Raw genomic sequence first — 61,370 nt, 5'->3', positions numbered from 1 at the left:
TCCTTGCCCGGATGGTAGAGAATAAAGAGGTCATAGTCCTTCAGGAGCTCAATCCAATGGCGCTGTCTCAAATTAAGATCCCTCTGGCTCATAATGTACTGAAGGCTCATGTGATCAGTATAGATCTCGCATCGAACACCATACAGGTAAAGCCTCCAAATCTTAAGCGCAAAAACTACCACCGCCAACTCTAAGTCATGAGTGGGGTAGTTGCGCTCGTGCGGCTTAAGCTGCCTCGACGCATAAGCAATAACGCGGCCCTGTTGCATCAGTACACAACCCAAACCAATGCCGGATGCGTCACAATAAACAGTAAACCCCTCGCCCTCAACTGGAAGAGTCAATATATGAGCGGTGGTAAGCAACTCCTTAAGCCTCAGAAAGCTCCTCACACACTCCTCCGACCACACAAACGGAACATCCTGGCAAGTCAAAGGCGCTGCTATAGTAGAAAATCCCTCAACAAAACGCCTGTAGTAGCCTGCCAATCCGACGAAGCTACGAATCTCAGTCACAGAGGTGGGTATGGCCCAATCACGAATGGCCTCAATCTTAGCGGGATCTACCATAATGCCATCCTTAGACACCACGTGCCCCAAGAATGCTACGGACTCAAGCCAAAACTCGCACTTTGAGAACTTGGCATAAAGTCGTTGGCCTCTCAAAGTCTGGAGCACTATCCTCAAATGCTGCTCATGCTCCTCCCGGCTCCGCGAGTATACTAGAATGTCATCTATGAAGACTATGACAAACGAATCCAAGTACGACCTAAACATCCTAGTAATCAAGTCCATGAACGCCGCAGGGGCGTTAGTCAACCCAAAAGACATCACTAGGAACTCATAGTCGCCGTAACGAGTCCTAAATGCAGTTTTAGGGACGTCCGCTGCCCTAATCCTCAACTGGTGGTAGCTGGATCTTAAATCAATTTTAGAAAATATCACGGCACACTGAAGTTGGTCAAATAGATCATCAATCCTAGGCATGGGGTAACGGTTCTTCACTATCACATTGTTCAACTGCCTGTAGTCGATGCACAATCGCATAGTACCGTGCTTCTTCTTCACGAAGAGGACTGGGGCAACCCAAGGCGATACACTTGGCCGAATGAATCCCTTATCTAGGAGATCCTGAATCTGAACACTGAGCTCCTTGAGCTCTACGGGGGCCATACGGTACGGTGGTATAGAAATGGGCTTAGTGCCCGACTCTACTTCAATAGGAAAGTCAATGTCACGATCAGGAGGGAGACCAGGCAGATTGGCAGGAAACACATCTGTAAACTCTCGAACAATAGGTACTGAATCAACGGTAGGACCCTCCCTACTAACATCTCTAACATAAGCTAAATAAGCCAAACACCCGCTAGCCATCAACCTCTGGGCCCGAACAAAAGATATCATCCCAACTGGCGTGCGACTACAAAAGCTCTTCCACACCACTGGTGGAATACCAGGCATGGCTAAAGTAACGATCTTGACATAGCAATCCAAGACCGCACGGTGGGGAGATAACCAATCCATACCCAAAATCAATTCAAAATCCACCATGTCAAGAAAAATGAGATCAACCCTAGTGTCTCGACTCTGAATAGTCACCACACAGGATCTAAATACCTGATCCACTACTAAAGAATCACAGACCGGGGTCGAAACACGCAACGGCTCAACCAATACCTCTGGGCTCCTACTCAATAGAGGAGAACAATAAACAGATATATAATAATAAGTAGAGCCTGGATAAAATAAGGCGGATGCGGGCTGATGGCATAATAACACTGTACTTGTGATCATATCGTCTGAGGTCTCAGCATCTACTCTAGCTGGAGCTGCATAAAAGTGGGCCTGGCCTCCCCGACCCTGTGCATCGGCTCTTCCCCCTAACTTGCCTCCCCGGGGACCACCCCGTATACCCCTGTGACCACCCTTGCGGTCCTGTCCCTGGCCTCCGCTTCTAGCTGGAGGTGCTGGTGCTGGCGCTGGCGCATGCCTAGCTGCTTTTGAAGCGGGTAAGGCTAACCTGCGATGGGGACACTCGCGGTCCCAATGATCTAACTCCCCACACTCATATCACCACTGGGACTGTCGACTGAGAGCTGGAGGTCGGCTACCCCGGCTAGAAGAACCTATCTGTGAACAACCTCGGCCCCGACTAGGACCGGCACTAAAACCAATATGGCGGTGCTGATCACCCTCCGATGCCTGGAGAGAGGCCTGGAAGGGGCGACTAGACTGACCCGACTGAAACCTTTGCTGAGATCTATCATAAGACTCTCGGGGTCTGAAACGGCGCCTATCAAGGCTATCCTCCTGTCTAGCTCTCTTGCCGCTGCCCCCTTGGGCCTCGCGACGGAGGTGCTCAATAGTGCGGACATGGTCCACTACATCCAGAAATGAGCGGCCTGTTGAGACTAAAGACTGAGTCTCAATCCGCAACTATAGTCTCAAACCCCGAACAAAACAACGAACCCTCTCCTCCTCAGTAGGTAATATCATGGCGGCATGCCTGGAGAGCTGATGGAATCAGCCCTCATACTCTGATACTGTCATGGAGCCCTGCTCTAACCGAGCAAACTGATCTCTGAGCTGATCTCTGATGCTCCTGGGAATAAATCGGGCCAAGAAGGCCTCTGAAAACTCAGTCCATGTGATCGGTGGAGACCCAGCTGCCCTGGTCTGTAAATATGTACGCCACCATTGCCTAGCGGGACCGTCTAGTTGGTAAGCGGTGAAGTCTGCTCCTCTCGACTCCACTAAACCCAAAGTATGTAGCCGCTCGCGGCAAGTAAGTAGAAACTCGTGGGCATTCTCACCCGCAACCCCAGAAAACCTCGGCAGTGATTGTCTAAGGAACACCCCGAGCATCTTCTGCTCCTGAAGTGGCATGACGCCCTCCAAATTGTTAGGCTGAACAACCGGGGCCGCTAGCTGTTGAACAACCGGTGTCGCTGGTGCAGGCTTGCCGTGCGGTACTGGAGCAGCTGGAGCTAGAGCATGCTGCATACCCCCAATGGCAGCTAGTATGTGTACAAGCATCGCCTGTATACCTGGAGCTGCCACAAGCTCGGGCGGTGGCTGGGCTGGTCTCGGGCCGTTCGATTGCTGCTGGGCTGGAGCTGCTGGTAGCTCTATCATCGGCTCCGGAGTTTGCTCTCGGTCCTGGGCTGGTGTTGTAGCTCTGGCACGACCTCGAGGTCGGCCTTTACCACTAGCTGGGGCCCTACCACGCGTGAGAGCCATCCCCGTAAAAGAGTGGAACAAGTAAGATTTTTAGAAATCGATAAGACACACAATGCACGACAGTGATACAAAAGCGACACGTTCCTGAAGACATCCTGTAGCCTCCCGAAGATAAGTAACGGACGTCTCCGTACCGATCTGCAGGACTCTACTAGACGTTATCTCTGTACAAGTGAGACCCACGAACCTGGGGCTCTGATACCAATTTGTCAAGACCCAATTTCTCAGGTCATGATGGCGCCTACTATATGACCCACCAGTATGCAAGCCCACCCATATCCCGAAACTCGAAGTAATGGGATGTTAGGGTAGAAAACCAACCAATCAACCTAAAATAGTAATAATTATAACAAGAACATGCCATGAACGGGCAGAAGCGAATAAACATATATACACAAAATGAATTCCTCCAAAAACCTGGAAGTCACAAGTACAGGGCTGCTAACAAAAGTACAAGTCATAAAATTGGACCACAGAAACAAGCTGTCTAAAAAGGCAAAAGACAAGCAAAATTAAGTACAGTAGTAGACGAGCAAATCCAGGACGTTGTGTGATCACCCTTGCCTCCGATCACGACCGCAGCTGGCTCGAATCAACGTCAGTAGCTAGTACTCGGACCTGCATCACGAAAATAGATGCAGAGTGTAGTATGAGTACCAAAACAACAGGTACCCAGTAGGATCAGACCGACTGATCAAGATAAGCAAAAGTGAACTGAAATGCGAATAAAGGGTCACAATCAAGGGCAAAAGAGTAGTAAATATGGGTATGTACACGAGCGTACAGGGAACAAAGACAAGGAATCTAACTAACTCCGTCGGGCTCCCATAAACCCGACGGGTACGCCCGTGCAGAATAAAGGAAACCACCTGCACGGACCCCCATAAGCCCGGCAGATGCACTTGCAGTTGAAGTAAAAGAATGGAGCTAAAGGTCTTTCACAATATTACCAATTTCCGGACTTTAACTGAACCATTCCCAATTATATTTCAAGATCTCATTACGTCCCGGACTTTAATCGGAACATCTCCAACCTCCAAAACCTCAACCTACAGATGAGAGTAATCAAAGACTAAACTGAAGCTTTAGTAAGGAATTGGGAATGCACCACGTGCAAGCTGGACCACGGATTCGAACCGGGTACTATAGCTAATGAGTCAACCTATATAGGCTGGACCACGGACTCGAACCGGGTGTTGTAGCCAAAGGTCGGGCACGGGTGGGCTTGACCACAGACTCGAACCGGGTACTGTAGCCAAAATCAGATCACAGGTAAGCTAGACCACGGACTCGAACCGGGTACTGTACCCAAAATCAGATCACAGGTAAGCTGGACCACGGACTCTAACCGGGTATCTATAGCCGATAGAATCGCAGGGCATTATGGATACAAGGTCATAAGCTGATTTACCGCCTAGCTAAGGCTCAGACTATCAGACTCAAGTCTGCTATATCAGTCTACAAGAAGCTGACCGTCCGAAACGACGTCGGAAAAAGTTCTACTGCCTAACGATATTCGAAACCTCGCAAGTCTATGGCAACACTGGTCTAAGCCTAGACTAAGGCCAAACATACTTCAAATCAATATTATCATATACACCACAAGGTATGGATGTTCAATAATATCCAGAGTCATGCTTTCATAATCCAACAATTTCCCGAAATAAGGTCTAAGGCAGGAATTATAGAAATTTAGCATGCTCGACACCCGAACCCCTCCATACTTAAAGCAAATCAATAAACAATTGCCTAAACATGCTCAATCTCACGAGGGGAAAGCCATAGCCTACCTGAAAGCCGATCACGCGTGCTCCAACTCACGGTACCGGAGCTTTTCCACTCCGAACGGTCTCCAAATAATTCTCCATTATCAAAAGGTTAATCACCTCGTCATTACGAATAAAATTATATTTTTTGGAGGCGGACCCAAAATTGGGTCTAAAACGGGATTGTGGGACCCACAATTGGAATCCCGAAAACGAATCCGTGAAAACGTCCCAAATACCTTACTAAACTAATACCCCAAAATTTAGCACAAAAAGATGCCTAGAACATAGCAAATCAGTCCCAACAATTAAAATCATTAATAAGTCTTGACTTACGACTTGGCAGCCCCTTGATCACCAAATTCTGGAAAAACGAGACCCTTCCAACCCAAACAGATTATACCACGACGATCCTTGCGAAAAACTCTACAAGTTAGCCTAAAGAATGACTCAAAACGGACCTAAGATGATCAAGATCTAACCTTTCAAAGTTCAACAAAAATTCATTCCGAAAATCACTCTAGCAGTTGCTAAATTCGATTCCTTACCTCAAACGAAGCCTCCCCTCGCGTTTTTGAGCTCACCTCTAGATTCCCCACGAAATTCTCTTGAAATTAGCCTTTTGAATCAGCTAATTTGAGCTCAAAATGGAAGAGATATCTATGTTTGAAGATGAGGAAGAAAAAAGAAAAAAAAGGACGAGAATTGTCCTTAAATCTGGAAATTTCCAGATTTCAACACGCTGTCACGTGGCGTCGCCTGGCTCTGTCACGTCACCACCGCATTAGAATTCAACAACTCTTCAAACTTAAATTTCGATGTTACGGATTCGTTCGTAGTCGGAAAAACACAAACCATATATGGAATCTGATTGGAAATGATATTTCGGACTCAACGGTGATGTCGGAATTTCCTTTGGAGATCCTTCGATGAAAAGTGGGTCCCACACCCAGTATCGTTTTGAGCCAGATTCCACAACGGGCATCTAAAGCCTCGGGAAGTGAACAAAGGGTCATTCTAGACCAAAATCGATATTCGGAAGCTAACCTAGCTGTCAGAATTTTCATCTGAGCACGTCTTCAAGAAGGTTGACCAAAGTCAACTGTAGGCCATATTGCAAGGGCAAAAACGTCAAATGGCCCTAAACTCGTATCGATTGCTCGATACTCGTGTTGACCATGCTACTAGCCAAATTTGGTCATTTCGGAGCTGATGGAATCGTCAGAATTTTATTTTGAGGTCTTTTACCTGAATTTATGACCGAAGTCACCTTTTCAAGTTACAAAATCTCTAAAACAGGGAAACGGGCCTAAAACCCAAACGAACGACCAGGCGACCGAACAGTCAGTGCCGGCAAGTCATAAATGACTTGGGGTCGCTACAGGAACGCTCTAAACGATGGAATGAATGCTTTAATTTAAAAATGACCTGGACGACCATTACAATATCCACTACTAAAAGAACTTTCGTCCGCGAAAGTAAGAGTCAAGAAGTACCTGAAGGCTCAAATAAGTCGGGGAACTGCGCCTGCATCTCCTGCTCGGTCTCCCATGTAGCCTCCTCAACTGGACGATGTCTCCAATGGACCTTAACCACAGGAATGGCTCTGTAACGCAACCGTCTGACATCTCTGGCCAAAATAGCAACTGGCTCCTCAATGTATCTCAAACTGTCATCCAAGTCAACTGCATCATACTGACTCATATGGGACTCATCTGGAACATACCGGCGCAACATCAAAACATGAAAAACTGGGTGAATACCTGAAAAGGCCGGGGGCAAAGCTAACTCATATGCGACCTCCCCAATTGTCCTCAATATCTCAAAAGGACCTATATACCTGGGGCTAAGCTTGCCCTGCCTCAAAAATCTCATTACACCCTTCATGGGCGACATATGGAGGAATACTCTATCACCAACAGCAAATTTCAACGGTCGACGCCTACGGTCTGCATAACTCTGTTGTCTACTCTAGGCTGTCCTGATTCTATCCTGAATCACCCTCACATGATCTAAAGCCTCTCGCATTAAGTCTGTATCGCGCGACCTGGGCTTTGTAGAGTCAAACCAACCAACTGGAGAGCGACAACGCCTACCATATAAGGCCTCGAATGGGGCCATCTGAAAACTCGAGTGGTAGCTGTTGTTGTTCGCTAACTCTGCCAAAGGCAAACACTGGTCCCACTGACCCCCAAAATCCATAACACAAGCCCGCAACATGTCCTCAAGAACCTGAATCGTGCGCTCCGACTGACCATCAGTCTGCGGGTGGAAAGTTATGCTAAGGTCAACACGGGTACCCAACTCATCCTGGAAGGTCCTCCAGAAGCTAGATGTGAGTTGTGGGCCCTTGTCTGAGATGATGGAAACAGGCACACCATGAAGACGAACCACCTCTCGAATGTAGATACGGACTAACCTCTCAGCATTGTAGGAAGTACGGACAGGAATGAAGTGTGCTGACTTGGTCAATCGATCCACGATGACCCAAATACTATCATGACCACGGGAAGTGCGGGGTAATCCTACAACGAAGTCCATGGTGATCCTCTCCCATTTCCACTCAGGAATGGGTAATCTCTGAAGCCCGCCACCAGGCCTCAAATGCTCGGCCTTAACCTGCTGACAATTTAAGCAACGCAATACATAATCCGCAATATATCTCCTCATGCCGCTCCACCAGTAGTGCTGTCTCAAGTCCCGATACATCTTAGTTGTGCCCGGATGAATAGAATATTTGGAGTCATGGGCCTCGGTAAGAATTATCTGAATCAGACCCCAAACTCTTGGAACACAAAGTCGATCACCAAATCTTAAAACCCCATCTAAATCTAAGGTAGCCAGGCCATTGTCACCTCCCAAAACTCGATCTCGAAGTGCCACCAAGTCCTCATACTCAAACTGACGGCTGCGAATCCGATCCAGCAGAGATGACTGAGCATCCACATAAGCTAGTACACACCGGGAATCAGAGATATCAAGCCGTATCATCCGGTTAGCTAAGGACTGGATGTCCAAAGCTAATGGTCGCTCCATAGTAGAAAGAAAGGCTAGACTACCCATACTCACTGCCTTCCGACTCAAGGCGTCTGCTACTACATTTTCCTTGCCCGGATGGTAGAGAATAAAGAGGTCATAGTCCTTCAGGAGCTCAATCCAATGGCGCTGTCTCAAATTAAGATCCCTCTGGCTCATAATGTACTGAAGGCTCATGTGATCAGTATAGATCTCGCATCGAACACCATACAGGTAAAGCCTCCAAATCTTAAGCGCAAAAACTACCACCGCCAACTCTAAGTCATGAGTGGGGTAGTTGCGCTCGTGCGGCTTAAGCTGCCTCGACGCATAAGCAATAACGCGGCCCTGTGCATCAGTACACAACCCAAACCAATGCCGGATGCGTCACAATAAACAGTAAACCCCTCGCCCTCAACTGGAAGAGTCAATATATGAGCGGTGGTAAGCAACTCCTTAAGCCTCAGAAAGCTCCTCACACACTCCTCCGACCACACAAACGGAACATCCTGGCAAGTCAAAGGCGCTGCTATAGTAGAAAATCCCTCAACAAAACGCCTGTAGTAGCCTGCCAATCCGACGAAGCTACGAATCTCAGTCACAGAGGTGGGTATGGCCCAATCACGAATGGCCTCAATCTTAGCGGGATCTACCATAATGCCATCCTTAGACACCACGTGCCCCAAGAATGCTACGGACTCAAGCCAAAACTCGCACTTTGAGAACTTGGCATAAAGTCGTGGCCTCTCAAAGTCTGGAGCACTATCCTCAAATGCTGCTCATGCTCCTCCCGGCTCCGCGAGTATACTAGAATGTCATCTATGAAGACTATGACAAACGAATCCAAGTACGACCTAAACATCCTAGTAATCAAGTCCATGAACGCCGCAGGGGCGTTAGTCAACCCAAAAGACATCACTAGGAACTCATAGTCGCCGTAACGAGTCCTAAATGCAGTTTTAGGGACGTCCGCTGCCCTAATCCTCAACTGGTGGTAGCTGGATCTTAAATCAATTTTAGAAAATATCACGGCACACTGAAGTTGGTCAAATAGATCATCAATCCTAGGCATGGGGTAACGGTTCTTCACTATCACATTGTTCAACTGCCTGTAGTCGATGCACAATCGCATAGTACCGTGCTTCTTCTTCACGAAGAGGACTGGGGCAACCCAAGGCGATACACTTGGCCGAATGAATCCCTTATCTAGGAGATCCTGAATCTGAACACTGAGCTCCTTGAGCTCTACGGGGGCCATACGGTACGGTGGTATAGAAATGGGCTTAGTGCCCGACTCTACTTCAATAGGAAAGTCAATGTCACGATCAGGAGGGAGACCAGGCAGATTGGCAGGAAACACATCTGTAAACTCTCGAACAATAGGTACTGAATCAACGGTAGGACCCTCCCTACTAACATCTCTAACATAAGCTAAATAAGCCAAACACCCGCTAGCCATCAACCTCTGGGCCCGAACAAAAGATATCATCCCAACTGGCGTGCGACTACAAAAGCTCTTCCACACCACTGGTGGAATACCAGGCATGGCTAAAGTAACGATCTTGACATAGCAATCCAAGACCGCACGGTGGGGAGATAACCAATCCATACCCAAAATCAATTCAAAATCCACCATGTCAAGAAAAATGAGATCAACCCTAGTGTCTCGACTCTGAATAGTCACCACACAGGATCTAAATACCTGATCCACTACTAAAGAATCACAGACCGGGGTCGAAACACGCAACGGCTCAACCAATACCTCTGGGCTCCTACTCAATAGAGGAGAACAATAAACAGATATATAATAATAAGTAGAGCCTGGATAAAATAAGGCGGATGCGGGCTGATGGCATAATAACACTGTACTTGTGATCATATCGTCTGAGGTCTCAGCATCTACTCTAGCTGGAGCTGCATAAAAGTGGGCCTGGCCTCCCCGACCCTGTGCATCGGCTCTTCCCCCTAACTTGCCTCCCCGGGGACCACCCCGTATACCCCTGTGACCACCCTTGCGGTCCTGTCCCTGGCCTCCGCTTCTAGCTGGAGGTGCTGGTGCTGGCGCTGGCGCATGCCTAGCTGCTTTTGAAGCGGGTAAGGCTAACCTGCGATGGGGACACTCGCGGTCCCAATGATCTAACTCCCCACACTCATATCACCACTGGGACTGTCGACTGAGAGCTGGAGGTCGGCTACCCCGGCTAGAAGAACCTATCTGTGAACAACCTCGGCCCCGACTAGGACCGGCACTAAAACCAATATGGCGGTGCTGATCACCCTCCGATGCCTGGAGAGAGGCCTGGAAGGGGCGACTAGACTGACCCGACTGAAACCTTTGCTGAGATCTATCATAAGACTCTCGGGGTCTGAAACGGCGCCTATCAAGGCTATCCTCCTGTCTAGCTCTCTTGCCGCTGCCCCCTTGGGCCTCGCGACGGAGGTGCTCAATAGTGCGGACATGGTCCACTACATCCAGAAATGAGCGGCCTGTTGAGACTAAAGACTGAGTCTCAATCCGCAACTATAGTCTCAAACCCCGAACAAAACAACGAACCCTCTCCTCCTCAGTAGGTAATATCATGGCGGCATGCCTGGAGAGCTGATGGAATCAGCCCTCATACTCTGATACTGTCATGGAGCCCTGCTCTAACCGAGCAAACTGATCTCTGAGCTGATCTCTGATGCTCCTGGGAATAAATCGGGCCAAGAAGGCCTCTGAAAACTCAGTCCATGTGATCGGTGGAGACCCAGCTGCCCTGGTCTGTAAATATGTACGCCACCATTGCCTAGCGGGACCGTCTAGTTGGTAAGCGGTGAAGTCTGCTCCTCTCGACTCCACTAAACCCAAAGTATGTAGCCGCTCGCGGCAAGTAAGTAGAAACTCGTGGGCATTCTCACCCGCACCCCAGAAAACCTCGGCAGTGATGTCTAAGGAACACCCCGAGCATCTTCTGCTCCTGAAGTGGCATGACGCCCTCCAAATTGTTAGGCTGAACAACCGGGGCCGCTAGCTGTTGAACAACCGGTGTCGCTGGTGCAGGCTTGCCGTGCGGTACTGGAGCAGCTGGAGCTAGAGCATGCTGCATACCCCCAATGGCAGCTAGTATGTGTACAAGCATCGCCTGTATACCTGGAGCTGCCACAAGCTCGGGCGGTGGCTGGGCTGGTCCGGGCCGTTCGATTGCTGCTGGGCTGGAGCTGCTGGTAGCTCTATCATCGGCTCCGGAGTTTGCTCTCGGTCCTGGGCTGGTGTTGTAGCTCTGGCACGACCTCGAGGTCGGCCTTTACCACTAGCTGGGGCCCTACCACGCGTGAGAGCCATCCCGTAAAAGAGTGGAACAAGTAAGATTTTCAGAAATCGATAAGACACACAATGCACGACAGTGATACAAAAGCGACACGTTCCTGAAGACATCCTGTAGCCTCCCGAAGATAAGTAACGGACGTCTCCGTACCGATCTGCAGGACTCTACTAGACGTTATCTCTGTACAAGTGAGACCCACGAACCTGGGGCTCTGATACCAATTTGTCAAGACCCAATTTCTCAGGTCATGATGGCGCCTACTATATGACCCACCAGTATGCAAGCCACCCATATCCCGAAACTCGAAGTAATGGGATGTTAGGGTAGAAAACCAACCAATCAACCTAAAATAGTAATAATTATAACAAGAACATGCCATGAACGGGCAGAAGCGAATAAACATATATACACAAAATGAATTCCTCCAAAAACCTGGAAGTCACAAGTACAGGGCTGCTAACAAAAGTACAAGTCATAAAATTGGACCACAGAAACAAGCTGTCTAAAAAGGCAAAAGACAAGCAAAATTAAGTACAGTAGTAGACGAGCAAATCCAGGACGTTGTGTGATCACCCTTGCCTCCGATCACGACCGCAGCTGGCTCGAATCAACGTCAGTAGCTAGTACTCGGACCTGCATCACGAAAATAGATGCAGAGTGTAGTATGAGTACCAAAACAACAGGTACCCAGTAGGATCAGACCGACTGATCAAGATAAGCAAAAGTGAACTGAAATGCGAATAAAGGGTCACAATCAAGGGCAAAAGAGTAGTAAATATGGGTATGTACACGAGCGTACAGGGAACAAAGACAAGGAATCTAACTAACTCCGTCGGGCTCCCATAAACCCGACGGGTACGCCCGTGCAGAATAAAGGAAACCACCTGCACGGACCCCCATAAGCCCGGCAGATGCACTTGCAGTTGAAGTAAAAGAATGGAGCTAAAAGGTCTTTCACAATATTACCAATTTCCGGACTTTAACTGAACCATTCCCAATTATATTTCAAGATCTCATTACGTCCCGGACTTTAATCGGAACATCTCCAACCTCCAAAACCTCAACCTACAGATGAGAGTAATCAAAGACTAAACTGAAGCTTTAGTAAGGAATTGGGAATGCACCACGTGCAAGCTGGACCACGGATTCGAACCGGGTACTATAGCTAATGAGTCAACCTATATAGGCTGGACCACGGACTCGAACCGGGTGTTGTAGCCAAAGGTCGGGCACGGGTGGGCTTGACCACAGACTCGAACCGGGTACTGTAGCCAAAATCAGATCACAGGTAAGCTAGACCACGGACTCGAACCGGGTACTGTACCCAAAATCAGATCACAGGTAAGCTGGACCACGGACTCTAACCGGGTATCTATAGCCGATAGAATCGCAGGGCATTATGGATACAAGGTCATAAGCTGATTTACCGCCTAGCTAAGGCTCAGACTATCAGACTCAAGTCTGCTATATCAGTCTACAAGAAGCTGACCGTCCGAAACGACGTCGGAAAAAGTTCTACTGCCTAACGATATTCGAAACCTCGCAAGTCTATGGCAACACTGGTCTAAGCCTAGACTAAGGCCAAACATACTTCAAATCAATATTATCATATACACCACAAGGTATGGATGTTCAATAATATCCAGAGTCATGCTTTCATAATCCAACAATTTCCCGAAATAAGGTCTAAGGCAGGAATTATAGAAATTTAGCATGCTCGACACCCGAACCCCTCCATACTTAAAGCAAATCAATAAACAATTGCCTAAACATGCTCAATCTCACGAGGGGAAAGCCATAGCCTACCTGAAAGCCGATCACGCGTGCTCCAACTCACGGTACCGGAGCTTTTCCACTCCGAACGGTCTCCAAATAATTCTCCACTATCAAAAGGTTAATCACCTCGTCATTACGAATATAAAATTATATTTTTTGGAGGCGGACCCAAAATTGGGTCTAAAACGGGATTGTGGGACCCACAATTGGAATCCCGAAAACGAATCCGTGAAAACGTCCCAAATACCTTACTAAACTAATACCCCAAAATTTAGCACAAAAAGATGCCTAGAACATAGCAAATCAGTCCCAACAATTAAAATCATTAATAAGTCTTGACTTACGACTTGGCAGCCCCTTGATCACCAAATTCTGGAAAAACGAGACCCTTCCAACCCAAACAGATTATACCACGACGATCCTTGCGAAAAACTCTACAAGTTAGCCTAAAGAATGACTCAAAACGGACCTAAGATGATCAAGATCTAACCTTTCAAAGTTCAACAAAAATTCATTCCGAAAATCACTCTAGCAGTTGCTAAATTCGATTCCTTACCTCAAACGAAGCCTCCCCTCGCGTTTTTGAGCTCACCTCTAGATTCCCCACGAAATTCTCTTGAAATTAGCCTTTTGAATCAGCTAATTTGAGCTTAAAATGGAAGAGATATCTATGTTTGAAGATGAGGAAGAAAAAAGAAAAAAAAGGACGAGAATTGTCCTTAAATCTGGAAATTTCCAGATTTCAACACGCTGTCACGTGGCGTCGCCTGGCTCTGTCACGTCACCACCGCATTAGAATTCAACAACTCTTCAAACTTAAATTTCGATGTTACGGATTCGTTCGTAGTCGGAAAAACACAAACCATATATGGAATCTGATTGGAAATGATATTTCGGACTCAACGGTGATGTCGGAATTTCCTTTGGAGATCGCTTCGATGAAAAGTGGGTCCCACACCCAGTATCGTTTTGAGCCAGATTCCACAACGGGCATCTAAAGCCTCGGGAAGTGAACAAAGGGTCATTCTAGACCAAAATCGATATTCGGAAGCTAACCTAGCTGTCAGAATTTTCATCTGAGCACGTCTTCCAAGAAGGTTGACCAAAGTCAACTGTAGGCCAATTGCAAGGCAAAAACGTCAAATGGCCCTAAACTCGTATCGATTGTCTCGATATCGTGTTGACCATGCTACTAGCCAAATTTGGTCATTTCGGAGCTGATGGAATCGTCAGAATTTTATTCTGAGGTCTTTTACCTGAATTTATGACCGAAGTCACCTTTTCAAGTTACAAAATCTCTAAAACAGGGAAACGGGCCTAAAACCCAAACGAACGACCAGGCGACCGAACAGTCAGTGCCGGCAAGTCATAAATGACTTGGGGTCGCTACAGGAACGCTCTAAACGATGGAATGAATGCTTTAATTTAAAAATGACCTGGACGACCATTACAATATCCACTACTAAAAGAACTTTCGTCCGCGAAAGTAAGAGTCAAGAAGTACCTGAAGGCTCAAATAAGTCGGGGAACTGCGCCTGCATCTCCTGCTCGGTCTCCCATGTAGCCTCCTCAACTGGACGATGTCTCCAATGGACCTTAACCACAGGAATGGCTCTGTAACGCAACCGTCTGACATCTCTGGCCAAAATAGCAACTGGCTCCTCAATGTATCTCAAACTGTCATCCAAGTCAACTGCATCATACTGACTCATATGGGACTCATCTGGAACATACCGGCGCAACATCAAAACATGAAAAACTGGGTGAATACCTGAAAAGGCCGGGGGCAAAGCTAACTCATATGCGACCTCCCCAATTGTCCTCAATATCTCAAAAGGACCTATATACCTGGGGCTAAGCTTGCCCTGCCTCAAAAATCTCATTACACCCTTCATGGGCGACATATGGAGGAATACTCTATCACCAACAGCAAATTTCAACGGTCGACGCCTACGGTCTGCATAACTCTGTTGTCTACTCTAGGCTGTCCTGATTCTATCCTGAATCACCCTCACATGATCTAAAGCCTCTCGCATTAAGTCTGTATCGCGCGACCTGGGCTTTGTAGAGTCAAACCAACCAACTGGAGAGCGACAACGCCTACCATATAAGGCCTCGAATGGGGCCATCTGAAAACTCGAGTGGTAGCTGTTGTTGTTCGCTAACTCTGCCAAAGGCAAACACTGGTCCCACTGACCCCCAAAATCCATAACACAAGCCCGCAACATGTCCTCAAGAACCTGAATCGTGCGCTCCGACTGACCATCAGTCTGCGGGTGGAAAGTTATGCTAAGGTCAACACGGGTACCCAACTCATCCTGGAAGGTCCTCCAGAAGCTAGATGTGAGTTGTGGGCCCTTGTCTGAGATGATGGAAACAGGCACACCATGAAGACGAACCACCTCTCGAATGTAGATACGGACTAACCTCTCAGCATTGTAGGAAGTACGGACAGGAATGAAGTGTGCTGACTTGGTCAATCGATCCACGATGACCCAAATACTATCATGACCACGGGAAGTGCGGGGTAATCCTACAACGAAGTCCATGGTGATCCTCTCCCATTTCCACTCAGGAATGGGTAATCTCTGAAGCCCGCCACCAGGCCTCAAATGCTCGGCCTTAACCTGCTGACAATTTAAGCAACGCAATACATAATCCGCAATATATCTCCTCATGCCGCTCCACCAGTAGTGCTGTCTCAAGTCCCGATACATCTTAGTTGTGCCCGGATGAATAGAATATTTGGAGTCATGGGCCTCGGTAAGAATTATCTGAATCAGACCCCAAACTCTTGGAACACAAAGTCGATCACCAAATCTTAAAACCCCATCTAAATCTAAGGTAGCCAGGCCATTGTCACCTCCCAAAACTCGATCTCGAAGTGCCACCAAGTCCTCATACTCAAACTGACGGCTGCGAATCCGATCCAGCAGAGATGACTGAGCATCCACATAAGCTAGTACACACCGGGAATCAGAGATATCAAGCCGTATCATCCGGTTAGCTAAGGACTGGATGTCCAAAGCTAATGGTCGCTCCATAGTAGAAAGAAAGGCTAGACTACCCATACTCACTGCCTTCCGACTCAAGGCGTCTGCTACTACATTTTCCTTGCCCGGATGGTAGAGAATAAAGAGGTCATAGTCCTTCAGGAGCTCAATCCAATGGCGCTGTCTCAAATTAAGATCCCTCTGGCTCATAATGTACTGAAGGCTCATGTGATCAGTATAGATCTCGCATCGAACACCATACAGGTAAAGCCTCCAAATCTTAAGCGCAAAAACTACCACCGCCAACTCTAAGTCATGAGTGGGGTAGTTGCGCTCGTGCGGCTTAAGCTGCCTCGACGCATAAGCAATAACGCGGCCCTGTGCATCAGTACACAACCCAAACCAATGCCGGATGCGTCACAATAAACAGTAAACCCCTCGCCCTCAACTGGAAGAGTCAATATAGGAGCGGTGGTAAGCAACTCCTTAAGCCTCAGAAAGCTCCTCACACACTCCTCCGACCACACAAACGGAACATCCTGGCAAGTCAAAGGCGCTGCTATAGTAGAAAATCCCTCAACAAAACGCCTGTAGTAGCCTGCCAATCCGACGAAGCTACGAATCTCAGTCACAGAGGTGGGTATGGCCCAATCACGAATGGCCTCAATCTTAGCGGGATCTACCATAATGCCATCCTTAGACACCACGTGCCCCAAGAATGCTACGGACTCAAGCCAAAACTCGCACTTTGAGAACTTGGCATAAAGTCGTGGCCTCTCAAAGTCTGGAGCACTATCCTCAAATGCTGCTCATGCTCCTCCCGGCTCCGCGAGTATACTAGAATGTCATCTATGAAGACTATGACAAACGAATCCAAGTACGACCTAAACATCCTAGTAATCAAGTCCATGAACGCCGCAGGGGCGTTAGTCAACCCAAAAGACATCACTAGGAACTCATAGTCGCCGTAACGAGTCCTAAATGCAGTTTTAGGGACGTCCGCTGCCCTAATCCTCAACTGGTGGTAGCTGGATCTTAAATCAATTTTAGAAAATATCACGGCACACTGAAGTTGGTCAAATAGATCATCAATCCTAGGCATGGGGTAACGGTTCTTCACTATCACATTGTTCAACTGCCTGTAGTCGATGCACAATCGCATAGTACCGTGCTTCTTCTTCACGAAGAGGACTGGGGCAACCCAAGGCGATACACTTGGCCGAATGAATCCCTTATCTAGGAGATCCTGAATCTGAACACTGAGCTCCTTGAGCTCTACGGGGGCCATACGGTACGGTGGTATAGAAATGGGCTTAGTGCCCGACTCTACTTCAATAGGAAAGTCAATGTCACGATCAGGAGGGAGACCAGGCAGATTGGCAGGAAACACATCTGTAAACTCTCGAACAATAGGTACTGAATCAACGGTAGGACCCTCCCTACTAACATCTCTAACATAAGCTAAATAAGCCAAACACCCGCTAGCCATCAACCTCTGGGCCCGAACAAAAGATATCATCCCAACTGGCGTGCGACTACAAAAGCTCTTCCACACCACTGGTGGAATACCAGGCATGGCTAAAGTAACGATCTTGACATAGCAATCCAAGACCGCACGGTGGGGAGATAACCAATCCATACCCAAAATCAATTCAAAATCCACCATGTCAAGAAAAATGAGATCAACCCTAGTGTCTCGACTCTGAATAGTCACCACACAGGATCTAAATACCTGATCCACTACTAAAGAATCACAGACCGGGGTCGAAACACGCAACGGCTCAACCAATACCTCTGGGCTCCTACTCAATAGAGGAGAACAATAAACAGATATATAATAATAAGTAGAGCCTGGATAAAATAAGGCGGATGCGGGCTGATGGCATAATAACACTGTACTTGTGATCATATCGTCTGAGGTCTCAGCATCTACTCTAGCTGGAGCTGCATAAAAGTGGGCCTGGCCTCCCCGACCCTGTGCATCGGCTCTTCCCCCTAACTTGCCTCCCCGGGGACCACCCCGTATACCCCTGTGACCACCCTTGCGGTCCTGTCCCTGGCCTCCGCTTCTAGCTGGAGGTGCTGGTGCTGGCGCTGGCGCATGCCTAGCTGCTTTTGAAGCGGGTAAGGCTAACCTGCGATGGGGACACTCGCGGTCCCAATGATCTAACTCCCCACACTCATATCACCACTGGGACTGTCGACTGAGAGCTGGAGGTCGGCTACCCCGGCTAGAAGAACCTATCTGTGAACAACCTCGGCCCCGACTAGGACCGGCACTAAAACCAATATGGCGGTGCTGATCACCCTCCGATGCCTGGAGAGAGGCCTGGAAGGGGCGACTAGACTGACCCGACTGAAACCTTTGCTGAGATCTATCATAAGACTCTCGGGGTCTGAAACGGCGCCTATCAAGGCTATCCTCCTGTCTAGCTCTCTTGCCGCTGCCCCCTTGGGCCTCGCGACGGAGGTGCTCAATAGTGCGGACATGGTCCACTACATCCAGAAATGAGCGGCCTGTTGAGACTAAAGACTGAGTCTCAATCCGCAACTATAGTCTCAAACCCCGAACAAAACAACGAACCCTCTCCTCCTCAGTAGGTAATATCATGGCGGCATGCCTGGAGAGCTGATGGAATCAGCCCTCATACTCTGATACTGTCATGGAGCCCTGCTCTAACCGAGCAAACTGATCTCTGAGCTGATCTCTGATGCTCCTGGGAATAAATCGGGCCAAGAAGGCCTCTGAAAACTCAGTCCATGTGATCGGTGGAGACCCAGCTGCCCTGGTCTCTAAATATGTACGCCACCATTGCCTAGCGGGACCGTCTAGTTGGTAAGCGGTGAAGTCTGCTCCTCTCGACTCCACTAAACCCAAAGTATGTAGCCGCTCGCGGCAAGTAAGTAGAAACTCGTGGGCATTCTCACCCGCACCCCAGAAAACCTCGGCAGTGATAGTCTAAGGAACACCCCGAGCATCTTCTGCTCCTGAAGTGGCATGACGCCCTCCAAATGTTAGGCTGAACAACCGGGGCCGCTAGCTGTTGAACAACCGGTGTCGCTGGTGCAGGCTTGCCGTGCGGTACTGGAGCAGCTGGAGCTAGAGCATGCTGCATACCCCCAATGGCAGCTAGTATGTGTACAAGCATCGCCTGTATACCTGGAGCTGCCACAAGCTCGGGCGGTGGCTGGGCTGGTCCCGGGCCGTTCGATTGCTGCTGGGCTGGAGCTGCTGGTAGCTCTATCATCGGCTCCGGAGTTTGCTCTCGGTCCTGGGCTGGTGTTGTAGCTCTGGCACGACCTCGAGGTCGGCCTTTACCACTAGCTGGGGCCCTACCACGCGTGAGAGCCATCCCGTAAAAGAGTGGAACAAGTAAGATTTTCAGAAATCGATAAGACACACAATGCACGACAGTGATACAAAAGCGACACGTTCCTGAAGACATCCTGTAGCCTCCCGAAGATAAGTAACGGACGTCTCCGTACCGATCTGCAGGACTCTACTAGACGTTATCTCTGTACAAGTGAGACCCACGAACCTGGGGCTCTGATACCAATTTGTCAAGACCCAATTTCTCAGGTCATGATGGCGCCTACTATATGACCCACCAGTATGCAAGCCACCCATATCCCGAAACTCGAAGTAATGGGATGTTAGGGTAGAAAACCAACCAATCAACCTAAAATAGTAATAATTATAACAAGAACATGCCATGAACGGGCAGAAGCGAATAAACATATATACACAAAATGAATTCCTCCAAAAACCTGGAAGTCACAAGTACAGGGCTGCTAACAAAAGTACAAGTCATAAAATTGGACCACAGAAACAAGCTGTCTAAAAAGGCAAAAGACAAGCAAAATTAAGTACAGTAGTAGACGAGCAAATCCAGGACGTTGTGTGATCACCCTTGCCTCCGATCACGACCGCAGCTGGCTCGAATCAACGTCAGTAGCTAGTACTCGGACCTGCATCACGAAAATAGATGCAGAGTGTAGTATGAGTACCAAAACAACAGGTACCCAGTAGGATCAGACCGACTGATCAAGATAAGCAAAAGTGAACTGAAATGCGAATAAAGGGTCACAATCAAGGGCAAAAGAGTAGTAAATATGGGTATGTACACGAGCGTACAGGAACAAAGACAAGGAATCTAACTAACTCCGTCGGGCTCCCATAAACCCGACGGGTACGCCCGTGCAGAATAAAGGAAACCACCTGCACGGACCCCCATAAGCCCGGCAGATGCACTTGCAGTTGAAGTAAAAGAATGGAGCTAAAAGGTCTATCACAATATTACCAATTTCCGGACTTTAACTGAACCATTCCCAATTATATTTCAAGATCTCATTACGTCCCGGACTTTAATCGGAACATCTCCAACCTCCAAAACCTCAACCTACAGATGAGAGTAATCAAAGACTAAACTGAAGCTTTAGTAAGGAATTGGGAATGCACCACGTGCAAGCTGGACCACGGATTCGAACCGGGTACTATAGCTAATGAGTCAACCTATATAGGCTGGACCACGGACTCGAACCGGGTGTTGTAGCCAAAGGTCGGGCACGGGTGGGCTTGACCACAGACTCGAACCGGGTACTGTAGCCAAAATCAGATCACAGGTAAGCTAGACCACGGACTCGAACCGGGTACTGTACCCAAAATCAGACAAGTAAGCTGGACCAGGACTCTAACGGGTATCTTAGCCGATAGAATCGCAGGGCATTATGGATACAAGGTCATAAGCTGATTACCGCCTAGCTAAGGCTCAGACTATCAGACTCAAGTCTGCTATATCAGTCTACAAGAGCTGACCGTCCGAAACGACGTCGGAAAAAGTTCTACTGCCTAACGATATTCGAAACCTCGCAAGTCTATGGCAACACTGGTCTAAGCCTAGACTAAGGCCAAACATACTTCAAATCAATATTATCATATACACCACAAGGTATGGATGTTCAATAATATCCAGAGTCATGCTTTCATAATCCAACAATTTCCCGAAATAAGGTCTAAGGCAGGAATTATAGAAATTTAGCATGCTCGACACCCGAACCCCTCCATACTTAAAGCAAATCAATAAACAATTGCCTAAACATGCTCAATCTCACGAGGGGAAAGCCATAGCCTACCTGAAAGCCGATCACGCGTGCTCCAACTCACGGTACCGGAGCTTTTCCACTCCGAACGGTCTCCAAATAATTCTCCACTATCAAAAGGTTAATCACCTCGTCATTACGAATATGTTGACACTAAAATTATATTTTTTGGAGCGGACCCAAAATTGGGTCTAAAACGGGATTGTGGGACCCACAATTGGAATCCCGAAAACGAATCCGTGAAAACGTCCCAAATACCTTACTAAACTAATACCCCAAAATTTAGCACAAAAAGATGCCTAAAACATAGCAAATCAGTCCCAACAATTAAAATCATTAATAAGTCTTGACTTACGACTTGGCAGCCCCTTGATCACCAAATTCTGGAAAAACGAGACCCTTCCAACCCAAACAGATTATACCACGACGATCCTTGCGAAAAACTCTACAAGTTAGCCTAAGAATGACTCAAAACGGACCTAAGATGATCAAGATCTAACCTTTCAAAGTTCAACAAAAATTCATTCCGAAAATCACTCTAGCAGTTGCTAAATTCGATTCCTTACCTCAAACGAAGCCTCCCCTCGCGTTTTTGAGCTCACCTCTAGATTCCCCACGAAATTCTCTTGAAATTAGCCTTTTGAATCAGCTAATTTGAGCTTAAAATGGAGAGATATCTATGTTTGAAGATGAGGAAGAAAAAAAAAAAAAGGACGAGAATTGTCCTTAAATCTGGAAATTTCCAGATTTCAACACGCTGCCACGTGGCGTCGCTGGCTCTGTCACGTCACCACCGCATTAGAATTCAACAACTCTTCAAACTTAAATTTTGATGTTACGGATTCGTTCGTAGTCGGAAAAACACAAACCATATATGGAATCTGATTGGAAATGATATTTCGGACTCAACGGTGATGTCGGAATTTCCATTGGAGATCGCTTCGATGAAAAGTGGGTCCCACACCCAGTATCGTTTTGAGCCAGATTCCACAACGGGCATCTAAAGCCTCGGGAAGTGAACAAAGGGTCGTTCTAGACCAAAATCGATATTCCGAAGCTAACCTAGCTGTCTAGAATTTTCATCTGAGCACGTCTTCCAAGAAGGTTGACCAAAGTCAACTATAGGCCAAATTGCAAGGGTAAAAACGTCAAATGGCCCTAAACTCGTACCGATTGCCTCGATACTCGTGTTGACCATGCTACTAGCCAAATTTGGCCATTCCGGAGCTGATGGATCGTTAGAATTTTATTCTGAGGTCTTTTACCTGAATTTATGACGAAGTCACTTTTCAAGTTAAAAATATCCAAACAGGGAAACGGGCCTAAAACCCAAACGAACGACCAGGCGACCGAACAGTCAGTGCCAGCAAGTCATAAATGACTGGGGGTCGCTACAGGAATGCTCTAAACGATGGAATGAATGCTTTAATTTAAAAATGACCTGGAGGGTCATTACAATATCCACTACTAAAAGAACTTTCGTCCGCGAAAGTAAGAGTCAAGAAGTACCTGAAGGCTCAAATAAGCCGGGGAACTGCGCCCGCATCTCTGCTCGGTCTCCCAGGTAGCCTCCTCAACTGGACGATGTCTCCAATGGACCTTAACCACAGGAATGGCTCTGGAACGCAACCGTCTGACATCTCTGGCCAAAATAGCAACTGGCTCCTCAATGTATCTCAAACTGTCATCCAAGTCAACTGCATCATACTGAATCACATGGGACTCATCTGGAACATACCGGCGCAACATCGAAACATGAAAAACTAGGTGAATAGCTGAAAAGGCCGGGGGCAAAGCTAACTCATATGCGACCTCCCCAACTGTCCTCAATATCTCAAAAGGACCTATATACCTGGGGCTAAGCTTGCCCGCCTTCCAAATCTCATTACACCCTTCATGGGCGACACACGGAGGAATACTCTATCACCAACAACAAATTTCAACGGTCGACGCCTACGGTCTGCATAACTCTTATGTCTACTCTGGGCTGTCCTGAACTATCCTGAATCACCCTCACATGATCTAAAGCCTCTCGCATCAAGTTTGTACCGCACGGCCTGGGCTCTGTAGATCAAACCAACCAACTGGAGAGCGACAACGCCTACCATATAAGGCCTCGAATGGGGCCATCTGAATACTCGAGTGGTAGCTGTTGTTGTACGCAAAATCTGCCAAAGGCAAATACTGGTCCCACTGACCCCCAAAATCCATAACACAAGCCGCAACATGTCCTCAAGAACCTGAATCGTGCGCTCCGACTGACCATCAGTCTGCGGGTGGAAAGCTGTGCTAAGGTCAACACGGGTACCCAACTCATCTGGGAAGGTCCTCCAGAAGCTAGATGTGAATTGTGGCCCCGGTCTGAGATGATGAAACAGGCACACCATGAAGACGAACCACCTCTCGAATGTAGATACGGGCTAACCTCTCAGCACTGTAGGAAGTATGGACAGGAATGAAGTGTGCTGACTTGGTCAATCGATCCACGATGACCCAAATACTATCAAGACCACGGGAAGTGCGGGGTAATCCTACAACGAAGTCCATGGTGATCCTCTCCCATTTCCACTCAAGAATGGGTAATCTCTGAAGCTCGCCACCAGGCCTCAAATGCTCGGCCTTAACCTGCTGACAACTCAAGCAACGCGATGCATAATCCACAATATCTCTCCTCATGCCGCTCCACCAGTAGTGTTGTCTCAAGTCCCGATACATCTTAGCTGTGCCCGAATGAATAGAATATTTGGAGTCATGGGCCTCGGTAAGAATCATTTGAATCAAACCCCCAACTCTTGGAACACAAAGTTGATCACCAAATCTTAAAACCCCATCTAAATCTAAGGTAGCCAGGCCAGTGTCACCTCCCAAAACTCGATCTCGAAGTGCCTCTAGTCCTCATCCACAAATTGACGGTGCGAATCCGATCCAGCAGAGATGACTGAGCATCCACATAAGCTAGTACACACCGGGAATCAGAGATATCAAGCCGTATCATCCGGTTAGCTAAGGACTGGATGTCCAAAGCTAATTGTCGCTCCACAGTAGAAAGAAAGGCTAGACTACCCATACTCACTGCCTTCCGACTCAAGGCGTCCGCTACTACATTCGCCTTGCTCGGATGGTAGAGAATAGAGAGGTCATAGTCCTTCAGGAGCTCAATTCAACGGCACTGTCTCGAATTAAGATCCCTCTGGCTCATAATGTACTGAAGGCTCATGTGATCAGTAGAGATCTCGCATCGAACTCCATACAGGAAATGCCTCCAAATCTTAAGCGCAAAAACTACCGCCGCCAACTCTAAGTCATGAGTGGGGTAGTTGCGCTCGTGCGGCTTAAGCTGCCTCGACGCATAAGCAATAACGCGGCCCTACTGCATCAGTACACAACCAAAACCAATGCCGGATGCATCACAATAAACAGTAAACCCCTCGCCCTCAACTGGAAGAGTCAATATAAGAGTGGCAGTAAAAAACTCCTTAAGCCTCAGAAAGCTCCTCTCACACTTCTCCGACCACACAAATGGAACATCCTGGCGAGTCAACCGAGTCAAAGGCGCTGCTAAGTAGAAAATCCCTCAACAAAACGCCTGTAGTAGCATGCCAATCCGACGTATCTATGAATCTCAGTCACAGAGGTGGGCCTGGCCCAATCACGAATGGCCTCAATCTTAGTGGGATCTACCATAATGCCATCCTTAGACACCACGTGCCCCAAGAATGCTACGGACTCAAGCCAAAAATCGCACTTTGAGAACTTGGCATAAAGTCACTGGCCTCTCAAAGTCTGGAGCACTATCCTCAAATGCTACTCATGCTCCTCCCGGCTCCGCGAGTATACTGGAATGTCATCTATGAAGACTATGACAAACGAATCCAAGTACGGCCTAAACACCATAGTCATCAAGTCCATGAATGCGGCAGGGGCGTTAGTCAACCCAAAAGACATCACTAGGAACTCATAGTGGCCGTAACGAGTCCTAAATGCAGTTTTAGGGACGTCCACTGCCCTAATCCTCAACTGGTGGTAGCCGGATCTTAAATCAATCTTAGAAAATACCACGACACCCTGAAGTTGGTCAAATAGATCATCAATCCTAGGCATGGGGTAACGGTTCTTCACTGTCACCTTGTTCAACTGCCTGTAGTCGATGCACAATCGCACAGAACCATCCTTCTTCTTCACGAAGAGGACTGGGGCACCCCAAGGCGATACACTAGGCCGAATGAATCCCTTATCTAAGAGATCCTGAATCTGAACACTGAGCTCCTTGAGCTCTATGGGGGCCATACGGTATGGTGGTATAGAAATTGGCTTAGTGCCCGACTCTACTTCAATAGGAAAGTCAATGTCACGATCAGGAGGGAGACCAGACAGATCGGCAGGAAACACATCTGTAAACTCTCGAACTATAGGTACTGAATCAACGGTAGGACCCTCCCTACTAACATCTCTAACATAAGCTAAATAAGCCAAACACCCGCTAGCCATCAACCTCTGGGCCCGAACAAAAGATATCACCCCAACTGGCGTGCGACTACAATAGCCCTGCCACACCACTGGTGGAATACCAGGAATGGCTAAAGTAACGGTCTTAGCATAACAATCCAAGACCGCACGGTGGGGCGATAACCAATCCATACCCAAAATCAAATCAAAATCCACCATGTCAAGCGAAATGATATCAACCTTAGTGTCTCGCCTCTGAATAGTCACCACACAGGATCTAAATACCTGATCCACTACTAAAGAATCACCTTCCGGGGTCAAAACACGGAACGGCTCAACAATAGCTCTTGGCTCATACTCAATCGAGGAGCACAATAAATAGATCTATAAGAATAAGTAGAGCCTGGATCAAATAAGGCGGATGCGGGCTGATGGCATAATAACACTGTTCCTGTGATCACATCGTCCGAGGTCTCAGCATCTACTCTAGCTGGAGCTTGATAAAAGTGGGCCTGGGCTCCCCTACCCTGTGCATCGGCTCTGTCCCCTAACCTGCCTCCTCGGGGACCACCCCGTATACCCTGGTGATCACCCCTGCAGTCCTGACCCTGGCCTCCGCCTCTAGCTGGAGGTGCTGGCGCAGCGCATGCCTAGCTGCCTGTGGAGCGGGTAAGGCTAACTTGCGATGGGGACACTCGCGGGCCCAATGATCTAACTCCCCACACTCATAGCACCCCTGGGACTGTCGACTGAGAGCTGGAGGTCGGCTACCCCGGCCAGAAGAACCCATCTGTGAAGTACCTCGACCCCGACTAGGACCGGCACTAAAACCAATATGGAGGTGCTGATCACCCTCCGATGCCTGCAGAGAAGCCTGGAAAGGGCGACTAGACTGACCCGACTGAAACCTCTGCTGAGATCTATCTTAAGACTCTCGGGGTCTGAAACGGCGCCTATCATGGCTATCCTCTTGTCTAGCTCTCTTGCCGCTGCCCCCTTGGGCCTCGCGACTGAGCTGCTCAATAGTACGGACATGGTCCACTACATCCAGAAATGAGCGGCTCGATGAGACTAAAGACTGAGTCTCGATCCGCAACTGTAGTCTCAAATCCCGAACAATACAACGAACCCTCTCTTCCTCAGTAGGTAATATCATGGCGGCATGCTTGGAGAGCTTGTGGAATCGGGCCTCATACTCTGATACTATCATGAAGCCCTCCTCTAACCGAGCAACTGATCTTTGAGTTGATCTCTGATGCTCCTGGGAATATATCGGGCCAAGAAGGCCTCTGAAAACTCAGTGCATATAACCGGTGGAGACCCAGCTGGCCTGGTCTCTAAGTATGTACGCCACCACTGCCTGGCGGGACCGTCTAACTGGTAAACGGTGAAGTCTGCTCCTCTCGACTCCACTAAACCCAAAGTCTGTAGCCGCTCGCGGTAAGTAAGTAGAAACTCGTGGGCATCCTCACCAACAGTCCCAGAAATCCTCGGCGGTGATAGTCTAAGGAGCACCCCGAGCATCTTCTGCTCGCGAAGTGGTATGACGCCCTCCAAATCGTCGGGCTGAACAACCAGTGCCGTTAGCTGCTGAACAACCGGTGCCGCTGGTGCAGGCTGGCCCTACGGTACTGGAGCGTCTGGAGCTGGGGCCTGCTGCATATCCCTAATGGAAGCTAATATCTGTACGAGCATCGCTTGTATACCTAGAGTTTCCACAGGCTCGGGCAGTGGCTGGGCTGGTCCCGGGCACTTCGGTTGCTGCTGTGCTGGAACTGCTGGTGGCTCTATCACGGGCTTCGGAGTTTGCTCTCGGTCCTGGGCTGGTGCAGTAGCTCTGGCACGACCTCGAGGTCGGCCTCTACCCCTAGCTAGGGCCCTACCACGCGTGCGAGCCATCCTGTAAAAGAGTGGAACAAGTAAGATTTTCAGAAACCGATAAGACACACAGTGCACGACAGTGATACAAAAGCGACACGTTCCTAAAGACATCCTGTAGCCTCCCGAAGATAAGTAACGGACGTCTCCGTACCGATCTGTAGAACTCTACTAGACGTTAGCTCTGTACAAGTGAGACCAACGAACTTGGGGCTCTGATACCAATTTGTCAAGACCTAATTTCTCAGGTCATGATAGCGCCTACTATATGACTCACCAGTAGGCAAGACGACCCATATCCCGGAACTCGAAGTAATGGGATGTTAGGGTAGAAAACCATCCAATCAACCAAAAATAGTAATAATTATAACAAGAACATGCAATGAATGGGCGGAAGCGACTAGACATATATACACAAAATGAATTCCTCCAAAAACCTGGAAGTCACAAGTACAGAGCTGCTAACAAAAGTACAAGTCCTAAAAGTGGACTACAGAAACAAGCTATCTAAAAAGGCAAAAGACAAGGAAAAGTAAGTACAGAAGGAGACGGGCAAATCCAGACGTTGTGTGCTCACCCTTGCCTCCGAACACGACCGCAGCTGGCTCGAATCAACGTCGGTAGCTAGTACTCGGACCTGCATCACGAAAATAGATGCACATTGTAGTATGATTACCAAAACAACAGGTACCCAGTAGGCATCAGGCCAACTGAGCAAGATAAGCAAAAGTGAACTGAAATGCGAATAAAGGGTCACAATCAAGGGAAAAAGAGTAGTAAATGTGGGTATGTACACGAGCGTACAGCAACAAAGAAAGGAATCTAACTAACTCCGCCGGACTCCCATAAACCCGACGGGTACGCTCGTGCACAATAACAGAAACCACCTGCACGGACCCCCATAAGCCCGGCAGATGCACTGGCAGTTGAAGTAAAAGAATGGAGCTAAAAGGTCTATCACAATATTACCAATTTCCGGACTTTAACTGAACCATTCCCAATTATATTCCAATATCTCATTACGTCCCGGACTTTAATCGGAACATCTCCAACCTCTAAAACCTCAACCTATAGATGAGAGTAATCAAGACTAAACTGAAGCTTCAGTAAGGAATTGGGAATGCACCACGTGCAAGCTGGACCACGGACTCGAACTAGGTACTATAGCTAATGAGTGAACCTATATGGGCTGGACCACGGACTCGAACCGGGTGCTGTAGCCAAAGGACGGGCACGGGTGGGCTAAACATGGACTCAAACCGGGTACTGTAGCCAAAATCAAATCACAGGTAAGCTGGACCACGGACTCGAATCGGGTACTATAGCTAATCTTGGACATATGTAAGCTGGACCATGGACTCTACCTGGGTATCTGTAGCCGATAGAAAAGCAGGGCATTATGGATACAAGGTTATAAGCTGAGTTACCGCCTATCTAAGGCTCAGATTATCAGACTCAAGTCTGCTATATCAGTCTACAAGAAGCTGACCGTCCGAAACGACGTCGGAAAAAGTTCTACTGCCCAACGACATCTGAAACCTCGCAAGTCTATGGCAACACTAGTCTAAGCCTAGACTAAGGCAAACATACTTCAAATCAATATTATCATATACACCACAAGGTATGGATGTTCAATAATATCAAGAGTCACGCTTTCATAATCCAACAATTTTCCGAAATAAGGTCTAAGGCAGGAATTATAGAAATTTAGTATGCTCGACACCTGAACCCCTCCATACTCAAGCAAATCAATAAACAATTTCCTAAACATGCTCAATCTCACGAGGGGAAAGCCATAGCCTACCTGAAAGCCGATCACGCGTGCTCCAACTCACTGTATCGGAACTTTTCCCCTCCGAACGGTCTCCAAATGCTTCCCCACTATCAAAAGGTTAATCACCTCGTCATTACGAATATGTTGACACTAAAATTATATTTTTCGGAGACGGACCCAAAATTGGGTCCAAAACGGGATTGTGGGACCCAAAATTGGAATCCCAAAAACGAATCCGTGAAAACATCCCAAATACCTTACTAAACTAATACCCGAAAATTTAGCACAAAAAGATGCCTAAAACATAGCAAATCAGCCCCAACAATTAAAATCATTAATAAGTCTTGACTTACGACTTGGCAGCCCCTTGATCACCAAATTCTGGAAAAACGAGACCATTCCAACCCAATCAGATTATACCAAGACGGTCCTTGTGAAAAACTCTACAAGTTAGCCTCAAGATTGACTCAAAACGGACCTAGATGATCAAGATCTAACCTTTCAAAGTTCAACAACTTAAATTCAACACTACGTAAGAATTCAACAACTCTTAAAACTTAAATTTTGATGTTTCGGACTCGTTCGGAGTCGGAAAAACACAAACCATATATGGAATCTAATTGGTAATGATATTTCGGACTCAATGGTGATGTCGGAATTTCCATTGGAGATCGCTTCGATGAAAAGTGGGTCCCACACCCAGTGTCGTTTTGAGCCAGATTCTACAACGGGCATCTAAAGCATCGGGAAGTGAACAAAGGGTCATTCTGGACCAAAATCGATATTTCGAAGCTAACCTAGCTGTTAGAATTTTCATCTGAGCACGTCTTCCAAGAAGGTTGACCTAAGTCAATTATAGGCCAATATGCAAGGGTAAAAATGTCAAATGGCCCTAAACTCGTACCGATTGCTTCGATACTTGTGTTGACCATGCTACTAGCCAAATTTGGCCATTCCAGAGCTGATGGAATCGTCAGAATTTTATTCTGAGGTCTTTTACTTGAATTTATGACCACAGTCAACTTTTCAAGTTATAAAATATCTAAAACAGGGAAACGGGCCTAAAACCCAAACGAACGACCAGACGACCGAATAGTCAGTGCCAGCAAGTCATAAATGACTTGGGGTGACTACAGGAATGCTCTAAACGATGGAATGAATGCTTTAACTTAAAAATGACCTAGAGGGTCATTACAATATCCACTACTAAAAAAGAACTTTCGTCCGCGAAAGTAAGAGTCAAGAAGTACCTGAAGGCTCAAATAAGCCGGGGAACTGCGCCCGCATCTCATGCTCGGTCTCCCAGGTAGCCTCCTCAACTGGATGATGTCTCCAATGGACCTTAACCACAGGAATGGCTCTGGAACGCAACCGTCTGACATCTATGGCCAAAATAGCAACTGGCTCATCAATGTATCGCAAACTATTATCCAAGTCAACTGCATCATACTGAATCACGTGGGACTCATCTGGAACACACTACGCAACATTGAAACATGAAAAACTGGGTGAATAATTGAAAAGGCCGGGGGCAAAGCTAACTCATATGCGACATCCCCAACTGTCCTTAATATCTCAAAAGGACCTATATACCTGGGGCTAAGCTTGCCCCACCACCCAAATCTCATTACACCCTTCATGGGCGATACATGGAGGAATACTCTATCACCAACAACAAATTTCAACGGTCGACGCCTACGGTTTGCATATTTTGGAGGCCTGTCAATCATCTCCAGTTGGTGGTCATCATGGTGGTGCTCGAACAGCTCACAAGATACTTCAATGTGGGTATTACTGGCCTACAATTCATCAAGATGCAGTGGATATAGTAAGGAGATGTGATGTGTGCCAGCGGCAATGAGCCATCTCTCAGCGCCATGAGTTACCCATGACACTTATTCTGGAGGTGGAATTATTTTGATGTGTGGGGTATTGACTTCATGGGTCCCTTTGTGAGTTCATATGGGAAGAAATATATACTGGTGGTTGTGGACTATGTTTCTAAATGGGTTGAAGCGGTTGCATTACCTGAGAATGATGGAAAGAGTGTCGTTGGGTTCTTGAAAAAGAACGTCTTCTCAAGGTTTGGAACACCCAGAACCATTATTAGTGATGGTGCGTCTCACTTCTGCAACAAAGTCTTTAGTGCACTTCTGACCAAGTATGGAGTAAAACAGCACAAGGTGGCAACACCTTATCACCCACAGACGAGTGGTTAAGTGGAAGTTTCCAACAAGGAAATTAAAATAATCTTGGCAAAAACAATGATGCCAACAGGACAGATTGGGCACGGAAGCTAGATGATGCTCTATGGGCATATCAAACAGCTTTCAAGACACCGTAATACTAAGTAGGTAACTCTAGAGACTCCGGGTAGGGAAAGATTAGAGTGGGAAGGGGGTACAAGCCTAAGTCAGCTAAGGTCGTATCTTTCGTGCGGGGTAGGAAACTGGTGGGGCAGGGTTGTTTGACTTATTTGGCTCATATTCGGGATGTTGAGGTTGAGTCTCCTTCAATTGAGTCTATTCATGTAGTATCCAAATTTTGAGGAGTGTTTCCTACTGATTTTCTTGGTATGCCTCTGGATAGAGATATAGATTTTTGCATTGACTTAGAATCGGGCACTTGCCCCATCTCCATTCCTCTTTATCGCATGGCTCTGGCAGAATTGAGAGAGTTTAAAGCTTAAATCCAAGATCTTCTTGATAAAAGTTTTATCATCCTAGTGTTTCCACGTGGGGTGCTCCTGCCTTGTTTGTTAAGAAGAAGGATGGTGGTGTAAGGACTGATGATTTTTGCTTAAGCCATAAATGATTGGATTGATACCGGAATGACAAGTTTATGGATAAAGAATGTCCAAACGAGTATATTTAGGTGAAGGTAATTGTAGTATTTTAGAAAGAAAGTGTGTATAAAAATTGGGCTAGTACTTTTGAATTCGATGGATATACCTGAGCTTGAGGTGACATATCGATGAAAAGGTTGACTTTGTAGTTATAGCTAGGGCTAACAAGTGTAGTGGTAATATGAGTTCGCGATGGATTGTAATAAGATTGTTGGTTAAGCAAATTTTGTATATTAAGTACGACTTGCGACTATCTAAGGTCATGGTTTTCTAATATTGGGTGAGTAACGCCGTTGTATGAAAAGTTTTAAGTGATGGTGGAACACCATTCAAATAGAATTTAAAAGAGCTAGAGTCATAATGAAGAAAAATAGTTGGATGAAGTGTAGCCTTTAGAGAGAGGCAAGAGCAAGAATATTGTATTTGACTGCAAAGGCTAAAGAGGTATCTTCAGAGGGGTAGATAATTGGGTTCAGAGACACGTGATTTCATTCATTTTGTTGTGGCTATGGTAATAGTGTCAAAAGTCCATCAGATTGGTTATAAACTATTGAAAAAGACTTGAGAAAGGACTGTGTGGACATTAGCTTGAGTGTGATGGCAAGTGCTTGGTTTTGTTTTTGAGTCTTGTAATGAGTATGATTGAAATTTTAGCAAAATATATGGTAAGATCGATGGAGATGCGATCAATGATAAACGGAGGTCCATGAATTCATAAAAATCTTCAAGGTACAAGCTAATGTTGATAGAAAAAGGGATTGTGTTATATGGTGGAAATTACAATTCTTATTTTTCATTGTGAGTCTATATTCATGGTGATGTATTTTGTCAAGGTATTACTTGGCAAGGTGAGAAATGATCAATTGTATCCAGTATTGAGCATTTTTAATGGACTTACACCTGGGGTGAGTCGTAAGTTTACTACTATTGATTGTTAACTACCTAAGAAAGATCTTCATTTAAAAAGGGTTGGTTTATAGTAAGGTAAAAGGTCGGAGTGTTTATGGTGGTTGTTAGTGTTGTGAGTATGATTCAATATCTATGCTCTAGTGTTTTTCCACTTTTATGGGTGGATCCCTAGTGGTGGATCAGGGGTACCAAATCTTGCGATGTTCTCTTGGTTGAGTGGGAAGATTGGGAAGGATTGGTTATTTCAAATTACATAATTGGTGTTGTCTTGGAGTTGTTAAAAGTATTTTAGTGATTCTACATGTACCACCTTGTTTATGAGAGTTCATAGAAGAGCTACCATGCGTATTTATGGTTGTCTGACAATCTAATATTTCATCCTGTCGTCGAGGTCATGTATCGATTTTGTATGGTTGAATGTGGTGATCATTGGGTCCAATTCTACTGTTCTTTAGAGGTAATCTACAATTTCTAAATCTAGCATTTTGATAGTGTTGTTGGAGAGTTTGTATACTTGGACATATCCCACGATGAGTATCTGATTTCTGAAGACAAATTTTTTTATAACTTAAACTCATGGGATATTGGGTTGTGACATTGAGATTTTGATAAGAACTATGATTGTTCGGGTATTATGATTGTGTGTTGGTGGGTTAAGGTTCACCTTTAATTGTGGTGAGTTTTGATTTAGGATTTTATCATGGTTATGTGAGAATGGATTCATCCTAATGTTTCTGTCAAAGTCCTTGATATCATGTTGTAGAAATATGTACGATCAAACTGTGGTGGTTATTGGAAATGGCTTTGTGGTTAGCTAAGTGTACATACAACAATAATTATCCCTCGAGCATTATGATGACTTCATTGAGGCATTGTAAGGGAGGATGTGTAGGTATTCATTTGGTTGGTTTGGGGTTGGAGATGTGAAACCCTTAGAGGGTAATGAGATTTGGTAAGATGGGCAGACGAGACAAGTATCACCAGTAATTCGACGATTCAGATACTACTCTACCTTTATTTTAGCTAGTTTTTCCTAGTTGATCACTGGGGGACGAGTGATGGGTAAATTGGTATCTATTGTAACGACCTCATTCCGTCGTTATGGAAAATCCAATGGGGAAAGAATTAGGGCTAGAAAACTTTTTCGTAGTAACTTGAGATTTCCTAGCCTAGTCCAGATTTGGACGAAATCGGAGTCAATGAGGTCTAGGGAAATCTGGTAACAAATTAGAGATATATTAATGAATTTGATTACATGAGTGGATAGCTAAGACGTTAAGGAACCCGTACGATTTTACGAAATTGGATTCAGGAGAGTTGAACTCCCAAAATTGATCTTAGCATGAACAGGTAAGTTTTTTCTCCGTGCATCTAGTTGTAGCAGGATAGATCCAGCTGTAGTGGGATGGGTCCCGCTGTAGCGGGATGGGCCCCGCCGTAGTGGGATAGTCGCGACATAAATAGGTTAAAACCCTCAAAAAATGATATTCTTTACAAAAGTTCGTTCTTAAGAGTTAAGAAATGACCTAGGGCTATTTCTTAAAGGTTTTCCACCTCTTTTAGAACTAAAGGTAAGGATTTTACTCCCCTAATCTATTTTTCGATTCGTAGAACCTATTTTCTTGGATTATTATCGATGGGGGAGGGTTTTGATCTACAATTCATGGTGGAAACAACTCTAATTGAGATCATGGGTTAATCTAAGGTTGATAGAATTGTTAGTAATTCGGGTTATTAGATAGAATTGTTAGTAATTCGGGTAATTAGATAGAATTGTTAGTAATTCGGGTAATTAGTGTTCATTTATTGATTCCCGTATTATAATTATTGTTTGTAGACCATGAACAAGCTCAAAGAATTCAGAAAGGGAAGATTCAAGTGCCTTAGAGGATTTAAGCTTGGATTCGAGGTAGGTGATGGTTGTGATTTCATGTTGGTGTGATATATGTTTGTAATTGCTTCATTGTAATGCTTGTATGTTTGCGAATGAAATCTATTGATCACACCTAATGTAATTGAGTATGAACGAATGATTCTATTCCATGAATCAACACTTGATTATATGATAATGAGAATGTACATTGTGATTGTGATTGTGGTTTGTTGAATGGATCGGTTGCCACGTTCCGGCTTAAACATGGGATCGATTGCCACATTTCGGCATAAAAATGGGATCGGTGCCCACGTTCCGGCATAAACATGGGATCGGCTGCCACGTTCCGACACACTTACTTGGATCGAGTATAACAAACCGGTATGCTAACAGTTTGGGTTTGGTTCCATGAGAGGACCATTGAATTGGGTTCCCTGAGAGGACCATTGAATTGTGTTGTGTATATACTTGTAATGATTACGTTCCTATCTAATGATGATTGATATTGGAAGACTATATGTTTCTCTAAAAAGATAATAGTATCTCTTGAGTCTTGTAAAATTTTGTGTTATTGGTAAGTGCTGACTAATATTGTATATGCGTGTTTTACTTTGTTTTGACTGCTTATGTATATTTCCCCTCTTGGATAGCCGTGTGATCCCACCAGTACACTGTGGTTGTGTACTGATACTGCACTTGCTTGTTCTTTGTTGAGTACACGACATCTTCAGGCAGCTTTTGATAGACCTCAGCTAGATGACTATTGAGCGTGACCGGATTCAAGGGTGAGCTAGTTCTTTTATGCTGCCATGGATTTCTCTTTTTTAAGTCCATTCTTTTTGGACTCAGACTATTTGTTTAAGGTGTTGTTTAGTTTCGGGGTTGTACCCCTTGTTCTTAGACTTTTCGTCAGTAGAGTTTTGGTACAATGACTTTTGGGTTCTAGGGGTTGTTCTTCCGCATTAGTTTGGCTAGTTTATTCAAACCTTTGGAGTTTATGGGGACTCCATTTTTATTGTCATTTAAACCTGCTTTCATAGCTTTAAATGTGTTTTTCCTTGGTTAAGGTTATTAGTTGGGCTGTATTTTTGGTTCTCCCACCGGAGGGTTAGTGTGGGTGCCACTTACGATTGTCTGGGTCGTGACAAAGTTTGTATGAGATCCCTTGGTTCATTGATCTTATTGTACCAAAACAAGTCTAGTAGAGTCTTACGGAATGGTACGATGACGTTCGTACTTTTCTTCGAGAGGTTATAGGACTTGAGGAAAAACTCACTTATTTCTACTCCTTCGTGCTATTACTTGAATCCAATTGGTATCTAGGTTATATAAATTAGTATATTTCCCCTTTCACTCTATGGTCCGAGCTAGAGCAACAACAACGGTAACACCATCACTAGCAAGAGAGGATGTGTATAGACTAACGACAATTGAATAGGGTCACCATTTAGAACAAGTATCCATTGCCTCGAATAGATGACCTTTTTCACCAATTGCAAGGTGCATCGATTTTCTCTAAGATTCATTTAAGGTTTGGTTACCATCAGTTAAAGGATGAGGCAGTTAAGAATTGGGTTCGACCAAGTTCTGTGATTGCAATTAGCAGTTTTATGGGGCTCGCTAGCTACTATTGTCGCTTGTGGTATGAGTTGAGTCCAATTGGTATCTCCCAATTCCAATTGGTATCTCAACGAAGTGCACTAGATGGAACACAAGCAAGTTAATTGGAACTGAGAAGGTTCCAATTGGTACAGGTCATATAAGGCATAAATGATCAATAATGGTCGTCTATGGAACAAACTAATTAAAGAATTTGGACTTGTCTGCAAATTGTAATTGCTTGAGTGTCGTGAAACTTGTTGTGAAAATAAAATTATCACGAGATTAGGTGCAATGGTCTAGATAAATAACGATGTGGTTCATAAGCGAGAAATCTGGACATGCGTTGCGACCAACTGATAACCGTGTGAGAGTCTAGATGTATCCTGGGGATTTGTGTGTGGTATTGTTGAAACGATGTAAAAGTATTCTAAAGTGTGTACTTCGTTGGGTTGATCGAGGGGTAGATAATGATTGTCCTAGCTAAAGGGATTTTCTTTATTGTCTAGTTATAGCAGGGAAATCTAGGGGAAATATAGAAAAGAGAGGAACCCCAGAAATTGTCGACAAAGGTTCTGTTTCCGTTAGGGCATCTGGGACGGGATTTTCCTGCCACGGCGAGATCGCCAGTGCGGGATTTCTCTCGCAAGAGTAGGACAGGGCCAGACAGAATCTCAGCCTTGTCTCCCCTGTTTTCCCCTAGTCATAATTATGGACTCTGAATCATACCCGAACTAACCCCCACGATCTAATTCAATGTTCAGCAATCGAATATAAGTTATAAAGTGTGTTAAAATTATGGAGAACCTGTGCATATGAGGAGGAAATCAGCAAGGCTGTGGAGGTCGGGGAAATGGTAATGGAGGTAGAAGAGTGGTGCAGCTAGGCGAGGAGGTTGCTCATCAAGATGACAGGGCTCAATTTTATGTCATTCTGGGAAAACCCGACGCTGATGTATCTGATGTAGTGATCACATGTACTATGCTTGTTTGTGACCAGATGACTAATGTGTTGTTTGATCCGGGTTCGACTTATTATTATGTGTCCATTGAGTTTGTCTTGGGATTTGATATGAATTGAGATGTACTTGATGCCCCCATCCATGTTCTACCCCAGTTAAAGAGTTAGACATAGTCACCCTGTATATCGTGTTGCCCTGTGTGTTTATGAATTTCCAGACTTGGGTTGATTTGGTTATGTTGGATATGACTGAATTGATATATAATCTTAGGCATGACTTGGTTGTACCCCTATTATACCGAGCTTAATTATAATACTAAGTAGGTAACTCTAGAGACCCCGAGTAGGGAAAAATTAGAGTGGGAAGGGGGTACAAGCCTAAGTAAACTAAGGTCGTATCTTTCGTGCAGGGTAGGAAACTGTTAGGGCAGGGTTATTTGTCTTATTTGGCTCATATTCAGGATGTTGAGGTTGAGTCTCCCTCAATTGAGTCTATTAATGTAGTATCCAAATTTTGAGGAGTGTTTCCTACTAATTTATCTGGTATGCCTCCAGATAGAGATATAGATTTCTGCATTGACTTGGAACCGGGCGCTTTCCCCATCTCCATTACTCCTTATCACATTGATCTGGCAGAATTGAGAGAGCTTAAAGCTCAAATCCAAGATCTTCTTGATAAAGGTTTTATCTTCCTAGTGTTTCCACGTAGGTGGTCCTGTCTTGTTTGTTAAGAAGAAAGATGGTGGTGTGAGGACCGATGATCCTATCTTAAGCCATAAATGAGTGGATTGATACCGAAATGACAAGCTTATGGATAATGAAAGTCCAAACGAGTATATTTAGGTGAAGGTAATTGTAGTATTTTAGTAAGAAAATGTGTATAAAAATTGGGCTAGTACTTTTGAATTTGATGGGTATACCTAAGTTTGAGGTGACATGCCGATGAAAAGGTTGACTTCGTAGTGATAGCCAGGGCTAACCAATTGTAATGGTAGTATGAGTTCGTGATGGATTGTGATGGAATGCAACTATATAATAAGATTTTTGGTTAAGCAAATTTTGTATAGTAAGTACGACTTGCGAATATCTAAAGTCGTGGTTTTCTAATACTGGGTGAGAAACGTGGTGGTATGATAAGTTTTAAGAGATGGTGGAACACCACTCAAATAGAATTTAAAAGAGCTAGAGTCATAATCAAGAAAAATAGTGGGATGAGGTGTAGCCTTTAGAGAGAGGCGAGAGCAAGAATATTGTATTTGATTCGAAAGGCTAAATAGGTATCTTCAGAGGGATAGATAATTGGGTTCAGAGAAACGTGATTTCATTCGTTTTGATGTGGCTATGGTAATAGTGTCACAAGTCCATCAGATTGGTTATAAATTATTGAAAAAGACTTGAGAAAGGAGTGTGTGAACATTAGCTTGAGTGTGATGACAAGTGCTTGGTTTTGTTTTTGAGTTTAGTAATGAGTATGATTGAAATTTTAGCGAAATATATGGTAAGATCGATGGAGATGCGATCAATGATAAACGGAGGTCCATGAATTCATAAAATCTTCAAGGAAGAAGCTAATGTTGATAGAGAAAGGGATTTTATTATATTGTGGAAATTACAATTCAGATTTTTCATTGCGAGTCTATATTCGTGGTGATGTATTTTGTCAAGGTATGAATTTGCAAGGTGAGAAATGATCAATTTTATCCGGTATTGAACATTGGAAGGGACTACAACTGGGGTGAGTCGTAAGTTTACTACTATTGATTGTTAAGTACCAAAGAAAGATCTTCATTTAAAAAATATTGGGTTAGAGTAAGCTAAAAGGTCGGAGTGTTTATGATGGTTGTTAGTGTTGTGAGTATGATTCACTAGCTATGCTCTTGTGTGTTTCCAAATTTCTGGGTGGATCCCTAGTGGAGGATCAGGGGTACCAAATCCTGCGATGTTTTGTTGGTTAAGTGGGAAGATTGGGAATATTTGGTAATTTCGAATGACATAATTAGTGTTGTCTTGGAGTTGTTAAAAGTATTTTAGTACTTCAACATGTATCACCTTGTTTATGAGAGTTCATAGAAGAGCTACCATGTGTATTTATGGTTGTCTGACAATCTAATATTTCATCTTGTCGTCGAGATCATATATCGATTATGTATGGTTGAATGTGGTGATCATTGGGTCCAATTCTACTGTTCTTAAGAGGTAATCTACAAATTCTAAATCTAGCATTTTGATAGTGTTGTTGGAGGGTTTGTATGCTTGGACATATCCCTCGATGAGTATCTGATTTCTAAAGACCAAAATTTTTATAACTTAAACTCATGGGAAATTGGGTTGTGAGATGGAGATGTTGATAAGAACTATGATTGTTCGGGTATTATGATTGTGTGTTGGTTGGTTCAGGTTCACCTCTAATTGTGGCGAGTTTTGATTTACGATTTTATCATGGTTATGTGAGAAAGGATTCGTCTTTGTGTCAAAGTCCTTGATATCATGTTGCAGACATGTGTACGATCAAACTTTGGTGGTTATTGGGAATAACTTTGTGGTTAGCTAAGTGTACATACAACAATAATTATCCCTCGAGCATTATGATGACTTCATTGAGGCATTATAAGAGAGGATGTGTAGGTATTCAATTGGTTGGTTTGGGGTTGGAGATGTGAAACCCATAGGGGGTAATGAGATTCGGTAAGATGTGCAGGCGAGAAAAGTATCCCTAGTAATTCGACGATTCAGATACTACTCTACCTTTATTTTAGCCAGTCTTTCTTAGTTGATCACTCTGGAACGAGTGATGGGTAAATTGGTATTTATTGTAACGACCTGATTCTGTTTTTATGGAAAAGCCAATGGGGAAAGAATTGGGGCTACAAAACTTTTTCTTAGTAACTTGAGATTTCCTAGCCTAGTCCAGATTTGGACGAAATCACAGTCAATGAGTTCTAGGGAAATCGGGGTAACAAATGAGAGATCTATTAATGAATTTGATTACATGAGTGGATAGCTAAGACGTTAAGGAACCCGTACGACTTTACGAAATTGAATTCAGGTGAATAGAACTCCTGAAAATGATCTTAGCGTGAACGGGTAACATTTTGTCTCCATGCATCCAGCTGTAGCAGGATCCCACTGTAGTGGATAGTCGTGACTTCAATATGGTAAAACCCTCCAAAAATGATATTCTCTACAAAAGTTCGTTCTTAAGAGTTAAGAAACGACCTAGGGCTATTTCTTGAAGCTTTTCCACCTCTTTTAGAACTAAAGGTAAGGATTTTACTCCCCTAATCTATTTTTCGATCCGTAGAACCTATTTTCTTGGATTATTATCGATGGGGGAAGGTTTTGATCTAGAATTCATGGTGGAAACAACTCTAATTGAGATCATGGGTTGATCTAAGGTTGATAGAATTGTTAGAAATCTGGGTAATTAGTGTTCGTTTATTGATTCCTGTATTATAATTACTGTTTGTAGACCACGAACAAGCTGGAAGAATTCGAAAATGGAAGATTCAAGTGCCTTAGGGGATTTAAGCTTGGATTCGAGATAGGTGATGGTTGTGATTTCATGTTGGTGTGATATATGTTTGTAATTGCTTCATTGTAATGCATATATGTATGTGAATGAAATCTATTGATTACACCTGATGTAATTGAGTATGAACGAATCATTGTATGCCATGAATCTACACTTGATTATATGATTATGAGAATGTACATTGTGATTATGATTGTGGCTTGTTGAATGGATCGGTTACAACAATTCGGCAAAAACATGGGATCGGTGGGCACGTTTCGGCATAAAAATGGGATCGGTTGCCACATTCCGACATAAACATGGGATCGGCTGCCACGTTCCAGCACACTAACTTGGATCGGGTACCACGAACCGGTATGCTAACAGTTTGGGTTTGGGTTCCATAAGAAGCCATTAAATTGGATTCCCTGAGATGACCATTGAATTTTGTGTTGTGTATATACTTGTGATGATTACATTCATATCTAATGATAATTGATATTGGAAGACTGTATGTTGCTCTAAAAGGATAATTGTATCTCTTGAGACTTGTGAAATTATGCGTTATTGGTAAGTGATGACTAATATTGTATATGCGTGTTTTACTTTGTTGTGACTGCTTATGTATATTTCACCTTTGGGATAGTCGTGTGATCCTACCAGTACACTGTGATTGTGTACTGATACTGCACTTGCTTGTTCTTTGTTGAGTACAGGGCATCTTCAGACGGCTATTGATAGATCTTAGCTAGATGACTATTGAGCGTGACCGAATTCAAGGATGAGCCAGTTCTTTCAGGCTGCTATGGATCTCTCTTGTTTAAGTCCATTCTTTTCGGACTCATACTATTTGTTTAAGGTGTTGTTTGGTTTTTTGTACCTGTTGTTCTTAGACTTGTCGTTAGTATAGTTTTGGTACAATGACTTTCAGGTTCTAGGGGTTGTTCTTCCACATTAGTTTGGCTAGTTTATTTAAACCATTGGAGTTTATGGGACTACATTTTTATTGTTATTTAAACCTGCATCAGTAGCTTTAAATGCGTATTTCTTTGGTTAAGTCCATTAGTTGGGCTGTAGTTTTAGTTCCCCCACCGGAGGGTTAGTGTGGGTGTCACTCACGACGGTCTGGGTCGTGACATTCAAAATTATAATAATTTCAGATTTTTCAGAGTATGTATCCGGATGTTATAAGAGAGAAGTAAAAAATAATTTTTTGTAATTTATTCATATGATAATTTTTTTTAGAGATTATGCTATTTTAATTTGTGTAATTACATAATTTTCCCTAAGTTTATTGTTTAGACACAAAGACCAAAAAGTAATAATAATAATAATAATATTAAAAAAGAACAACAACAACAGAGTTGGTCTCACTCAACCAATATCTATTATCTCATTGTCACTTTTCTATTGATTTCAATTTTTTTCAACAAAGAAAATAATTTTATGAGTAGTAAGAACTATTAGTTGATTGAGACCATCTGAGAGATCAATTCAACATTTTTTCTAAATGCAACTTTCTTTTTCTTTTCAGATTTTATAAAATTTATGTCTAAACGTCCACGAAAACTAAACACTTTTTCATCAGATCTTCTAAGGCCCTCATTCTTATACAAGTAAAAGAAAAACAAGAGTTTTCATATAAAGATTTAAACAAGAATAATTTTTTAAAAAATAAAATAAATAGAAACAAAAATGCATGTGAAAAATTATTGGGAGAATGACAAAAAAAATACTTGATTATCTCAAGTATTAACAGCAGAAGCTATGCAATTTTCAACAAAATCACAAAATTATTATTGCTATGATAGACTCAAGAGACCAACATCTATATGTCCTTTTATATAATTGTACCATGTAGATTGTAGTTAATTATAAATAATTAATTAATTAATTCAAAAGATTATTTCAGTTTAATGAAAATTTCAAATTTGTAGATAAATAGTTTTGACTTGACACACCAGAGCAATAATTTATAAAATGACAATTTTACTATATTATTATTTACATATAATAAATTTAATATTTTTTTAAACTATTATAAAATGACAATAATTAATAATAAAGACAAAATATAAATCAAATGAGAAATTATCTCTTTATTTATTAAACTAATCAAGTAAAAGTGAATATTTAATAACAAAAGTTTTAATTGATTTCAAGATACTAAGATCTGGTTTGACCATAAATTTTGAAACTTAAAGTTGTGTTTGGACATTCATTTTTAATTGGAAAAAAATTGTGCGAGAAAGTGAATTTCTCCTAAGAACTATTTTAGACCATTTTTTGGAACTTGAATTTTTTTTGATGACAAAATTTTAAAATCTTATCCAAACTATATCGTCAAAAGAATATCTAATGATATATTTTCAAATTTTGATTCAAAATATATGGTCAAATAGATATTGAATGATATGGTCTTAAAATTAGATCTGGCCAAACACTAGCTAAATATTAGAAAAATAAATTATAAAAGCAAAAATCTTAATCGACTTTAAAATTGTAGATATAATTGGCTTTCTCCATAATTCAAAGTCATAGTTAATTTGAAAATTTTAGATATTATACAAAATATATTAATTACAATCTTTTTTAATTTTTTTTTAAATAAAAACATAAGAAAATCGATCAACATATTTTGTGTTTATAGCCACATTCTTTTTAATCTTAGGAGGAAATACATGTCTCTAAATTGGGGAAATATTTCAAGGTTATGACCTAATTAGGTTTTAATCAATCATTAATCAAATATTTACAATTAGAGGGTTTACGATTTATATAAAAATTGATTCAATTCGAAAAGTTGAATCAAACTGACTTTTATTTGTTTTTAAAAAAAAAAGAAAAATCAATAATATTTGATTGTTTTTTTATTTTGTTAACATTTTTTTGAAGATATAATCTAATCGGACTGACAAATTATATACATATTTTTTTATAATTATATATACATAATATATTATTTTATCAAAAACTTTTAAGCGAAAAATGCAGCACTCTAATGAAAAAGACTAATGTATGATCTGTCGCTTCTTCAATTTGTGATACTAAATTCATATTCATGTCAAAACACTCGATACCTATATAAGATCACGACTAAATTCAGATTCACGTTGGAACACTCCCAAACAAAGGCGACACTATACCCAAGAGGAATCGAACCTGAGATCTCTTGATTAAGGATGAAGGAGTACTTACCACTGCACCACAAACCCTTATTAATCAAAAACTTTGTATCATGTTAACATGAATATATAACACATAGACATGAACTTATATTGGAAGGACAATTATGTCATTTATCGTACAAATTTATTGTTTACCTTTTTTTAGTTTGTATACATGATTACGCACTATCATACACATATATTATATACATTTTATACATGCGTCAACTAATTTTAGTTTAATCATTGAGTGGAGAGTTATATAGGTTTATTCTTTGAGGATTCTCAAAGCAGTTAATTATTAATGAAATTCCTTGTCGTCTCTCTGTAAAATACTCGTTTGTTCTACGGTTTCCAAATACATCATAAGTTAAGTCGGTGATGACAAATAACCAATCCACAGTAGTAATAAAAATACTCGTTTGTTCTAGGGTTTCCAAATCCTCTATTTTATTTTTTTCCCCTACATCACCATACCAAGGACAATGGCGACGTAAAAACAGAAGGGGGGGTGGGTGGGGTCATATCAACTTGTTTCGATCTAGAATAATAAAAAAAGATATAATATTAAAATTTGATTAATATAAAATAATGCATTTCTTTTAATAACAAAAGACAAATAATTGAGTCCTTGAATTTAGTAATTTAAAAAATAACATTCCATTCTTTTCCAAATTCATCCATAACTTCTTTTGTTGAAAATTTTAAAATTTCATATACTTTCCCAAGATTCATTTTCCTCTCTATAACTAGTTTAATTTTATTTCTTTAATTGTTATACCCAATGTTTTGTTATCATATTCATGCACTTCATGTGATTATTTTACTTTCTCTATTTTTATTTACATGTCTTCCTCACTAAAAATAGATGTTCCTTAATACTCCCTCCGCCCACTTTTAATTGTCATGGTTTCCTTTTTAGAGTCAAACTATAAGAACTTTGACTAACATTTTACAATGTATTTTTTTCATCATATTGATATGCAAAAAAATGTAATTTATAGTACTTTTCGTATAGTTTTTAAATATCTAAATTTGTTGTTTAATATATCGAATTAATGTAATCTAATTTAACTTTGAAAATTAGTCAAATTGACTTTTGAAAAGCGCAACATGACAATTAAAAGTGGTCAGAGGGAGTACTTATCATTTTACAAAATCAATACATAAATGACAATGTTCTTTCTATTTTGCCCTTGAGAGTAATTACCTTTGAAAATATACATTTGACCAACATTGGAAAACTAATAATTAATTCATGTTCATTGGTCAAATTAATTAATCAAAATAAATTAATTCAAGTTCATTTATTAAAAACTTAACATCAAGAAAACATTAAATAAAAGTACAATGGTAAAGTTACCAGTTTCTTAAGGAGCTTGAAACCTAAAATGGTGACAACTAAATAGAAACGGAGGAGTAACTTTTAAAGCAAGTATATACATCATTTTAATCTTTGTTACCAAAATATATATTCACCCTTTTTTCTCACTTTTCTTGATATTACAAATTGATTAACAATTTGTTTTTTTTGTGTGTGTTTTTATGTCATTTTGGACAGGCAAAATTAATTTTCATGTAGGTGAAGTTGTTTCAGATTTGTGCTAAGGTATGCTTTCTTCTTTTTGTTATCCTTTTTCATGTTCCTTTTTTTTCATTTCTATAAACAAACTAAATTAGATCTGAAAGCTTTAATCTTTGAATAATGTGTATTGCTTTCTACATTTATGCCACCACCAAACAAAAAAAGAGGAAGAAAGAAAGAAGGAATTAGAGTTCTAATTTGTCATCACAAAAGAAAAACCTATGTTTTTTAATAGATCTAAGTTATATACACTATCAAATTATAGATTTGTTTGCACTATATAATTATAATTTAAGAATCACCAAATTCCTCGATTTTTCGTGTGTATTAGCCTATGGATCTGGCTCCCGGAGCACCCAATTTTTTTTCTCAAAAAGTTTTATGAGGACCTCCGTAATGAGTTGGGGAACCTTCACATATATTCACATCATTTTTAACGCCCATTACCGCATTTACAAGCATTTTTTTAAGAATCACCCAAATTCCCAAATTTTTCGTGTGTGTGTCATGGATCTGGCGCCCAAAGCATTCAAATTTTTTTCTCAAAGATACTTTATCAGGATCTCCGTAATTAGTTGGGGAACCTTCATGTATAATCACACCATTTTTTAACGCCCATTTCCGCATTGTCAAGCCTTATTTTAAGAATCACCCTAATTTCCCAATTTTTCATGTGTATTAGCCCATAGATCTGGTGCCCGGATCACCCAAAATAATTTCTCAAAAAACTTATTGAGGACCTCCGTAATTCGTTGGGGAACCTTCACGTATACTCACACCATTTTTGTAACACCTCCCTGTTTGAAAGAAAGAACTAGAATTTGAAAGAAACCGTTTTCGGAAATAATCAAATTTGGAAAGTTTGACAAGTTAAGCTAAGTATGATTTTTGGGTCAACTTCTGATGACCATAAATCCTAGAACATGATGAATTAGGTGGGATACAAGATACCGTAGGAAAGATCTTTGAATTATTTTTCCAACGCCACTAAGTTTGCTCATTTTCGAGATCGTATGAGGGAGATATGCCCAATTGAAGTCGGGTTGTCTAGATAAGGAAAGTCACAACCGAATTTTAGAAGGGTATTATAGTCTTTTCACTACCCAATTACTTAAATTCATTTTTGGTAATTAAGTTGGGGTCTAAACTGAATTGGTTCAGCTTACGCTTCATAAAATTAAGTTAGGGTTTTGAGAGAAGAGAAAAGAAGAGGAGAAAAGAGGAGAAGAAGCAAGAATTCGTCGCGTTCTTGAAGTTAAGCTTGTGGATTTTGCCAAGGGTTGATCCCTACGAGGTATCTGAGACTTTCATAGTGTTGGGTTCATTCACCCACACACCAATCATGTTTAATTCAGCGAAGTTCGTTTTAGAAAGTTGAAAGTTGAAGATTTTGAATTGTGTTCTTGAATATTGGCTTTCATTCTTGAGTTAAGTTGGGATTGTTGAGTTCTTGAGGGAATTTTGTTGATTTTTGAGTCGTTATGAATAGATTCTAGTGTACATATACTTGGTATCTGAATATAAAGAGAATTTGAGAAGAAGAATCGAATTTAGGCGAATTGTAGTTAGAAAACGAAGAAGGAAAAAGTTGGGCGAACCTGGCAACCCAGTCCGCGTCGCGGACCTGCCCCCCTTTAATAGAATTTTTCTCCGAGTCGCGGAGCGGTCATGGACCTTTCTTCTTCAAAATTTATTTTGCGACCAAATATTGAAATGCATCTCTGTATCGTGGACTTGCTTCCAGACAGTGATTTCTTGATCATTTCTCATGTTTAACTATCTACAAATATTCCTAAACATCATGAAGTCTTTCCTATCACAAATCACAATCCTTGAATCCATAAATTCAAATTCTAGGAAAGTTAGAGCCAAGTCTAGAGAGTTCTTAGAGTCCTTTCAAAAGTCTTTTGCAAATGCCATAAACTTGTTTTAAGACTTGAGTTTTGAGTTAAGTAAGAGTAACAAATGAAGTTCTTTTCTTCAAAAAGAGTATATGGGAACTAAGTATTCCCAAAGAGTAAATGTTTTCAAATTTAAACAAGAGAGGAAACACCGATATTCAAGAGAGGCTTTGATCTAGTTTTTGAGTAATTATCTCAAACAGCAGAAGGAGATTTTGTTTTCAAACATATGAGCTGAGTATTGTTGGAGTAGTATTGAGCACCGATGTGGGGACGAGTTCATAATAACTCAATGTCTCCATAAACCTTGAAGCCAACATAGGTAGAAAGGGTCATACTCTTTAGATGATTCTTTAATGCTTTTTAGCATAGACTATTGGATCCACTTAGTTGAGGCATTCTATATCCCGACAAGTTATAGGACAGTTTTGCCAGCGTGGGTGAGACGTTGTATCATCATATTGCTCATAGTGATGCTTGTCAGTTAGAGAAACTCCCACATAATTATATTACTTTATTAAATGATTAATTTGAGTTGTTATTCACTGTTTATATGCTTTATATAAAATGCACCTTTACTATTGTTTAATTTTGCATTTGAGTTGAGTATTCATGAGTTGAGTAAAGTTGCGGTAAGTGTTCTTTCAAAATTCAGTTCAAGCTTATGTCATGTTTGGTTGTCCCATCGCATGCTCGTACATTCAATGAACTGATACCATTTGGCCTTCATAATTTTATGATGCAGATATAGGTAACCAGGATCAACATCCAGCGCCTCATTGATCCAGTTAAGCATTTCAGAGTCATTTGGTGAGCCTCCATGCTTTTCGGAAGATCCCTTTTTATTTTTTTGTTAGGCAGTTGTTAGGATGATCGGGGGTCTTGTCCCGACATCCCTCTTAGTTATTAGAAGCTTCATAGATAGTTAGACGTTACTAGTTCACTAGTCTTATTCATTTCAGTTGTTTTGATTATAAGACTTGAGTTGCCTTATCGCCAGTGGAATGTCTTTTCCTTTATGAATTCAAAGTTTTAGTTATGAATCTATTTCTTCAGTTGTTTTAAATGTTGACTAAAGTTTTCCGCTGAGTAGTAAGCCAGACCAAGGGTTCACTTGGGGCCATCAATTGTTCTCGAGTTCCAGTCCCGCCCAGGGTGTAGGCTCGGGGCGTGACAAACTTTGTATCAGAGCACAGAGTTCAAGAGTCCTAGGAGGTCTATGAAGATTTGACTGTAGAGTCCTAGTTATCGGTGTGAAGCACGCTATAATTTGGAGGTTGCAGCATTTAGGAACTATCTCACTTTTTTCATATTCATTTCGTATGATAAAGTTACTCTCTATAAAGTTTCCTTCTAACTCATGCTTGCATGTGTCTTTAAGATCATGCCTCCACGAACAGCTTTCTGAGGTCATCCTGCTAGGATGGACATTGAGGAGCAAAGGATACCTAATGCACCAGAAGTGCAACCCCAATGGGAGGTAACCAATGCTGAGTTCAGAGAGGCTATCAGAATGTTAAGTCAAGTTGTGCTACCTGTGGTCGGAACCACCTAGGTGCATGTCGCAATGGCTCTACTAGTTTTTTCAAGTGTGGTCAAAAGGGTTACTTCATGAAAGAGTGTCCTAAGAACACACAAGGAAATGGGAATAGGGGCAATAGAGCCTAATATTCTTCAGTTTCTCCACCAGACATGACTGCACCTAGAGGAGCTACTTCAGGGACTGGCGGAGGAACAAACCTCTTATATGCGATCACTAGTCGTCAAGAGCAAGAGAATTTTCCAAATGTTATCACTGGTATGATCAAAGTCTTTACTTTTGATTTTTATGTTTTGCTAGATCTAGGAGTTGGTCTAACTTTTGTGACTCCATATGTTGCGATGAATTTTGATGTTCTTCCTGAGAAACTTCGTGAGACCTTCAGTGTTTCTACACCTGTTGGTGAGTCTATTCTTGATGAGAGAGTCTATCATGATTGTGTCATTTCCGTCAATCGCAAGAGCACCGTGGTTGATTTACTTTTGTTAAAAATAGTGGATTTTGATGTTATTCTTGGTATAGACTGGCTTCATGCATATTATGCCTCAATTGATTGTAGAACTCGATTTGTTAAGTTATACTTTCCTACTGAGCCAGTTATAAAGTGGAGTAGCAGTTTAGCAGTGCCTAAGGATCGTTTCATTTCGTACCTTAAGGCTAGAAAGTTAGTTTCTAAGAGGTGTGTCTATCACCTAGTCTGAGTTAATGATTATAGTGTTGAGACACCTCATATCGAGTTAGTTCCATTTGTTAGTAAGTTTCCAGAGGTCTTTCCTGATGATCTACTCGGAGTCCTTCCTGAGAGAGAAATAGACTTTGGTATAGATATTATTCCCGAAACCCGTCTGATATCTATTTTGCCATATAAGATGGCACCAACAGAGTTAAAAAGCTAAAAGATCTCCTTGAGAAGGACTTTATTCGACCAAGTGTCTCGCCTTGGGGCGCTTCGATCTTATATATGAGGAAGAAGGATGGTTCTCTTAGAATGTGTATAGATTACCGTCAGTTGAATAAAGTGACTATGAACAATAAGGATCCTCTTTCGAGAATTGATGATCTCTTCGATCAACTTCAGGGTGCCACGTGTTTTTCGAAGATAGACCTCAGAAGGGCGATTCCTAGTTAGTATGAGTGAGATATGCCCATTTGAAGTTGGGCTGTTCAAATAAGGAAAGTCTAATTCGGATTTTAGAAGGGCATTACTGTCTTTTCTATACCCCAGACTTAATTTTTTTTTTGGTAATTAATTGGGGTCTAAACTGATAGGATTCAGTTTATGCTTTTACAATATTGAGTTAGGGTATTAGAGAAGAGAAAAGAAGAAGAGAAGAGAGGAGAAGAAGCAAGAATCGTCAAATTCTCGAAGCTAAGATCGTGGATTTCGTCAAGGGGTGATCCCTACAAGGTATGTGAGTTGACAAAACATTGTGTTCGTTCACCCACGCGCCAAACATGTTTAATTTAGCATGAATTCATCTTAAAAGTTGAAAGTTTGAATGTTCTTGATGTGTGTTCTTGAATTTGGGATGAGATTGAGAAGTTCTTGAGAGTTTAAGTTCGATTTTAGAGTTAGGTTTGATTATATTCTTGTGTAAATATGTTGGGTATCTGAATCTAAAGAGAACTGGAGAAAAAGAATTGAATTTAGGCAATTTGGGGTTAGAAAACGAAGAAGGAACAAGTCGGCAGAATTTGGGTACCAGGTCTGCGTCACGGACCTGTTACTCAGAATTGACAATTTGTTCTTCGCATCACGGAGTGGTCATGGACCGTTCTGCCTCAAATTTATTTCATGACCAAATAATTAAATGCATCTCCGCATCACGGACCAACTTTCAGACAGTGATTTCTTAATCTTTTCTCGTGTTTAACTATCTAAAAACACTCTTAAACATCATGTGATCTTTCCTATCACAAATCTCAATCCTAGAATCCATAATTCAATTCAAGGATCAGTTAAAAGTCAAGTCAAGAGAAGCTAAGATCCAAGTCAAGAGAAGTTCATAGAGTCTTCCACAAGTCTTTTACAAATGATTTAACTTTGTTTTAAGACTTAAGTTTTGAGTTGAGTAAAAAGTAAAGTTGAAGTTCATTTCTTCAAAGTATATGGGGACTTTGTATTCCCAAAGAGTTAAAATGTTTTCACATTAAACAAGAAAGGAAACCTTGATTTCCAAAGTGGCTTTAAGATTGTTTTCAGAAAAGAGTAAATGCTTTCACAATTAAGCAAGAGAGGAAACCTTGATTTCCAAGATAGCCTTTGAGCTATGTTTTTGAGCAATTATCTCAAATCACACAAATAAGTATGTTTTGTTTTATAAAAACAACATAATAGCTAGTATCATATTTTGGGAGTAGTATTGAGCACCGATATGGGGGAGAGTTTAGACAACTCACAGCCCCCATAAACCATGTAGTCACCATTGGTAGAAAAGGGTCATACTTTTTAGATGATTCCTTAGTGTTTTTTAGCATAGACTAGTGGATCCACTTAGTAGTTCAGGTTCTATACCCCTAACAAGGTATAGGACGGCCCTGGCAGTGTGAGGCAAAATGTTGTATCATCACGATAGCTTTTTAAGTGATGGTTGTCGGTTAGAGAAACTCCCACATCAGTATTTTGTATTTTTTATATACATCAGAAATATTTGTGTTTCCATACACAAACAGAGTTCATATTGTATCTTTGCATATATATAGAGTTGTTATTGTATTTCTAAATACACAGTGTTGAAAACCATGTTTTAAACCTTGCTCGGAAAACATCCGTCAGTTGGTCCCATGTAAAGATTGAGTTATAAGGAAGCTCAGTGAACCATACTGCAGCATCGCCTGTCAGTGATAGAGGGAACACTCGTAATCCGATTACATCCATATCCAAGTCTTGTCTACCTACAAAACTTTTGCAAACCACCCTTAGATTGGCTAAGTGAGCATGTGGGTCCTTCGATGGCAATCCTGATAATAAGCCCCATGATGTAAGCATCTGCATCAAGCTACTAGTCACCACAAATGTGTACCCTGGAGGTAGAGGGGGTGGGACAATAGGTCCATCTGAGTCTGCTATATTGGCGTTACCCCCGATAGTTGTCATGTTGTCGTGGGCCTGGTGGATCTTGCACCCTCAATGCATCTCGCAATTGATTGTCAGCTGGAATCTGATTGTCCCTACCAACTACCCTCGGCTGTTGTAACTCAACTGCATCACCTAGGTTTCCTCCGATAGGATTAACTGGATCTCCTGGATTGTTCATTCTTCGCAAAGTGCGGCTCAACTCTGGATCGTAAGGAGTAAGTGGTTCACCCTAGATCCGTGTACTTGGCATACAGTAGAGTCAGAACCTGAGAGAGACAAAAACAAAGAGAAAAAGTAAAATTAGGAAATATTTGACTAACGTTCAATGATGTAGTTAAAATAAATCTAAAAGCCAAATTCCCCAGGAACGGCGCCAAAATTTGATACGCTCAAATTACACCTCCCTAAAGAAGCATAAGCGATCGTTATCAACTAAAGAACCCAACTTGTAGGTTGGGGTCGATCCCACGAGGAAAATGGTTTAGACCTTACTTTAACCAACAATTATATTTAATTAGTCAAATTACTTCCAGAAACAATTAATTAAATAAGGGGGAATTTGTGAAACAAATTGTAAAAATTCAATAAGTGATCAATAAACAAAAGTCAATCTTTGTTGTTATCAAGATGAGAGAATTAACTAGGGTATACATGTTCCCCACAAGATCATAACGCAGTAATCCTAGTAATAACAATCCTTTCCTAATATATCACATGCAAAGTGGTAAGTTATGTATCTCTAAATCCTTGATCCGGCATCTAGAGAATTTCACCCCGCAACTTGGTCCGGCTACGTGTGTATAATTTACTAACCCTTACCTATACCTCATATTAGCCATCATAATCAATGTTTGGCTTAGTTATTACTTCGTACTAATCGACACTAGACTATTAGATAGTATCACACTAAATCTCTGTTGATAATTCTTTTCTTGTTAATTACCTCATTGGTCCGGCAAGTAGTAACAAGGTGAGTTCTAACGTTGGCCACCGTTAAAAAGACTTCTAGACAGAAGAATTATCAATGCATGCAAAATACTAATCAAGAATTGCTTATTTACTATTCATACTTTGTTAATCGCTCATGGTTCCCACAATCCTAGTTGTTGATTTAGTTACCCATATTAGCAAGAACACAATTCATAGTTTTAGACGAAGAAATCATGAACTTACGTAAGGAGAATAATAAACCCAGAAATTCAACTTGAATTGCAAAACCAAAATCTTCAAAACAAACTTAGGAAATCAATAATTGCTAGGTTTGCAAATTAATCTCCCCAGTCACAAAGTAAAACTAGAATAATAATGTCTAACCCCCAAAAATGAGGTTTACATACACTATTTATAGAAAACAAGTCCTAAATAAAAAGGAAACAAATTAAGGAAAGTCTGTTTAGGCACGCATCTTCATTCCATGAGACTGACTCACAGATCGTCAATGGATCTACGGTCGGTGAGTCCCTTCCGTTAGCCAGGACTTAGAAAATATTTCATCTTCTCTGAAGCAAACGACGGAATTGTAGTACGGATCGTAGATCGATCTACGGTTCGTCAATCCCCCTCTGTAGCTCCATACTTAAAATCATCAAAAATTAGGTACTGGAACCCTCACAGTATCAATCTACGAATCAACAGTACGGTCCGTAGATCAATATACGGATCGTCAATGGCCACCGTAGTTGCACCCTTGGTAAGATTTCCCTGATTTGCCTTGCCTGCTGACCTACGGCTATCACCTACGGACCGTCAATGGACCTATGGTCTGTAGATCACTTCTGTGAATGCAGTTTTTTTGCATTTCTTTCAGCTGTCTCTTTACTTCCGTGCCTGAACATCTTTCCTGCAAAATATGATAAAAACACATAAAAACCAATACAAAAATGCCCTAGACACACACAACTTGTAAGTGAAATGTATTAGAAATATCGTAAACTCATGGTATATTACGGTCTCGCAGGCAACATGATTCTATTTGGGTCATTATTGATTGAATGACAAAATCAACCCACTTTTTGCCGGTAAAGTCTACCCATTCAGCAGAGGATTATGCCATGTTATATATTCAGGAGGTAGTACGACTTCATAGAGTTCCAGTTTCCATTATTTCAGATAGGGGTGCACAATTTACTGCACAGTTTTAGAAGTCATTTCAGAATGGTTTGGGTTTAAAGGTGAACTTGAGTACTGTTTTTTATCCTCAGACAGATGGTCAAGTGGAGCGCACTATTCAGACTTTAGAAGATATGTTGAGGGTTTGTGTGATTGATTTCAAAGGTAATTGGGATGATCACCTACCTCACATTGAGTTTACTTATAACAATAGTTACCACTCTAGCATCCAAATGGCTCCATATGAGGCTCTTTGTGGGAGAAGATGCAGATCTCCTATTGGATGGTTTGAGGTTGGTGAAGCTGGGTTGATAGGACCAGACTTAGTTCATCAAGCTATGGAGAAAGTGAAGGTTATTCAAGAGAGGTTGAAAACAACGCAAAGTCGTCAGAAATCCTACATTAATGTTAGAAGAAGGGACTTAGAGTTTGAAGTAGATGATTGGGTATACTTAAAGGTTTCACCCATGAAGGGTGTTATGAGATTTGGTAAGAAGGGGAAGCTTAGTCCCCGGTATATTTGTCCTTACAGAATATCCAAAAGGATTGGTAATGTGTCTTATGAGTTGGAGCTACCGCAATAGTTAGTAGTAGTCCATCCGTTATTTCATATTTCCATGTTGAAGAAGTGTTGGGAAATCCTTCATTTATCATACCCACTGAAGATATTGGTATTAAGGATAGCTTATCATATGAGGAGATTCATGTTCATATTCTTGATCGCCAAGTTTGCAAGTTGAGAACAAAAGAGGTAGTATCAATCAATGTTCTGTGGAGAAATCAGTTTTTTGAGGAAGCTACTTGGGAAGCTGAGAAGGATATGAAGAAGAGATACCCACATCTCTTCGAATCCGGAGAAGTCCCAAATTAAGGTACTAGTCCTTTTCTTGGCATTTATTTTAACTAGGCATGCTGTATTTAAATTTTGCTTGTTGGGTGTTAAGCTAGATGTTAAATGTTACACCTTAGCCTACTAAGAGTAATCTCACTTGAGGACGAATGTTCCCAAGGGGAAGATATTGTAACACCTCACTGTTTGAAAGAACTAGAATTTGACAGAAACCCTTTTTGGAAATAATCAAATTTGGAAAGTTTGACAAGTTAAGCTAAATATGAGTTTTGGGTCAACTTCAAATGACCATAACTCCTAGCACGAGATGATTTAGGTGGGATACAAGATACCGTAGGAAAGATCTTTGAATTATCTTTCCAACTCCACCGAGTTTGTTCATTTTCGAGTTTGTATGAGGAAGATATGCCCATTTGAAGCCGGGATGTATTTATCAGGAAAGTCACAACCGGAATTTGGAAGGGTATTATGGTATTTTCACTACCCAATTAATTATATTCGTTTTTGGTAATTAAGTTGGGGTCTAAACTGAATTGGTTCAGTTTATGCTTCATAAAGTTAAGTGAGGGTTTTGAGAGAAGAGAAAAGAAGAGGAGAAAAGAGGAGAAGAAGCAAGAATTCATCGCGTTCTTGAAGTTAGGCTTGTGGATTTTGCCAAGGGTTGATCCCTATGAGGTATGTGATATTTACATAGCGTTGGGTTCGTTCACAAGTTGACTCATGCTGGAGAAATCTTTTCTCAACTATTTGACTCCCACATCTGTAGACTCAAATCTCTGTAGAACCTTTGCTAACATGTCTTCCATCTTGGACATGCTGGAACTACTACCTGTTCGATCTTTGTTACCTGGAGGTACATAAACACCACTACGCTAAGTTTTTTAACCGTCTTTGTTTTTCCAGTTGTTTTGTTCCCAGTTCCCTGGTCTATCATACTGATCTTCTCTATGATAGTTCCTACCTTGAATTCTAGAATTTTAGCCTTGGTTTCCCTAGTTATAATTTAGGAAATCCCCCTGATTGTTGAAATACTTGGCCTCCACATAAAATCAGCATCTTGCTCTTTATACTTCTTTGCTGCACCTACTAAGTTTACATTTTCTGGAACCGAAATGAGATGTTTCATGAGGATGTCCATTTGAGTTTTGATGTGGGCCATGTCTTGGTCCCATTCTTCCTCTCTCTTTCTTTGTTCAGCTGATAGTTCAAAAGTGAACCAAAGTTCTCCCACCTCTACATCTATTATGTGCCAAGCTCTGTTGTTCTTTGACACTTCATCCATGACAACCATAATTTGTGGAAATTGTTTGCTCATGAACGATCAACCACATACTGTATCCACCACTTGTTTAGTTACAAAATTCAGCTACATGTAAAATACCTGTGTCAAATTACTGTATGTGAGGCCATGATTTGGGCATTTCTTCAGATTTTGGTTAAATCTCCACCATGTGTCATGCATTGCTTCACTTTGTAGCTGCTTAGGAGAACCAATCTCATCCTTCATCTTGAGCTCTTTTGCTTCGTGGAAGAACCTCTCCATGAAAACTTCCCTCAGCTCTGGCTAAGTTCTCATTGAATTATGTGGCAACTCATTCAGCCAGTTTGTTATTTCCCCACTTAGAGACAAAGGAAAAGACCTCAGCCTCATAGCATTTTGGCTTACTCCAGGAATCTCAGTCGACTTGCAAATTGCCACAAATTCATCAAGTGTTGGTTTGCATCCTCACCTGCAGTTCATTGTAAAATCCCGTTCAAGTTCAGCAGTTGGATCATAGTGCTAGTAATGGTGAAGTTCATTCGTGAAGGTAGTACTTATAGTACTATAGCTCGAGTAGCTCCAACTGTATGTAGCTCTAAGCCATCTTCTTCAAATGCCATATGCGCCGGTTGTCGGACTCGACCACTTGGAGCTGGTGGTTGGTGTTTAGAATGGAATATCTCTTCTACCCCTTAATTCTCTTCAATCACCCTATTCAGATCATTAACATTATGTTGAGAACCTCTAGAATTGGCCTTAGCATCTTGTAACAGTCTCTGCCTCTGGGCTTCGAGTTCATGTGTATCACCATCTTCCTTATGGTTTAACATTGCTCGAGAATGCGAGGAATGAATAGTTCTACCTTACTTCTAGTGTTTGGTAGGCACTAGTGCACTCCTATGTAAATGACACAAACAAGAAACAAGAAGTAAAATTAAGAAATACAATTACAACTGAAGTAATAGCTAGTAGAGTATTTTTGAACCAAAATTCCATGGCAACAACGCCAAAATTTGATATGTCCAAACTTACTCCTCAAATGAAATTCAGGGAATTTACAGAAAAAATAAACTTATTGACGCTTTTATTCAGTTGTGGTTATTATTTCCAAAAAGATTAAATTACGAAAAGTAAATATTGGGTTATTTGAGTTTAAGTAACCAATTTTTGTTTAAGATTAACAGTCAAAATGAGCAAACATTAGTTCCAAGATGTTAATAACTTATTTAACGAGACTAGGATTATCTTCCCCATGACATTTATTTCACTCTCCAATTCTATACAAATAATTGTTAATTTCTAATATTATATGTTCCTAGTAAGTTAGACACATCTAAACGTGTTTGAGCCCTATAAGATGAGTTTCACTCTTCTCCTATTGGTATTCGCGTGCTTTGAAGCTTACCCTTTCATACTTGTTTAGAAGATTATCTTCTCTCGAGCTCTAATCTTCGAAACAAGTTAATGGAGTTTGATTCTAGCTTTTCCTAACTATCACTTTTCTCTCGAACATGTGATAAATACAGGCAAGTTGTAATGTGAGCACTTTTTAGCACAAAGTAGAAACAACATATGGAATTTTCAATCAAACGTTACTCATATTGGGATCTTTAGTTATGTTTTAGTCACAGCCCCACAACCCTAGTTACGGTGTTTAGCCGCTCATTATTTCAAGAAAACCAATAGTAGAAATTATCAAAAGCATAATCTAATAGACTTATAATAATAGCAAACAACAAGCTTCTTGATTATCAACACTCAATCACGAACACAAAGTTTTGATCCAAAGTAATCGACCAAGAAATAGGTTAAAAAAGGAAACTATGACTTTCTCCACGCTCAGAATGTCTCAATGTATCAATGATAATTTTAAAATAAACCTTAAGTAATTAAAATAGTATTTGAAAGAATCCTACTCAAAGTAGGACTAATGTTATTGAACATCTTCACGGGCAGGGTTCTCCTAATGTTGTTATTGGTACGTTCAAAGTCTTTCACCTTGATTTTTATGTTTTACTTGATCCCGGTGATACCTTGTCTTTTGTGATGCCATATGGGGCGATGAAGTTTGATGTACTTCCAGATGTGTTGATAGAACTTTTTTCTGTCTGTTCAACTATTGGTGAATCTATTGCGGCTAAGAAAGTCTATATAAGTTATCCGGTCTCCTTATTACAAAGAGTCACTCATATTGGTTTTGTAGAGCCTAATATGTTAGATTTTGATGTTATTCTTGGTATGGATTGACTCCATTCCTATTATGCTTCTATTGATTGTAGAACATGAGTGGTCAAATTTCAATTTCCAAATTAGCTTGTCCTAGAATGGAAAGGGGAAAATTCCATACCTAAGAGTCAGTTTGTTTCTTGTCTTAAATCTAGAAAGATGATTTCTAAGAGTTGCATATACCATATTGTTTGGGTTAGGGATTTAGATTCTGAAACACCTATCTTTGAGTCGGCCCCCGTTGTTAATGATTTTCTGTAAGTGTTTCCCGATGATTTATATAGTGTTCCACCCGGAAAGGAATTAGACTTTGGTATTAACATTTTCCGCAATACATAACCTATCTCTATTCCTCTTAACTGTATGGCTCTTGCAGAACTTAAGGAATTGAAAGAGCATTTGAATGATTTGTTGGACAAGGGTTTCATCCAACCGAGTATCTTTTCATGGGATGCTCCAGTTTTGTTTGTTGATAAGAAGGATGGTTCACTTCGCATTGACTACTAGCAATTGAACAAGGTTACCATTAAGAATTAGTATCCTCTTACAAGGATAGATGATTTGTTTGATCAACTCCAAGGAGAGAGCTACTTCTTTAAGATTGAGCTCCAGTCGGGCTATCACTTATTACGGGTAAAGGAAGATGGCATTCCAAAGACGACTTTTCAGACTCATTGTGGTCATTATGAGTTTTTGGTAATTTCATTTTGGTTGACTAATGCTCTGACCACATTTATAGATTTTATGATAAGGTTTAGACTGTATCTTTACATTTTGTGTTTGTGTTTGTCAATGACATCTTTATTTACTCAAGGAGTAAGGATGAGCATTCTAATCTTTTGAGGATTGTGTTACAAGTCCTCAAGGACCAACAATTATTTGCAAAGTTTAGTAAATGCGAGTTTTGGTTGAGATCTGTGGCTTTTTTTGTCACATTGTTTCAGGGAATGGTATTGAGGTAGATCTTAAGAAGATGGATGTGGTTAAGAGTTTTCCTAGACCTGTATCCCCTTCAGATATTTGAAGTTTCTTGGGTTTGGCCCATTATTATAGGAGGTTCGTGGAAGAGTTTTCTTCGATTGCCTATCTATTGACGGCAATAACCTAAAAGAAAGTCAAGTTCGTATGGTTTGAAGCGTGTGAGATGAGTTTCCAAGAATTGAAAGATAACCATACCTCATCTTCGGTGTTGACTTAATTGGAATGGTCTGATGGGTATGTTGTTTATTGTGATGCTTCAAGGATTGAACTAGGGTATGGTCTTATGTAGAATGGGAAGGTTATTGCTTATGGTTCAATGCGATTTAAGATTCATGAATAGACCTATTCTACACATGATTTGGAACTAGCGGCGATTGTTTTTGCCTTAAAGATATTGAGCCACTACTTATATGGTGTCCATGTTGATGTCTTAACTGACCACAAGTGTCACGACCCAACCCACCGGTTCATGCGGGCACCTACATACTACCACCTAAGTAGGAGAACCCTCTTATCCCAATAGTTAAAACACGTGGAAAATTAACGAAAAACGGAGATAATGAAATAGCAGGATTTTATAAATAAGAACTCTTTAAACAATTTTGGTTAAGACTTGTAAAGTAGTAAAATCCCCAAGGATCTAGTCTAAACATGTACAAGAGCTACTAAGAGTGCAACAACACAAATAAGTAAAATACACAGCTCCCACCATACGGAGGGAAAGATAGAAGGTGCTGGAGAATTTCTTCGTCTTCACCTAATGAAACATCACCGACCCTGCATCCAGACTATGCCAAAAAGGCATATCAAGGGTAGTATCAGTACAAAACTACACCTACTAGTAGGCATCATCGGTCAACCCGACACCCACCGCATAACAGAAGAAATCAACTTGCAGGAATATGCAATAAACCACTCGCTTCTCCACCCTTACCCCCTCTGGAATACCCCAAAATTACATTTGTACCCCTTTACTAATGACCACCTCTTCATTCCACCTACTCACTAGGAGTTCTTGATCTTAGCCTAACCGTTTAAATGCATAAGAAAGTACATGTTTACAACTACAAGCATCCCGACTAACCTCCCACGACATACCCTTACTTTCTCTTTTATGTTACCCTGCCCTTGCCACATGGCACATTACATCAAGCTTTCTAGCTACCAACCACGAATTCCTTCCTCCATGGTGAAATCCATCTAAGTAATTACATCACGTACACTACCTCCACTTTTCACCCTTACAACATACGAACAACCCTTGTCTCTCAACACTAACACTCTTGAACCCTTGGCCCTTCCCATTTCATTCAACAACGAGATACATAATAGGTTCAATCAACATAGTAGAACAAACATAAATAGGTCATCATATCCTTTACAATTCCGGGGAAATAAAATCAAATATCAATTACAAACAACGTGCAACTTCATCACTACAAGATATACAATTATGTCAAGTCAATGGTTCTCTCAAGGAACTCAAACCCAAGTTGTTAGCATACCAGAACGTGGTACCCGATCCAATGTTTATTTTGGAACGTGGCAATCGATCCCATAACTATGCCCAAACATGGCAACCGATCCAAGTTAGTGTGACGGAACGCAACACCCGATCCATTCAACAAGCCACAATCACAATCACAAAGTACATTCCCATAATCATATAGTCAAGTCATGAT

General features: G+C 42.0%; 3 pseudogenes; all 3 read right to left on the bottom strand.

Moving 5' to 3' along the window:
- Positions 1-4,047: 4,047 nt before the first annotated feature.
- On the bottom strand, positions 4,048-11,237 carry LOC125825715 (uncharacterized; annotated as a pseudogene).
- A 911-nt stretch (positions 11,238-12,148) lies between these two features.
- On the bottom strand, positions 12,149-19,342 carry LOC125825714 (uncharacterized; annotated as a pseudogene).
- Positions 19,343-20,252: 910 nt separating this feature from the next.
- LOC125825713 (uncharacterized) lies at positions 20,253-56,763 on the bottom strand (annotated as a pseudogene).
- Positions 56,764-61,370: the final 4,607 nt, after the last annotated feature.

Source organism: Solanum verrucosum, unplaced genomic scaffold (assembly GCF_900185275.1).
Source record: "Solanum verrucosum unplaced genomic scaffold, falcon-dt-bn FXZP01000970.1, whole genome shotgun sequence".
NCBI classification, from domain to species: Eukaryota; Viridiplantae; Streptophyta; class Magnoliopsida; order Solanales; family Solanaceae; genus Solanum; species Solanum verrucosum.
This window is presented reverse-complemented; position numbering and strand designations above follow the sequence as displayed.